Source organism: Bidens hawaiensis, unplaced genomic scaffold, assembly GCF_021521415.1.
Source record: "Bidens hawaiensis isolate Kalapana, Puna unplaced genomic scaffold, B.hawaiensis_p1.1 tig00067048_1, whole genome shotgun sequence".
Lineage (NCBI taxonomy): Eukaryota > Viridiplantae > Streptophyta > Magnoliopsida > Asterales > Asteraceae > Bidens > Bidens hawaiensis.
In genome coordinates this window covers 290-72,378 of record NW_027501877.1, presented here as the reverse complement: position 1 = coordinate 72,378, position 72,089 = coordinate 290, and the positions used below count along the sequence as shown (strand labels likewise).

The following is a 72,089-nucleotide window of genomic DNA, read 5'->3' as shown; positions in this document are numbered from 1 at the left end:
GGTGATGGTAGTATTTATAGAGTTTTGGTCATGAAAGAAAATAACAAATCTATTTTAGGATATATGAAAGTAAACAACAAATATTATCTTAGTTGGTTAGGTACTTGAATGACTGTTTATTAAAAGATTTTGAACTGGTGAGTTTGTCTTAATAGTTGACCGATATCATGTCTTTTAAAAGTGTGTTCACTGGTTTAAATAGTGGTTTTTTTTTTTTTAAATATGCTAAACAATTTTATGTAAGGAAAATTGTGAAAATATGAGATTATATACCTTGTATCAGATCAAATGAAAACTTATATCAAACGAAGAAACATAACTTCCTTTTCTAATCTTTTTAAACAGTTCCTTAGAATGTTGGGAACCTGAAAAGTTGTAAAAGTCAACAGTGTTTCGGGAAGAAGGTTTATTACATTGTTAGTGCAAAGTATGAATTTTTGAATTTAAATTTGAATAAATACATACATGTCTCATGAATATGACTAAAAAAAGATTTTCAATTTAACTTTCATAACAAAAATTAAGAGTATGAATATTTAACTTTCATACTATCATATCAATATTATATATGTTTGGTAAGTGTGTGAAAATGTTAAGCATTGTTTTTATAGAAATTGTAGAGATGAATATTTAAGGTAAAGTTAGATATCATATAAGTTTTTTAAGAACAACAAACATAATTTTATTTCTTTTTAAATTGTTATGTATGTTTTGGGAATTCTAAAGAACTGAAAATACTAAAAAGTGTATTTAATAAATAATTTGTTATCTTCTTTGTGCAAAGGTTTGAAATATTATGAAATTTGTAAAATACATGCTGTATAACAAATTAAATATCTTTTCAACACTAATATATCTCTAAATAAGCGTAATATCAACATATATATATATATATATCATAATAAATAACCACCAACATTTATAATTTCTTTCTATAGGTAAATATAGCATTAAGAAATAAAATGAACTGATATACGAAAAACAACGGAGATAAACGGTGAAAACAGACTCAAGACATGGCCATGCCTAGAAGCATACGAAGTAAAGACAAAAATCAGGAAGCCAAAACATGATCATGTTAACCTAAACACACCCATGCTATCAAGAATAAGAGGAAAAGACAAAATAGAATGTTCTAAAGCAAAACATGGTCAAGCCTTCCCAAAACACGGCTATGTCTCAAGTACGAGAGAAAATGACAACATTGGATTAATCATTTTAAAATGGGAACTATCAACAATGTTTGTGAAAACGGATTTTTGTTATTCATCTACTAAAATAAATATCATGGTGAATTAAAACTTTTCGCGAAATATAAAAAATCAAACGTTCATTACAAATATTAAAGTCTTTTCTTTAAACTCTCAAATTGTCTTATCATAAAACATCAAAACTTTTATTCACTAGATACCAGTCAGCCCAGTCCATGCCATGTGCCTCCCTCAAGCCAGCTCTTTCATCCTATTTGTCCGCGTGCATATTAAAAGTCAACTACGCTGAGTGAGTTCTAGGTAATGAGGCAACACACATTACATTTACATATATACGTGTCTGAAGACACATAATACATACATATCCTACTTACCTTTCATTCATACATACACACATACTTACATTCATACTTTTATACTTTCATATTTCATACTTTCTTACTTTTATATTTCATATTTTCTTACTTGGATATTATTAGGGCCTGGTTCACTTCTGCCTTGGATATTTTTAGGGTCTGGTTCCCTCATGCATTGTATAACCATACAACCATAAATCTGCCTTGGATATTATTAAAGCATGGTTCCCTTATGCATCAGATAACCATACAACCATACATCTTCCTCGGATATTATTAGGGCCCGGTTCCCTTATGCATCAGATAAGCATACAGCCGTGCATCTACCTCGGATATTATTAGGGTATGGTTCCCTTATGCATCAGATAACCTTACAACCATACATCTGCCACGAATATTATTATCCAGATCCTTTATGCATCGAATAACCATACAACCATACAATAGATATACATTTGTTTATATACATTTATTTGTATACTTTTAATCATTTCTACATTCGTTCATCATTTCAACATCATTCATAGACATTCATATAGCATACACTTACCACTTAAGGTAAGTGTATTAACTAAGCACATAGGAATATGCACACAGCCCCGAAAAACATATCACGGAAAGGGGCTAGAAACTCACCTGGGTGATGTTTCTTTCGGAATTGATTGTAGCGCATTTCTGCAGCTGGGCACGGCTAACTGTTTAACATATATAGGTTTTTAATTAACTATTTTCTATCTAGTCTTATTACTCAAGTCATCAAGCTAATCTGACATAAGGCCAAACGAATCCAATAGGCCAAACAAATCAAATCGATTCTAGCAAACGAATATAATCGAGTGTAGAAAATGAATCGAATAGAGTATTCAAACGAATCGAATAGACAATTCAAATGAATTGAATCGAAATCGAATATCCACATGAATCGAATCACGTTTTCAAACGAATCGAATCACGTTTTCAAACGAATAAAATCGAATATTCAATTGAATCTAATCACATTTTTCAAACGGATCGAATCACATTTTTCAACGTATCGAATTGAATCACATTTTTCAAACGTATCAAATCGAATTCCATTTTCAAACGAATCGAATCCCATTTTCCAATTGAATCAAATCCCACCTGATAACTCTTTTATCATGAAGGTTATGTTTTTCCTACATGTTAAGGTCCGATCTACTATCCTACCAAGTTTCATGTAAACCCGACTTCGTTTACCCGTCCTTTTCATGAACCGAAGACTACTAATTTTACCCGAAACGAAGCAACTAACCCATTTACTCACAAGGTCATTAATTTATCAATAATCATGAGCCGTTCCATCATCCTATCAATTTTCATGCAAATCCATACACAAAAAGTAAACTTTTTAACAAGAAACATACCTTTGAGGTTTATGCTCGAAATCACTCGAATAAACCAAAACCATATCAAAGGAACTCAGAATTAAGTGATTCAAACGGTCACGGAACCGTCTCACCACGATCTAAAAACCCATTAGCTCCCCATCATCCGTAAAAACCGTTACAGTCGTCGGAAAACGAAAACAGTCGCCGAAAATCTTCATTTTTAGCTGTTACGGTTTTGCAGATAAAACCGGACTTCCCGACCTCCGATTGGTGGGAATCTCCATCTATATGCCCTGAGGTAAATTTGGGTGTGAATGAGGTTGGAGGCCAAGAGGGTTATAACTTATAATGATGGTGGCTACATTTATAGAAAGAGGGTAGGATTCATGTTTAACTTTTTACCTAATGACACTTAACCCCCTCACACTTTAGATAATTTCATCTATCTTCTATAATTCAAAACCCGATTTATTTACATACCAACGAAACTTGGGATGTTAAAAGTCTACCCACCTTATAACAGGTTTCGCCCTGGAAACCTACTTAGTCCTTGTAAAAGGAATACTTCCTATTGAATCGCCTTAGCTTCCTAGCTTACATATTTTCCTTGTTTCACAATCATCGAGTGATGTTCATAGTTTTAGTTGTCCATGCTTTCTTGTCCATGAAGTCTTCGATGATATGCTCCCTATCTAGACTTAGCAAATCACCATCATTTCCTTAAGCATGCTTTTCTTTCTTGTTTTTCAAGTAGAAATATTGCACTTACCGTCACAACACTTAGCAGTGAATGACCCTTCTGTCTAATTACAACTTTTAGAAAATATACTTATTTGCAATACGTTCAAAACATATTAATTTCAAAAAAGGAAACCTTTCCAATTTCTCCGTAAGAATTACTTCTTGAAATCCCTTTGTCTATTCCTTAAGATAGAACACTTCTTGCAATTATTGAGTACATCCATTGCATAACTTGTCGGAAAACTCCTTAAGTCACCAATTAAACCTTCTTTCATTCTCAGCTCTACATCAACACGTAGGGTTCATGAGTTACAGCTGTCTAATGTAGATTAATCATGAAGTCCATGATTGTAAGGCCCCGGTCCCGGTGCCCTACTTTGGCTTTGGATTTACTCATAAACACAGTTCTAAATATCATAGTGAATTAAAACTTTCTTGGAATATAAAAGATCAATCATATATTACAAAATCATTCAAATATTCTTAATAATTAAACTCTTGTCTTTAAATGTAATTTAAAAAGTCATTTCAAACATCACAACATTCTTCTCAAGATGCCAGTATCTTCAGTTCAATGCCATGTGTCCTTTATTCAAGCGAGCTGCCTCAACCTATTCACCTGCGTGCATACTAAAAGTCAGCTACGCTGAGTGAGTTCTAGTTATTTAAGCAACATACAATACGTTCACATACTTGCATACTTACCCGAAGGTATGTACATCTTACATGCTTAACCTGTTCACCTTACTTTCATACATACATTCATATGTTTAATCTTTCATACTTTCTTTACTTACATGATACATACATGACTATCGTTACCTTTTAAAGAGCCTTCTGCCCTATAACCTCACAGATATTGTAAGGGTCTGGTCCCTAACATCATAGATATTATAAGGGTATGGTCCCTAACATCACATATATTTTTAGGGGTTGGTCCCTATCCTCACAGATATTATTAGGGTCTGGTCTCTTTCTTCCATGCAACCATACCATACCTTATATTTTCACGCATAAATTTTCATACATACTCTCAATACTTTCTATAGCATTCATATATAATTCATACATCATACATAAGACAATTACATATCATTCACTTACCACTTAAGATAAGTGTATTAACTAATCAAACCGAGTATGCACACAACCCCGAAAACATGACAAGGAATTGGGGCTAGAAACTTACCTGGATCCTGTTTCTCTCTGAGTTTATAGTAATGCCCCTCTTTAGCTGTGCACGGCTAACTGTATAATAATTACAAGTATCAATTAACTAACCCTATCCATATCATACTTCTAGATTAATAAAAACCCTCAACGAACGGGGGTCCGGGGGAAACGCTCCTGGAAGCGGTGTTCTAGGGGCGGTAGCCCCTAGCGGGGTCCAAGGGGCAGAGCCCCTGGCTGGAGTTAAGTTGCCAGGCCAGCTTGAAAAAATTTTATTTTCATTAACAGTCTTTTACTAAAAGTTCATCAAAAAAATCTAAGTCTGGACTATTCTAATCGAATTCTCAGTTCCATTGAATGACAGATTCTATTCGAATGGACCTTCCATTCGATTGGGAAGATTCTATTCGAATGGACCTCCCATTCGAATAGCAGATTCTATTCGAATAGCAGATTTTATTCGAGTGAACCTTCCATTCAAATGGCTAATTCTATTCGAATGGTTCCTTTCTAATCAAATGGTCATTCGATTCGAACACTTTTCCACATCAAATTCGATTGCTTGCTAAACCAGAGGTTTCCTTCATAATTTGGTTCATATACTTTCCATCTTTTCCACTTTCTGTTTGAATACTTCTTATTCGAATACATGTTTATTCGAACGCTTCCACTGTAGCGTTTTTAATATCTTTATTACCACATATATTACATCCATTCTCATATTTCAATATTAAATTACCTTTTAAATGTTTTCCTATCTATCTTAGACCAAGATCTATCTCGTTTTACCATAAAGTTTGAGCCTTTATTGATTTCAAACCCGTTTAAGCTAGATCTTGGGTTTTTACACGAACCGTACATACTCACGAGTTCACCAAGTCCACCTTTAACATAGAGTTTACATTTTTATGGTATATAAATACCCGATTTGCCTTAGTACCAAGTCGTAGGGCAAACCATTCTTAAAAACACAATCTTTAAGCTTAAAACGAACCTTTTTGGTACCTTTTGAGCTACGACTAGCTGCAATACGTGACTAGGAATGTTATTCTTGCTTGTATAACCAAGATCTAACACAAACTTCTCTATATTTCGAATACGGATCTTGAGTCGTAAGGTTTGAGAGTGTTTGTGTGTGTTTTTGAGTGTGTAAGAAGGCTAGTGGATAATAATGAGGGTTTTATGGTTTTTGGGAGGTTTATATACCCTCAAGCCCATGGACCTAAGGCCCATAACCATCCCTTATTCCATCTTTTATTAACTAAACCCACACTCTATCATTTTATTTAGCTTAATTAAATATTAACACACTTTTAATAAACACGTTTCCTTTTATTTATTATCAAAAGCAGGATGTTATAATGATGGTACATCTTCCTTTTCTTGACTAATCAAGTCTCACTTTGTCCTATGAATTCATTTTTGTCTTTGCTTCATATCAGGCTGTCTGATATATCATAACTAATTATCTTAACCGAATTCCTTTCTGGGCATGCCTTGACCTTCATATGGATATATATAATACCATTCTATCATTTTCGTTCAAGAGGACTTCCCTCTCATGATCACATGATTATCAATGACAACACTACACTCGTGCTAAGACTCAAATCAAATAAACATAAGTCTTAACCATCTCTACGCCTTCCTCGCATGTCTTATGTCCTTGGTTTCTGGCATCCTCTTGCAGTGTGATTGTCAGCTCCACATTCTTAACTCTTGTGGTTGTTCTTATCCACGTAGGCAAAGTATCATGTCCTCTCACAGTGTCACATACCATCAACTCATTATTACTCAATTTCTACTTAAAGGTTTCACTTTCATCAGTATATGCCTTCATTGTAACCGACATCTTTCCTTTCGAATCCTTAATGTAAACCGAGTATCTAGACTTATGAGCTTCATCTTGGATTTGGCCTTAAAGATCTCCTGATGTGGAATCTTCAGGCGACCAAATCTGATTTTCACATCATAAGTATTATCTTCCAAATCTTGGTGTAACTAGAAAATTCATTTCTTTTTAATCTTGCTCTCATCCTTTATAGCTTCTATTGCGCCTCACAGATCTCGCTAATGAAATCTGAAGTGCTAACTAATTTATACAACTTAATTGTCATGATAACCTCTTCAATTTTACTACCAAGGGCGATAGCGACCACATTAGCCTCACTCGGGTAATACTTGATTTCACAATCATAATCCTTTATTAGCCTTAACCATCATCTTTGCCTCATATTCCGTTCTTTATACTTGAAGATATATCCAAACCATTATGACCTATATCAATGGTACACCTTGAAAACCTAGCATACATTTACTCTTTCTTCAACTTCTCCAACAGTTCTCTCAAGTGTTTAGCATGGTCGGACTTATTCCTTCAATAATTCAAGATTATCATCAACAAAAGCAATATCAGTTTGTCCAACATCGGTTGACATACCCTATTCATCTTAACCATATATGTTTCAGGAGCATTCTTCAATCCAAACAACAACACGAGAAACTTGTAGTATCCACATCGCATCCGAAATGTTGTCTCAGGGATGTCCGCCTCTTTCACTTTAAACTGAAGATCACCAGATCTGAGATCTATTTGGGAGAACCAACTACCGCCTTGTAATTTATCAAATAGATCGTCAATCCATAAGCTTATCCAACTCACGGTAATCTATACACATTCTCATACTTTCTTCTTTACGAACAACACCGACACACCACACGAGGAAACACTCGGTATTACCTTCGCTGAGGAGTTCTTGCAGTTGGGACATTAGCTCTTCCATCTCGGATGACGCCAGATGATAAGGTGCTTTCGCGACGGGCTGTGCTCATGGTATTAACTCTATCTATCTCTCGTTCCGGTGGCAACCCTGGAAGGTCCTCTAAGAACACTTCTGGATAGTCACACACTATAGGAACATCTTTCACTTCTTTCATCTCGGCCGTAGCTTTGACAACATATGCCAGGTAGGCATTGCACCCTCACCTTAACAAACATTCGGCTTTTATCATTGAAATGACGTTAAGCCCTAAGCTTTATTTATCACCATAAACTGTCATTGTACGACCTTTTGAAAATCATAATCTTATTAACCTTTTCTTACACACTATCTGAGCTTCAAACTCAGATATCCAATCCATTCCTAAACGACATCGAACTCTCTTAAGGTCAAACATAAAGTGTAGCAAGGATTCACGTCCCTCTAGTTCTACCATAAACTTCTTAACTATTCTCATAATTTTAACGAAAGTATTGCTAGTGGTCTCTTTCATAAAGTCTCATGTACACAACTACATTCTTACTAGCATTCTCCTTTCATATTCTCTAAACTATGTAGCCTCATCCTTTCATGCCTTCTCGGTTAGAATACATTGGCAATCACCCTTACTTCTTAATCATCTCTACTTTCTCAACATTTGTTTCGTCAATCACAATCCTAGCAAGTTCTATTATGGAGTTAACTATTGCATGCACACTAGATGTTTTGACTCATTTTAACTGACTTATCTCATGTTGCTTCCTCTTGTATACCCTAGTTTGGGATGACCTTGATGCTTCATCGACTATTGAGCAACTCCCCTAGTGTTTTGACTACAAGCTTCAAGTGTGATTATTCTCCATTACTTTCTACTGTCGAAGTCCTACAACTTTCATATATCGTTTTATCACACATTTCTTCAAAAGGTGTCTGCTTGACACGTTTCTTACCACAAAGTCCAGTACGACCACTTCGTGCTCGCCCCTTTGTACAACAGAGAATGTAGGGAGCTTTCATTTATATATATAAACTAGTTTAATCCCCCGTATTACGGGGTTGTTTTACATTATTCGTTTATGATATTTATATACTTTTTTGGATTTTAGTTTTATTTATTTTAAGAAAGTTAATATACTTAGGATTTGATGATGAAAGGTATTCACAAATAAATGAGATGTTATAACTCGGTTTAAAAGCTATTTGGGTTTGGTGAGAATCATGAACCGCTTATTTGTTTTACTATAAGTTGTTTCTTAAAATAATATATTTTTAAAAAAAGTGGGTATTGTTTTTTAGAATGTCCATATTTTATAGGATTTCATATGAATTATTTGGTGAGATTAATATTTAATTTAATGGGATGTTATAACCCGTTTAAGGGCTATCTAAGTTTGATGATGCCCATACCCGCGAATTCATGTCAAATGCATGAGAAACCTCCATTTACAAATAGAACAATCTGGTAGCTTGAGAGAATGTATGGAAGTGTCGTTTATCTATTACTGTATATAATACATATAAGAGAGAGAAAATTATAATGTTGAAAGTTTAAGACATGTACAAATAACTATGCCCAATGTACAACTTCTGTAGCATAAAAATGTTGAAAATCATATTAAGCAGGAATGAATTTGTTGAAATATTTTGAATTCCGGCTCCTCTTTCATTCCTCGAAACCCACAACCCATTTCTCATGATCTCTCTCTTTCTTTTTCTCTTTTGACTACCCGGTTGCCGCCTCCGATAGAACTTTACGATCTGGTTAATTCCGCATTTGTTTTACAAAGTTATGGTCTGGACTAGAGATCTGCAACTCTGTTGTTTTTTGGAAGGAATATTTGATCAGTTCGAAGGCCATGGGAGGTTTACCTACCTCATCAGGCGGTATTCTTGGATCTAACAGGTGACTTGATCTGCAATGGTAAGGTTGTTATCGGAACCCTTATTTTACTTTCTAGCTATTTGTTTTTCTCATGATAAATCTCTAACCGGTGATTTGATCTACACGTTTGTTTAGATCTTAATATTTTATATTCAGTGATCTGATGGAGATGCAGAGGATCATCGATTTTCCTCACAACAAGTATGGACTACCGACTGAGCCACTGAGGAAACGACCTCGATTGGCTTATCATGCTCATTTGCCTCTTACAAAGGTTTAATTCATGTAATGTTTTGTTAGGTTATGATATAAACTTTGAGTTTGTGTTTTGAGTTACTCTACGTTCTGACTAATTTTCCATGGAATATGATCCTTTTGCAATTTAACATATTTACTTGCTATGAACTGTTTACTTCATTTTAGATATAATGATTTAATTTATGTGAGATATGTTAAATGTGTAAAAACTTGTGACTTTAAAAAACATTTTTTTACATCATCGTACAGAGTTAGGGGTATAAACTAGCCGAGCCCAAGCTTAACTTGGTTCGTGCTTTGCTCATTCCAATCCCTTTCTTTAAGCTCGGGCTCATGAGCTGCGTTCATATCATCTGGGCATGAGTTAATTTGGATCGGTATCTATGCTAAAATTTAAAAACAAAAATGAGAAATTGGTGTAGGATTTTTGTAGTTAAAATGTAATTGTTTTATATACTTTTTTATCTTTTGTTGTTAACATGTAAACTTAACGTATTAAATTGTGAAAAGTTACAAAAATAAATAATTTGGGCTAAATGGGTTGTGTTTGTGTGAACCCATAAATATTCGTGTTATGTTTGGGTTCATATATCTAACATGGTTGTTGGGTTCGTGTCCAATACTCCAATATGCTAACACAACCGGTTTATCACCCTTATTAAAATTTTTATAATATCACATATTAAGATGTACCATCGTAGATATCCATAAAACATCTTTTTATTTAACTAAGAGTATTTACAGTTTGCAAATTTAGAGGAGTTTCAGGAATTATTGAAGATTATTAATCTAAGAGGAGTAGGTTTCAAGGCTACATAGGATGCTAGCACAACACATTATAAGAAGTAAAATTTAAAGATACTTGTTTGTTTTAGTTAGTTTTATTAGTTTTTTATGACATTTATGCTATTTGGTGTTTATAAATGGCAGAACTTAAAAAAAGATGTAATGAGGAAGTTACTATCTAAAAAGGAGCTTCTTTCACACATGTGGAATAAAGTGATTGTAACGAGTAATTATCAGTTTTAACTCGATGAGGTGGAGCTCAGGTAAATTTTTAACTTTATTAACTTATGAATTCACTATTATTTTAATTAAATTCCGACATTTGATTTATGTTGCTAATAATCAAATTTCGCTCATTAATGTGGTTTTGGAACTGCGTAAGCTTTGTTTTCACCCTTTCATGCTTGAAGGAGTTGAGTCAGAAGACACCAATGACTTCTACAAGTAATGTATTTTTATCTCTTTTTTTCAAGTTTGTAAACGAACTAAATGAAAACAAACTGGACATGTTTGTGTTCATTTGTTTAACTTCAGTCAAACAAATGATGGAACATGAATAACTATACACACGGAGTTCTCTTGCTTGTGTTTGTGACTTTGTTTGTTATGGAAATGAAGATGCTCATGTTCATCAGTACATGTTCAGTTATATACGTTTGTTAACATTAATTAACAATTCACAACCATAATTGAACAAACATAACTAAGTTAAACAAGTAAACGTAATGTAAAGATTAATGTGCTGGGTCTAAGAAGTTATTAAAATACACTAAGTTGTAATGGGCCCAAAATTTTAAATGAATATATATCAGTGAACATAAACGATCGACACATTTATTATTTACGTCACTTATTTGAACCTACATGCTGATTTACAAGCTATGACCCATGCTCATCGGCTTGGACAAAAAAACATGGTTAGAAGTTACTTAGGTGGTCAATGGTAATCTGTAAAAATAGGTTTAGGTTCAAACGTGGTGCGTTTAGTATCTGCTGAACCGTGCTGGGTTAGGTCGAGTTTGGAAGAATTAGATGTTCGTTAGAAAGGTATTGCTACATAATCTGAATTTGGATGTGCCAGAATTTGCATTTTTGCTTCCATTAAAAGCCCATGTGGTTGTTTTACTATTGGCATTAGCTTTTGTTTTTTGGTTAACTTATGGTTTAGATATACATCAATGATAGTAGTTCTTAAAAAAAGGATCAGATTCGTGTATTGGACTTCAAAATTTTCAAATAATAGGTCAAGTTAACAAATCTTCTTTCTCTTTTAGTTAAATTTAATTAAAATGATTGATCTTATGGTTGTCAGTTTTCAATCTTTTAGTAAGTTTAGCATTTTAGTTAAGTTTTATCTATTGCACATTAAGAGAGGTTATGAATGTTTTTATTATTCTCAAGTGGAATGGGTGATTATTGTTATGTTTTGATAACTGTCTTTGTGTTACGGGTGTTTGACCGTGTCACCAAACTTTGAGATTGCTAAGAATAACATGGCAATCAACAATCACCTTAGAAACTATTATTATTTTTCTGTTTTTTAATAAGCATTATTATATATTTGATTTTGTTTAGATCTTTTATTGGACCTTTAATCACAATATCACCCTTTATTATTAGATTATGATATCTTATTTTAGTCATAAGTTTGTTAACCTTTTATGTTTAGGAAATGACTCAAGTTACACCTACTCAAGAGTTATCATTCTTGGATCTATTGGGAACTGAGTGGTTGGTTAAGCATATACTTAGAGGTCAACTAAGAAGGCATCTGCTTACAACTGGGTGGAGTACTTTTGTTACCCATTTAATTTGTATTTCTTAGGTACTATCAGTTGTATTTTGTATAATTTTTATTGAATTTTACTAAAATATATGTTTATAGGGCGGAAATGGTGAATCACGAGTATAAATTAGAAGATGTTAAGCGTGTCAAGAAAGCTCGATGGCGTCTTCGGTAATTTCCAGCGGAAGCTTGCATTTGGGCATGGTTGCAGACTTGCAGCTGCTTGTGTATTTTTTTAATCACCAGGGGAAATTTTATTTCTGGGCAGAGAGCATTTTAATTTGCAGATGTTTAATGTTTGACCTTTATTAAGTCAAATTGTTGATAGTTATCTAATGCAACAGTTATTTGGTGATTAAGTATGGGTTAGATCTGTTACTACGAGTCATTTTGGGGAAGTTTTCGGGTCACAGGTTATTTGTGCGTTTCACATCAGATTAATCACACGTGGTATTTTCCTCAAACTTCAAAATACATGTCAAATTAATAAATTGATTTATGGGGCAGTTTGGTCAATTTGAAGTTACGGTTTAGTTTGCATTAGATTTCATAGTAATTTGCTGCGGAAGAGATGAGTTCCGGATAAACTTGGTTTTGAGTTATGGGTTATTTTTGGTTTGCGGATCATCCTAAAGTATCAAACAAGAAGTTTAATATGTTGAAAGGGCAATTTTAGGAACATAAAAATTGAATTGATACAAATATGTATTGAACCAAATCAAATGCGATTTGCTAATAATAACAAATTGAAGCTGTAGTTGACTTCGTGTGGTCAAGATTAGCCACTACAGACTAGACTAGGGTTGAGCAAATTCGGTATCGGTACCGATTGATACCTGTACTGTTCAGGTACCGATTTGTTACCGTCGGTACCGAATCAGTATCAAAGTTTTGAGTTTCGGTATTGGTATCGGTATTTTCCAGTTTTTTACCTTCAATGCAGGTAGCGTCCCTGTACCTGTCACACCTTGACTTAGGGCCTAGGCGTGTGACCACAAGTGGGTACCTGTTTTGTAAATATATCAGAGTTTATGGGTTAATTTTAGCGGAATACTTAGGTTGAATATAATATTAATTTACACTAAAAATTTACTTGGAAATTAAACACCCAAGTACCGGTTTACAAAACATGAGCTTTATATTACAAGAATTTTATATTAAAAACGGAGCCATCTTGTTACGCGCTTCTATCTTCATACGACTCCGATCCTTGTTATAGCTACTATTGCTTATTTACCTCCAATGTGTGGGAAAAATACGTCAGCTATGTGCTGGTGAACACGTATGACTTAATAAAACATCTTGAATGACGATTACAATACACACATAGTTTTCTCGACAAACTCAGCGGAAGCATTTCTACTTCTGGTATATGTACCACTGCCCTACACACACAACGGTATTCTCCGAACCACACTATCCTGAACAGAGAACTGGTCATGACCGTTTAAGCTCGATGCTACCTCGCATTTGATTGATTGATTGAGCTTTAACAGTTATGTTTGGATCCAGACACATGCGTATTCGGTCTGAGTTGATTTTATTCTCTACTTTGTATTATAACATTTTAGAGATTACACGATCTCATGTAGACATTGATTGACTAGTTAAGACAAACACCCTTTCATCTTATTGTGTATAAATATGTTTTGACTGATTGAAAAAGGTTAACGTATTCACTTGTACCGTCGGTGTTGAAAACCTTGGCTGACTGATTGATTGATTGATACTTAACCTATACATAAATAGGTTTGTATGAATGTTTTGAATGATGATTAAGCTATGATTGTAAGCTTAACCTTGAAATCGTTTATCTTTGATTGTGAATGAAAACACTTGGTTTTATGTGACGTTTGGTATAGCATGCTTTGGCCTAATAGGTTCTAACACGTTGGTAAGTTTCTCCATGTAAGTAAACGGGTCCCTCGGTTAATTGGGATTTGTACGAGTTACTTTCCTTAGGCAAGAAACTCTACTAGTGCTATCCCCCTTCCAGTTACTACATGCCCGTCAAAATATATATTTTGTTTAACATTACTTCATCATGAAGTAACGTTTATGAAAACATGATTGTGAATGTTTGTAAAATACGATCAAGGTAAAAGGCCATAGCCTCGATTGATAGCCTAAGCTATCAGTAACTTAAACATAACTCCTACCTTAAACGGGAACTTAGATTGGTAATAAGTATAGGCAGGATCTTGATCTACTCGATTGTATGATTGCTAGTTTGACTATAACTTCGTTCCTTGCATGAACTACGAGAAAACGCTACGTCGGCTCGTCACGGCAATGGGGCATGCCTTTCGAGGTTAAGTGTGTGTAAATGGAGGTGTGATGGGATGAGGAGAGCTCAATACCCGTCACCCCCTTTTATAGGTTAATTTGGTGACCCATCGCGATACGCAGGTTCCTTGTGGCCCGTCACGTATCGCGGCGCCGCAATTTGTCGCCGCCTTATCTGCTTGTGATACGTGGCCTGCCATATCGTGCCACGTGTTGACATGTGGTTGGACACGTGTCCAGCTGAATCAGCAGGGTCATCGCGATACGCGATGACCTAATATGTTAGGGCTGTAGCGTATCGCTACACCGCCCATTTATGGGTTTGTGTGCAAGGTCATCGCGCTACGCGATGGGCTCTGGATGAGGTTTTCAGATTGTTCAAGATTGGTCCCTATACTTATATAAGTTAGTATATTGGGCTAAAACTTATAGGGTTTAAGACGCGGTGTTACAGTACCGGTACAAACAATTTGCGATTTTCAGGACCTGGATTTTCGGGATCGGGACCGGTTCGGTACCTATCTCATCCCTACTATAGATACAGTTTCAAGATTTGGTGTGTTAGAGCATTTACATTCAAATCATCAAATTTTGAAAGATTGATTTTTATAATGTAAGGAGTAGTTTAGGATGTTGTGAGTAGAGAACAGAGAAAATATAGTGATTCTTTTGTATATTTATTGTTCACTTTATATATATTTTTTTAATTTTCTTAAATAGCTATGAGTGAATAAAAGAGAAAAATATACATAAGATTGCGATAACCAATTCTTACAACTTCATAAAAAGTATATGTATATGTCAACCCATTGGTATAAAAGTGCAACTTATATAAATACTAAACAATACCAACAAATAAATAAAACATATATATTTCATGCAGAAATATATACCATACATGTCGGTTTTTTTACTTTTAAATTAGTTAGTTTATGACGAATTTTTATCTCATTCTTAAGTTTGTTAATTTTTAAATAAAATATGTAACATTCACAATGTAGGTAAACCACTCTAATGCTACGAGTTAAAAAGACTAAGAAAAGCACAATACAATATATTAGGAGATGAACAAGTAACAAAAAATGAATATCACATTGTAAATTATCGTTGCCGCCGTCGCATCGCACGGGTTTTTCCTAGTATATATATATATATATATATATATATATATATATATATGTTTTGATTTCTTTTGAGAACCACTTTGAGTTTTAAGAACTCGAAAGAACTCAACGTAACAATATTTTTTAAAGTTGTTTTTACACATATGTAATACGTAAGTGTAAGTAACGTAAAAAAAATTACAGTATTTTTTTACACATCGAATCGACTTATTATATATGTGTAACTAATATTTAAACTTATGTAATCATCAAAAATATTTATTCTCTCTCCTGATTATTTTTTTAATCAAATTTATTCTCAGCCACATATTTCATACTCATTTAATTAAATGTGTGGTCCGTATTAAGTTTTTAAAGTTCTTACAACTCATCAAAGTTCTCAAAATATCCCTCCCATATATTTTGAGAATAAAAGTGCAACTTATATAAATACTAAACAATAGCTTATATATATATATATATATACTAGCAGGAAACCCGCGCGATGTGGAGGGAGCAACAATCATTAACACGACAATCATATTTCTTACTTTATTAATCTTCTTGTGAAGGAAAAAAATATCAATCATAAATATGATACTTAAAACATAATACTGTTAAATAACATGTTTGCCAATCTAACCAAATAACTTATTTTAGTTGACCAAACTGTCAAACTTTGACTCTATATTGTGGTCAACCTGTAGTATGCACATCTTAAGCTACTTGAGCAAAAGATCCATTATGCCCCAGGTAATTACTTTATTTGTAGAAGTCAAGTATACTCAATTCCAAAACTTATCTAGTACATACTTAATGAAATTTGAAATACATATGACCTAGAAAAAACAAAGCTCCACATATTTCAAGAAAATAAATATGAAAAACAAAGAACTTTTCACTTTTATTACCCAACATCTTTAAATCACTCTGATCACATTAGACGCCACCGTGCAACATTTTTCCATAATTGTTGCCACGTTTGGCCGCCGTCATGAAGCGTTTGCCATCTCGCGATTGTCATCTGTACCATAAAAAATGGTTCGTGTTCATTAGTACTCGCATAGTAAAACAATAAATGGTGGGAGGGACAATGGGCAAATAAGTAAGTTCAATAGATCCACACCAAAATGAGAAAATTCATTCACAAACCTTGAAAGCAAGAACCTCGCTAGCGGGCCTACGTTGGCTTCTGACTGAGTCTCTATGCCTTGTTGCTTCTTATTATTTTCTGCTTCCGCATTCGTGTTTTGTGGCTCAAATATCTTTTTACCTTTAGAGAATCCATGTGTAACACCCCGTAACCGCAGCGGAAACGTACACGGGATGCAACAGACACATCTGATATCAACAGCATTGTTTATAAAGAAACACCACTACATTAATTTAATCGTATTACATTGTTCTGAGTTTCATAACCATCTAAGCGTTATCACATAAGTGTTACCGATAGTACATTAACATATTTAATGAAAAATATAGATCTCTAGACTTCCACAAAATAGCACACAACATTGAACACATATCACTCATTCCAATTTGAGTGTACCTAGAAAGCATGTAAAGAAAACGGGTCAACTACGAATAGTTGGTGAGTTTCACTAATTTAAATAAACCATGACAAATCATTATAAAAATCATAAATAAGCGATGTAATTATACTGAGTTCACAAGTGAAAACTCTGTTAACCCCGAAACACATCAAATTACCCCTGGGGACACTGTTAACCCAGAAACATATCTAACAACCTCTGGGGACACTGTTAACCCAGAAACATATTTAATAACCTCTGGGGGCACTGTTAACCCAGAACATTTCCAATATCCTCTGGGGACACTGTTAACCCAGAAATACATTTAATAACCTCTGGGGACACTGTTAACCCAGAACACTGTTTCGGGCCTTACAATATTAGCAACTCAGTTAATTACCATCTTAATACATTACCGTACGATTTCCGTACAATAAACATTATATAAATACATTTGTTTCCATGCGATTAGCATGTACTTAAACACTTTGATAGAAACATGCTTTCTGCCCTGGGAAAATATTTAAAACAGTTCAGTAAAAAGGGGCTCGTGAAAACTCACCTTCTTGTGAGCAAGATGTACTACGGTGCACGGCTACTGGTACAGATCTGTAATACGATCCCCAAATCGTTACTACACAATTTCTATCAATATAACTTAAATTCGTGTTAACCGGTACGTCTGGGGACACTGCTAACCCAGTACCGTACACGATCCGGGGACAATGTTAACCCCGAAATACTTTTCAGGACTTAGATTGTGATATCACCTAGAGTTCTTTAGTCAAAACTACCGTTAGTTTGTTTTCTCGTTTTGCGTGCCTAGCACGGTTATCCGTCTTTATGTTTACAAAAATAAGTTTGACAACACACAACCCGAAAATAGTTATTATTGATATTTTCATTAAAGTGGTGAAATTAGAGCTCGGTTAGACACCCCGTTTGGCCCGGGGCCCGTTTCCGTCTTTAATACACCGGAAACGGTTAAATCGGGTAAAATTACCCAAATCATCCGATTTATTTTCGGATGATTTATTTTTACTTGATTAACTTAGTTTCATAAAAATCATCCATTTTTAAGGTTTTCAAACACCAGTCAGCTCGCTTAGGCAAACTTCGCCGGTTTACTCGTTTTAAGCTTTAAAAGTTTGTTTTTAAGTTCCATTTAGCACAAATAAATATCCGTTTAGTCTCGGACCTTGAAATTTTGTAAAAACCATATTTTGACAGTAGGGAATTTTATAAAATTTTTCCAGAATTAATTTTTATATCTAAATTTATTTAACCATTTTTAAACGTCATTTAAACACCAAATATGTCGAAAATACCATACGACCTTCGAAAAATCCCAAATTTTTCTGGGATGACCCCTGTCACCCACATAGTTCCCTGTAATTTTTCCAGAACCAAAAACTCATTTTTCATGCCATTTTTACCAAAACTGAGCTAGAAATCCCTAGAACTCGTTTTACCGAAAAGCCTACTTAGACTTCTCCAATGAACCTGAAATTTTGTGTGTGACTTTTATATGTTATAAAAAGATTATCTTAAATTTTCCAGAATTTTTCATGATGTTTAGCTATTTTTCACCATTTTTGGCCAAAACCGAGCATTAAATTCACCAAATATTCATCCTTTATCCAAATATTACCAAAAATTCACAGATCTCATATTTTCATGTGTAGATCATCTCTGTGAAATTTCGTGACCCAACTCTAGGTCTATCACAATCTGTCCAAAATAACTAAATCATACGAAAAACCGAACTACTTGTGTTTTCTAGCTTTAGATCGCAAAGATCTTGGTTTCTAGCCTTTGCTAGCCACTAGATACAACACCTACAAGCACAATAACACCACACCAAGCAAGTTATACCCACAATCAAGCCATTTCTTTCATGGTTTCGAATAAAACATCAAAACAAAGATTTTGACTGTAAAAATTCGTTTTTGACTCTTTTAACTACTTTCTTGGACCAAGATCCTTTGTATAACTTGTATACATCCCTTGATCACACGAGAATCGGTTTCATCTCGGGTTTTCACCCATTTTTCATTTGAAACCTCATTTTCTCAAGATTATGGAATTAAAACTATGATTCAACCATTAAAATCATGTTTTACCTTGTGATTCTTGCTTAAACACTTGGGTTTTTGGATGAAGAATTGAAAGAAAGTGGTGGAGTTTGTTGTAAGAAGTTGGAAAAAAGAAATGAAGGCCGAGGGGTTATCCCCCTTGGTCCGATCGGTATCATAAGGGGTGTGGGGTGGGGCCCACACCTTCAATACTAGCCACACATTCAGATTACGTAATCTGGATAATGTTGTGGATAATCTGGTTCAGTTCGTTTTTCGGTTAAATGCTTAATTCCGCTCAAAACGAGTCCAAAACAGTCGTTTTTCGGCTTAAAATTTAAATTTATATAAAACTGATTTAAAAACTTTAAAAACTTAAACCATGACGTTTATTGACTCAACACATCATATTGTCGGTAATTGTGCATCTTTTCGGCTTGATCGATCGTCTCTTGCTTGGTTTGATGTTAAAGGTTTCGTTTAACGTACCGACGTACTAATAAATCGAAATCCTTTTTCTGTGCTATAATTCACTTATCCCAAAGCCTTAATACTTCGTAAACCTTACTAAACATCATATATTTCATCTACGACGTAATCCCCGATTCGTTCGGGTTTCAATAACCGTTCATCGGTTAATCGTAATTCCGATACGACTAGTTGTACATTTGAGTATAATTCGTACTGTGAATCTTAAATACTCGTATAAACACATTATAATTCATATATTCAGTATTAAATAACACGTAAATAGTATATTCCGGCTAGGGTATACCTGAATTTGCCGGAATCGTTACACCATGTAACTTGACCTCTTGCAGATTCTTCAAATAATGATAATTCCTTTGAGCAGAAATATAATTTCATAAGAAAATAGCTTACAAAAACAGAATAACGATAATAACAAGAATAACAGCAATTACAATAACACCTTCTTGATTGGTGAACCGTTTTGGTGACAAGAAACTCACAATATCATGGAATTGTGCATTCATATCCGTTAAATCACCAAAATCAATAACGAAGCTAAATCAACAACAAATCTTACACTATCTATATGAGTGTATTGTGATGTTATAGGGTCAACAAAATAAGATATTAAATTATTAATTGAATGAACAGATTTACATAAAAGACTTAAGCAGGAGCATATTAATCTAAGGTTGTCAAAATAAATTTCTTTTCAATCAATGCTGAATAAATAAGTGTAACATCCCGAAATTTCTAAAATAATATTAATTATATTATTTAATATTGACGGGAAAGTTTACTTGGGTAAGCGGAGAACTAATTAAATAGAGTAGGAGTTAGTATGAGTCAGGCTAGTGTTGGTTAACGGATAAAGGTTATGGACTTGGGTCATGAAGGAAAGAAGGATGAGACCATGGGCTTGGCCCATGATCCATAATTATATAAAGTCCTAATTACCCATTTATCATTCATTTACACATATTCCATACACCACCAAAACACACACTTATCTCTCTCTCTCATCCTACTCTCTCTCTAGCCGAAACCAAGAAAACAAAGAAGAATCGTTTTCCGACCCGAGGTAATGATAGTATGATGTTGTTTATACTCAAACCCGTTAGATTTAGTCACGAAACGACGAGCCGACACCGTTAAACCATTAGAGTCACAAGATCCGGGTGGAATCGGGTATAAACCGAACATAAGATGAGCTTAGGGGTCACCCTAGTTCAGATCTGGATCAACGGGACGAAAAACGGTGAAAACGGTGCTGAAATACGTTTTTCCGGCCACCGCCTGTTTTTCCGGCGATGACGGCGCCGGAAAATTTGTATGAGATAAGGATGTCAGAGAATGTTCTCTGACATTCTGACCTAACCCTAGTTCGTTAGCGGTGACTTAACGAACTAGAAGGCAATTCGTTAATCCATTTCGTTATGAGGAAGTAACGAACTAGAAACAGTTCGTTAAGCCGTTTGTTAAGTAATTCGTTAACGGAGGAATAACGAATTAAAAGTAATTCGTTATGCCCCTTCGTTAAGGATAAGTAGCGAAGAAGCTCCAATTCGTTAAGTAGTTCCTTAAGGAAGAACAGACGAATGAACCCCAGTTCGTTAAGGTTTTAGTTCGTTTAAGGGTTTAGTTCGCTATTAACCAAACCATAAGAATGAGGTTCATTTCGTTATGATGACCAGTTCGTTATAAGGTCCACTTCGTTATGAGGACTTGTTCGTTATATAGTCCAATTCATTAAGGACTGGATAACGAACTAGAAGTTTGGCAGAATGACAGAACAGTCCCTGGATTTAGAAAAGAATGAGATAATTACATATTATCCCTTGGACTTTGATAATTATTGAAATTAAGATACCTTTAAAAGGTTAACGAGTAACGATTAACTAACCGGTAATGATTCAATGAAGTAAAACCGGCTTAGACGCGTAAGACTGATTAAGTAGCAAAGAGAATGACTAGAGTGGTATTTGATATTCATTTATTAAACAGTTATACGCGCACAGCTCAAGAGGGAATAACCATTAGCGGAAGAAGTAACCAAGTTCAGGTGAGTTTCTAGCCCCATTTCCTTGTTATGTTTTCGGGGCTATGTGCATACTCGACGTGAAGTGTGAATACACTTACCTTAAGTGGTAAGTGTATGCTGTAGATGTTATACAAGTAGCTAATATATAATGTTTGTCGGTGCGTGAACGATCTTCGGATATTGCACGTATCGCCAAGGATAGTAACTGTCAAGTGGTTAATAGTGTGTATGATTGCTATGATGTGACTTGCTTATTATGTAAATAATGTGCTATAGACAAGTAGATGTAGAGTGTGATAGAAGTGGATAGGGGTCTAGTAAGAGTGTTAAAGTGGTAAAGTGGCATAACGTTATTCGTTATTAAAGTGGCAAATTGGCATAACGATATTCGTTATTAAAGTGGCATAAAGTGGCATAAGTGGCTAAGCGGTAGGGGTAATTAAGAGGCTAAGTTGTAGGGGTAATTAAGTGGTTAAGCAGTAGAAGGTTAGACAGTGGATTATGTGTCCTCGAATACGTATATGATGTATGTAGTGGTTGTATGATAAGTTGCTTGATTAACTAGAACTCATTCAATGTAGCTGACTTTTAGTATGCACGCAGGTGAGTAGATGAAAGAGCTAGCATGAGGATGGCACATAGCATGGATTGAATGGCTGGCATCTGCTGATGGAAGAAGTGATGTTTTAAATATAATGTTTCGTGTTATGGTATCAAAGAAAAGGTTTAATGTTTTGTAACAAATGATTTAAGTTAACGTTTCCGCGAAAGTTTTAATTAACTCTGATTGTAAGAACTGTGTTTATGAGTAAATCCAACGTCATATGTGAGGCACCGGTAACGGGGCCTTACAATAAGACCATTTACCTCCAAAGCCTCATAAGGTGGTGCCTTGTATGTAGCTATCTTTATTGGTACAGAGTTCTTGTTAATCTACTGCGTTGAAATTATTTCAAATACTTATTTTACACGCAGAAATTTGCTCACACAAATTAATTTTAAAATGATGGTATATCCGATATCGTGTCGAGACTAAATCCAAACCAGCTTGACCAAACCAGCAAAAAGAAGTAAAAAATTCTTTGAATTCGTTTGTTATCTATAAAGTCAACCCTTCTAAAAATGTCAAACAAGCGAAAGTAGTTCATGTATGATTTTTTTTTTCGAACGCAGCACCATATTCCGACTTATCACTTCAAGTAGTTCATGTATGACATATAAAAAAATACATAATTCTTAAAATTGTATCAGGTATTAGAAAGTAACGAATCTAAAAAGATTGATACCAGGTTTTTTATAGAAAACCATTGCTTCACGTAGCCAGTGACCTTTTCCTATACTGCTCCAATGTGAGTTGTTGATACATGGCCTGCAATTGTATTATATAACTTATTATAATATATAAACACAATAATAATCCAGCAAATCACCACATATGGCTTTGTTGAAGCATATAGCAACATCTATGTCTTTGTTAAAACATAGATGTTTTAAATGGTAAGTTGTTAGAATTGGGAGCGTATATTGCGTGTGTAGGAAAGAGTAAAGATAGGGAGCGTATATTGCGTTTGGCTTCTTGGAATGTAGGAACTTTAAATGGTAAGTTGTTAGAATTGGTAGATGTGCTTAAAAGACGTAGGGTTCAGATAGCATGCCTCCAGGAGACTAAGTGGAAAGGACATAGAGGGGCTGAGTGTAATGGGTATAAGTTGTGGTACTCGGGGTCTGATGGAGCTAGGAATGGAGTGGGGTTTCTAGTGGCTAAGGAAATACACACTAGTGTGGTGGAGGTGATAAGACATAATGACAGGATTATGGTGTTGAAATTAGTACTAGGAGAGGAAGTAGTGGCAGTAGTCTCCGCCTACGCGCCTCATGTAGGCCTAGGGGATCAGGAAAAGAGAGAATTTTGGGATTGCCTAGACGCAGTGGTAGGGGGCATACCTAGGGGGGAGAGGATTTGCATAGGAGGTGATTTTAATGGGCACATTGGTAAGGCTAACGATGGTTTTCAAGCCGTACATGGGGGTTTCGGTTTTGGTGATAGGAATGAGACCGGAACAGATCTTCTAGAGTTTGCGGTGGCACATGACCTAGGTATTATAAATTCTTTTTTTAGGAAACGAGATTCTCATTTAATCACTTTTAGCAGTGGCGGACGCGACACGCAAATTGACTACCTTTTGATGAGGCGAGGAGACCGACGTTGGTGGAAGGACTGCAAAGTCATACCTGGGGAGGCAGTTGTGACTCAACATCGACTACTAGTGACTGATATAGCCTTCAGAAATAAGCTGACTGTTCGAGAGAAGAAAGGTACACCGAGAATTCGATGGGGAAACTTGAAGGACGAAAATCTCCTTCTGTTTAAGGATAAACTCATACTGCATACGCGGGCTCGACTAAATGGGGACTCAACTCATATATGGGAAGCTATGGAGACAAAGATCATCCAAGTAGCAAAGGAGACTCTCGGGGTCACAACAGGAAAGTCAAGTGGGCATAAGGAGTCTTGGTGGTGGAATGACGCAGTGCAAGACAAGATAAGGGACAAACAAGGATGTTTTAGGGAGCTAATGAGGTGCACGAATGAGGAGGAGCGAGTGGATTTGAGGGACAACTACAAAATGGCCAAGATAGAGGCAAAGAAGGCAGTGGCGGAAGCAAAGAAGGCGGCCTTTAAACTGATGTATGAAAGTCTAGAAACAAAAGAGGGGGAACATGCTATGTTTAAGATTGCCAAAGCCAGGGAGCGTAGAAGGCAAGATCTAGGACCGGTGAAGTTCATAAAGGATACAGATGGGCATGTACTGGTCAAGGAGCAGGACATCAAGCTAAGATGGCAAACCTACTTCCACAATCTTTTTAACAATGGGAGAGCTTACCAAGAAGAACATGACAACACAAACTTTCATCGACAACAATCGAATAACTGCTACTGCCGACGGATCACACGAGAAGAGGTGAAGGACGCACTTAGGAGGATGGGAAGGTCTAAGGCGGTTGGCCCAGACAACATACCCATCGAGGTGTGGAAGTGTCTGGGGGAGGAAGGAGTCATGTGGTTAACTACTCTGTTCAATAGTATTCTCAAATCAGGTAAGATGCCAGACCAGTGGAGGAGCAGTGTTGTAGTTCCTATATATAAGAACAAAGGAGACGCCCAATGTTGTGGTAACTACCGAGGAATCAAACTACTAAGTCATACTATGAAGCTATGGGAAAGAGTGATTGAGGTTAGACTTAGACGAGAAACTCAGGTTACGGTCAACCAATTTGGCTTCATGCCGGGGCGTTCCACCACAGAGGCAATACACCTTATAAGAAGATTAATGGAAAAGTATAGGGAGAAGAAGCGTGATCTACATATGGTGTTTATTGACCTAGAAAAGGCCTACGACAGTGTGCCACGACAGGTGCTCTGGGAGTGCTTGGAGGGTAGAAGAGTGCCCAGGAAATACATAGAGATAATTATGGATATGTATACCAGGAGTGAAACAAGTGTCCGTGCGCCAGTGGGGGATACTGATTTCTTTCCTGTAGAGGTAGGTCTTCACCAGGGGTCAGCGTTGAGCCCGTTTCTTTTTGCAGTAGTCTTGGATGAGTTGTCAAAGTCGATTCAGGGGACTCTCCCGTGGTGCATGATGTTCGCAGACGATATTGTGTTACTTGCTGAGAAAAAACAAGATCTAAACATGAGGCTTGAGGAGTGGCGAACAACCTTAGAGACAAAAGGTTTAAAGATTAGCCGATCTAAGACGGAGTACCTACACTGTGATTTTGGTGAGATAAACGACAGTGAAGACGCACACATCACAATTGAAGGGCAGGTGGTCCCGCAGGTAACGAAGTTCAAGTATTTAGGATCATTTGTACAGAGCGATGGGGAATTAGACAGTGATGTGACCCACCGAGTTCAGGTAGGATGGTGTAGATGGAAAGCAGCCACAGGTATATTATGCGACAAGAGTTTCCCGACTAATCTGAAGGGAAAATTCTATAGGGTGGCAGTTAGACCTGCAATGCTATATGGAACAGATTGTTGGGCCATCAAGAAGGCACAAGTGCGGAAGATGGAGGTAGCAGAAATGAGAATGCTACGTTGGATGTGTGGGCACACAAGGCTAGACAGAATAAGAAACGTTGTGCTTCGCGAGAGATTAGGGGTGGCGAACATAGCAGACAAGATAAGAGAGTGGAGATTGAGATGGTTTGGACATGTAAAGAGAAGACAGACGACGAATCCTGTTAGATCCGTAGAAAACATTACTATAGAGGGGAGGAGGGGTAGAGGACGACCGAAATTGACTTGGGATGAGAGGATTAGGCATGATTTGATAGACCTAAACCTCTCCGAGGACATGGTTGAGGATAGGAATTCGTGGAGAAGTAGAATTAAAGTTAAGGATTTTTAGAGAGAATTGAATACCTTAGGGCTTAGACTTAACTTATTTAGGTCACATACCATAATGGTATTTCCCTTAAATATTTTATTATTATTATTATTAGCTTTTATATTGCGGTTAAACTGTGACCTTTTTATTAATATTATTATAATTAGTAGTAGTTTTTTTATATAACTGTTAAACTTTGATTTCCTTTTTTGCTTCATACACATGTTCTTAGAGCCGAGGGTCTCTCTGGAAGCCACCTCTTTATTCCTTTGGATAGAGGTACGGTGTGCCTACATCCCACCCTCCCCAGACCCTACCTATAGCTCTGCTGTCGGTGGGATTTTACTGGGTATGATTGATTGATTGATTGATATGTCTTTGTTAAAACATTTAATATTTATTTTTAGTATACCTAACACAGAAATATTTATTTAAATAAAAAAAACACAACTAAAAAATTGGGTCAAACATAATTTTATATACGATAAAATCCCTTAAGGCCTAAACTTTATAAAATGATTTGTTCATTGAACTTCAAAAATCCAAGGTTTAAATCATTCAAAATAAATGTGCTTATTTGCGAGATCAGCAAAACTCTTTAGTGTATTTCAAAAATTGCCTAAAAAGAAGTTATAAACCGGACAAAAAGTGTTTCAAGTCAAACCAACGCAACCCATTTCGACCGGTACCAAAAGTTCCCATTTAACTTATCAAAGTAACCACCCATTTTGCCACTTCCTGGAAACAACTTTTCAGTTCCCAAAACATCCCTTAACAGAAGCTTGGAAACAGATTTTGTAAGAAATGAGTTTCAAAATGTCAAATAACTTTATAAAATAACATTAATAAATTAAACTGTATAGGTATTTAATTATTTTGATAACCACACATTTTCATTCTTAAAGATAGATGATTAAAAATAAAATTGGTAACAGAGGAAAGGATTTGGACATGAGCTCATCACGATTCTAGATAACGGGTGAAAAACAACAAATACCTAAAATTGTTCTTCAAATTCATAGTTAGGCATGCTTCCGTCTATAAAAATAAAAAAAAAAATCATAGTCATCAATCGGTAACAATACAAATGTTTCGATATAAATGAACACATCTTTTTCTAAAAGCAAAATACAAATGAACATAAACCATAAACTCGAACAAACCAAAACAAAACCAAATACATATTACCTCAAGAAATAAACAGAGATGCACCATTGAGACCGTCACAGACCTTATCCCGCTGGGTGACCTAAACCCTAGCCTGGCCGGAAAAATAACACAGAGTTACAGATCGAGTCGTAATAGGTGATGATCTACTGAAAAATTGAATTTCGGTATAGGTTTTTACCTGATTAGTCAAACAAGAAGAATTAACATCGGGTTTTGGATGCCAACAAGGATGGTTTCAAGGTTGGAACCCCAATGGGAGCCATCACCATCGATCTTCAAAGTTTAGACAGCCACCGTTGTGTGATTGGTAACTTCGACGGAAGCACTTAACAACAAAAAACATTTCTCATTCATCAATTTTTTCCGATGACGCTTAGATGAGATTTAGGGTTTCTTAGAGTACTCTCTGTTGGTTTGTATGCATGTGTGTGAATTTGAAAATTAATTTTTTTATGATGACCGCTTGTTTTGTTGACCGCCCAAAAACTCCATATGCTTGATTACTTGTGCAATGTGCTGGAAGAATTGTACCTCTTAAATGTAACATCCCGTTTTTCGGGTTTTCGGTTAATAAATTAAAATACAAGTTATTATGAGTTGGACTAGTGTTGGGTTAAATGGATATGGGTTATGGACTTGGGCTATGAAAGAAAGAGGAAAGGACCATGGGCTTAAGCCCATGATCCATAATTATATAAGTCATTAAATGGCCTTTAATCATTCATTTCACACATTCCATACACCTCCCAAAACACACACTTAAGCTCTCTCTCTCTCAAGTCTCTCTCTAGCCAAAATATCGAGGAGGAAACGGATCCCGACCCAAGGTATGATAGTATTTTGTCGTATTAGCTTAAATCCGTTAGATATAATCATGAAACGACGAGCCGACACCGTTAAACCGTTTAAGTCATGAGATCCGGGTGGAATCAGGTATAAACCGAACCTAATATGAGCTTAGGGGTCACCCTAGCTCAGATCTGGATCGAACGGGACGAAAAACGATGAAAAACGGTGTAAAACGGTGAAGATACGTTTTTCCGGTGAGTTTTCCGGCAATGGCGACGCCGAAAAACGTGTACGAGGTTGTCAGGGAATGTTCTGACAAATCTGACCTAACCCTAGTTCGCAAAGGAATAACTAGCGAATTAGAGGTAATTCGCCAGCTGATTCGCTAAGGAAATATTAACGAACTAGCTGTAGTTCGTATCCAATTCGTTAAGGGAAAAGGGTAACGAATTACCCTTGATTCGTTATGACCAGTTCGTTAAAGGAGATAACGAATTAGAAGGTCCAATTCGCTACTTGGACTGGTTCGCTACATGGACTGATTCGTTAAGAGTCCAGTTCGTTAAAAGTCCAATTCGTGAAAGTAACCAGTTCCTTAAAGGTTCCAATTCGTTACAAGAACCAGTTCGTCATGGCAAGTCAGTTCGTTAAGGATAAGTAACGAATTAGAAGTTTAACAGAATGACAGAATGGTCCCTGGACTTAGAAAAGAATGATTTAATTACAAATAAGCCCTTGAACTTTTAAGTAGCATATTATTCAATGATTCAAAATGCTAATGGAAAATGTGTTAAGACAGTTAATGATTCAAAATGCTTAACCCCAGCTAGGGGCTCTGCCCTTTGGACCCCGCTAGGGGCTGCCGCCCCTAGAACCCCGCTGCCAGGGGCACTGCCCCCGGACCCCCGTTCGTTGAGGGTAACAATTAAACTACAAAGGCGATACGTATAGTGATAGTTTACTGAAACGTATAATTATTATACAGTTAGTCGTTCACAGCTCAATAAGGGAATAACCGTAAATGGTGAACGCAACCGCATTGAGGTGAGTTTCTAGCCCCCACATCCTTGTTATGTTTTCGGGGCTGTGTGCATACTCAATGTGATAGTTAATACACTTACCTTTAAGTGGTAAGTGTATGCCTTGTATGATTTATGTATGATGATTGCCTGACGGTGCGTGAACGATCTTCGGATATTGCATGTACCGTCAGGTGGTAGCTAAAGATGTGATCGCCATGTATGATGTAAGATAAGATGCATGTATGAATATATATATATATATATATATGATGTATGCATAATGTACGTACGGTATGTTAATGGTACGTGAACGCTCTTCGGAGATTGCACGTATTGTCAGGAAAAGTATTTAAGAACAGGTATAATATGAAGCTATGGAGAAAGGGTGCCGGACCCTAATAATATCCGAGGTATGTAGGTGAAACGCCCTTTATAATGTATGGTTAGATATGAATGTGTATGGACGAAAGATGAACATGATATGTATGTAATGCGTACATTCGGGCACGTATATGTGTATGAAAGGTAAGTTATGTAATTAACTAGAACTCACTCAGCATAGCTGACTTTTAGTATGCACGCAGGCAAATAGGTTGAGGCAGCTCGCGTGACAGAAGACACATGGCATGGAAATCGAAGATACTGGCATCTCGAAGAAATGTTGTGATGTTTTAAAGACTATGTTTTGTTTTAATTGACTACGAATGTTTTATAAGACATGATTTGATGGTTATGTAAAATGTTATGGTTGAAGTTTTATTATTCCGCGAAAGTTTTTGTTAACTCTGATATTTAGAACTGCGTTTATGAGTAAATCCAACGTTAAAGTAGGGCTACCGGTAACGGGGCCTTACATTAAAATTCAACTTTCTCTCTCTTATTTGTATTATATATAGTTAAAGATATATATATATATACTAGTAGGGACCCGCGCGATGCTGCGGCGGCAACAATTGCAACGCGGTACTTGTTTCTGTTAGTGTCAATTCTTAGGTTGCAGTGGAAGATCGATGTACGCAAGAATTATGTATATGTATAAACATATAATAATGTTTATAGTATAAAACACGAGTAACGTAGAGGGAAACATTAAACGATAAAACATGTTATTACATATTTGGATGATGATAAATTCAACATGAAAATGCTCATTTCATGAATACAAATTAATATACACACGACAAGGTTCATTGCATGAATACAAATTTATGTAAGTGCCACAATCCATTAATATGTTTTCTCTACCAAATCTGTAAATGCAAGATGCTTAGCACATGCCCTTCCACAGCTACATATCTTCTCGTGTCAAGTTCAGTTTATTAGTCAAAATCATGCATTTTCCCTCATCCAATCATAGCCCTAAACATGCACACTATTAATGCTAGTTCAATCAGTTTAGTACAACAAAAGTTAGCTACTATCATAGAGCACGTGACCTATTATATATATGAACCAAATCTTATTTTGAGTTAACCCGAATCAGCCCAACAAAAGTTACCAAATTACACACTTTGAATATTAATAAGTAAAAAAAAACCCTTTAATTAGTGGAAAGTTACTAAACGAAATGTTCCATACCGATCCCAAGAGCAAGAAAAGATTATTGACACACATAAGCATCAACAAACGCCACAGGTTTATCAACTTTAGGATCTATCAAAAGAAAGAGCTTATATTGATCGCCAAAAGTGTCCTTCACAAAAGTAAAATTACATAATCACCCTTATTTTTTAGATTTTAACAAGTATCATTGTGACTAAACGGGTAACAAAACTAAACATAACAATACTAAAAACCAGTTACAAAATACCTTGAAATGGCCACCAAGAGCCAATGGTAATGTGTCAACCTGAGGTGTTCTTTTGTAACCAAGTTTATCAACCACATAATTTGCACCTGAAATGAATACTTTGGCATTAAAAAATATAGGACCATTCAACACAGTCGGATGTAATCTAAAATCAGCTCCCCATTTAACAATTGATAATCTTCACACAATTACAATTTTACAATAACTTGAAGCATTTGGTATATCTAGAAAACCTAAAAGAATAGTATCTATACCTTTCGAATAGTATCAGAACCTTTGATTAAGCCATTGCATTAGCCATCTTGCGGTTCAAATCTTCCTCGGCCTCAGGATCACGTTAACCTTTTATTTCTTAGCCTATGGTGTCATAATTGCATCGTTTTAGGCCCGTAATTGTATCACAAAGGTAATAATAAAGATCATCAAATGTGTCATTTAATTATACGTCAAGATTGCAACTTTTTTAACAAGAAATCATGTACGAACAAAATACAATATATCTGAGTTAATAACCATGTATAAACCTGAACTTCGATATCAAATGTTGAAAAACAAGAGCAAAATAAAACCTTTATGAAGCAAATCAAACAAAGGCCTCAAAAGCTTGTTCCAATCATCTCTACCACCGGTAGTCACCACCGCCGCCTTCATTTATTAGAAAAAATAACATAAGCCATGTTTAAACTTCAGATATGACCAAACAAATAAATATATAATAATGGTTAATATATTCTTGCCTGAATAATAAGCATATGATTCATGTAGCTTGTGCTCTTTGTTCCTTCAAATAATGGAAAATATATCAGAATTCAAAAATCGTAAATTAATCTCTATTGGAGATTTACACAGTTACCAATACCTTATTGCATTCAGGATTTCTTAAAATTTAGCAGGACCGTCTATGACAGAATGCATGTTAGGATCTTGTTACAACCCTCCCTCCCTCCCATACCGTCGAAAGAACCATGAAAGGTGATGAATAGAAAGCTAAAAATTCATAAATTTAAACCCTTAATAAAAGTCAAACCCTACACAAACAAAAAAAAAATAAAGCTACCGGTTTTTTTCTTTTTTTCTTTTTCTTTTTTTTTGTGTTGAAGTTGGGTCTAAATAGTTAAATTTGTATTGGAACACTCTTTATTAATTGCAATCATTACACTTGAATAATTTTCTTTATTAAATTGTTTGAACAAGTTATTTTAAGGTAATGATTGTTTTAATACAGTGTCAAACATGATCATTGTTCACTTTACAATCAGGCTCTTGTTAATTCAGTTTTGGTTTACCGACAACTACATTAGACATCAGTTTCAATGATGACGAGATATTGAACATATTTCTAACACCATTAATTTTTCATCTTCTTTGGCCCTTGCATTAGAATATATGTTTCAGATATGTGATTAGTGAAGAAACGTGGTTCTACTCACTGGTAGCAGATCTACTTTCCTCGGGTGTGATTAAACTATTTCACCGATGGTTCTTCTGGATCCGAGTTCTTCCACCTACAAAATGAACAGCGCCGTTACTTACCCCTCAGAAAGGGACAGAGGGGTCCTCTTTGGGGTAACCCTCCGGCGTGAGAATCAGTATCTTTTGGAGAAGATAATAATGTTTGTAGGTAAGTCAATCTCAAGAGTATTGCTGAATCGCTGAATACCCTTGATGATGTGACTGTCTGTTTTTCTGTAACTGACTGTGAGTGAATATAATTCAATATGATTGAATGTGATATCACTGCTTGTAACTGTCAATGATTGAGTGTGAATGAATGTGTCATCAAAGTGGAGTTGATGCTGTATTTATAGTGCTAGGGTTTCCACTGGTTGGGCTCAGCCTCGTTGGCCTCCTCCAACCGCACTGCGCCATGTGTCGTCTGGGACACCTGGCGCTTTCTCGTTGGTTGTAATCATGTGGTAGCACATGTGTCATGCTGAGTTGTCGACCTTTCATTTGGCAGCTGTCAACATCAGCATATTCTTACTCCTTAAAAAGATGCCTTCTAGAAGATTGTCTGACGTGCACAATCAAGGTTGCCCTAACCCTGATTTGGATAAGGACGAGGTTGATTATGTGCACGTGTGATATGCGCCCATCCTGAGGATGCGCGAAGTCTTCTTTTTATTCTCACGCGCAGATATTTCATGCGCAGGTGTGATATGCACGAGCGTGTGATATGCGCCGCGCGCTGGTGCGCCACGCGCATATGTGACGTGCGAGCATATGTGATGTGCAAGAGCATGCGATATGCGCCGCGCGCATATGTGATGCGCGAGCATATGATGCCTGAGCATGTTTTGTATGCGCCATGCGCCTGGGTTTTGGCTTTGTGCCTTCATAATGTCTTTATCTTGTGGGTTGACCCGCCTTGCTTGGTGTTGAGGCGGGTACATACCTCTTCAAGCCCCCCCAGTCTAATGTGTGTCTTATCTCGCGCGAGCGCGGTAAGATAGATATTAGACTCACTGAATTGTCCTTTTGTAGGGGGTTTTGTCGTTTTCTTGGTTGTTTCCATCGTCGCGCGAAGTTCTATCCATTTGGTTGAAAACGAAAGGTCCAAACACGTGGTTGGTTGGTGATGACGTGCGCCGTAAACGTGTCAGACGTTTCGTGTGCTCGAGGTGCTACAGTTGCCTTTCACGTCCCCTCACAGCTGTCTTGAACACGTGTCGCACTCGCATTGGTTTGTACCTGCGAGTGAGGGCGCGTGTCTGTTCCGTGGCAGGTCGGTTACATCTTTTTGTCCCCTCACACAGCTGTTAGGGACACGTGTCGCGCCTTCGTTGGGTTGCCCCTGCGAGTGGGGGCGCGTGGAATCCGATCAGCTGCCACTTTTCTCTCTCCTGGTCCTATAAAAGCAGGCCCTTAGGAAACTTTTATCTTCATCTTCATTGTTTCTAAAATTCAAATTTCTGTTTTCAAATTCTGATTTGAGTGTTTACATCGATTGGAATCCTCGATTATCGGCTATTACAGTTGTATGTCTGATAGTTCATACTCGTCTAGCCCTTCAATCACCTCCGTTGCCTCTCGAAGACGCCGTGTGAAATCTGTGGTGATGTCGACATTGAAGCAAAAAGGAAAGGGGAAGAAGGTTGTTGAAACCACATCGGAGGAAGTAGGGAGGACCAAGGCCACCAAAAGGTGGAATGAAATCCCCTGCAAATTGAAGCAGGCCGATCTCGACAACCTCATCGCCTCTCAGGGCTTTCCCACCTTGTTTGGCTGCATGTTGCCTAGGTCCGGGCAAACGGCGGCGGACCCGCCTGCCGGCTATATATCCTTATATAGCCACTTTTTCACCCACTGCAACCTTCGTCTCCCGATGACAAGGTTTGTGGGTGCACTGTTGAAGTTCTATGGGATTCACATATCCCAAGTCCATCCGTTTGGACTCGTGCGCGTGACTCACTTTGAGTTCATGTGCAAATCCCAGCGCGAGGAACCCACTCCTCGGCGCTTTCAATATTTTTATAAGGCCAAGATCCAAGACAATTGGATCTCTTTTATTCCTCGCAGTCAGAAGGTGAAGTGCTCCACTGTTTCATTCAAGAGCCTTCATGACTGGTCTGAGAGGTTTTTTTACATTAAGGCCGGTGTGATCCCCATCCGTATGACCATGCGCTCTATCACTTCTGCGCCTGCGGATGAGGGTGTCCTCAAGAACCCAACTGGCGCATGGGTTAAGAAACTGACCGCCGAACCATCCCCCGCGAAGAAAATTTGCGAGGAGGCGCTGGTTGGGGTCGGCATGAGCAGGCTCTGGGCCGACAGCGCGCTTGAGCCCGTTATCCAAGTCGACGGGTTGTGTAAGTGTTTTTTTTTTTTTTTTTTTTTTTTTTTTTTTTTTTTTTTTTTTTTTTTTTTTTGCTGCGCGAACATCGTTCTTTTGCTGATATCATTTAACTTGTCTTTGCGCAGTCACCAAGGATTACATACTTGCCGCTTATGATGAACATGTGGAGGGCGGCTCCGTCGAACTTGGCGTTGGGGAGGTTGGTTTCCCGGATCGCTTTGATGACATGTTCATCCCAGTGGATCTGGATTTTGATTTTGACGGTGACGCGCCTGGTAAGCCTTCGCACTCCTGGTCATTCCTTTAGAATACCCAAGTTTATTAACAGTTCTGTCGCTTGTTTTTGTAGATGCGCTTGAAAACTACGAGCTAGAGCTCGCGGAAGAGGAGGAGGAGGAGGAAGAGGAGGCGCCTCTACTAAAGCGCAAAGCTAAGGGGAAATCTGGCGCAGGGGCCAGTAAGAAACAGAAGAAAGAGGACACCCCTGTCGCTCATCCCCATGCTCAAACGAAGAGACCTAAGGAAACCACAAAGGTTTCTTTAAGTTCTCTGCCTGTGAGAGTGGGCAGACCTCCTGTCCACTTGAGGTATGGTGGCGTCGCCTCCTCCTTTCGCGCGGCTGACGAGAGAAGCAGTGCCGCGCCTGCAACAGGTATACTTTATTTATCTTCATCTGGCTGAATTGTTATTAAACCTTTGCTCCTTTAAATGTTTGCAGAGGCAGCGACGGTAACAGATCAGCCGCCGGCGCCCCAAGGTGCCACGGCTGCGCCGGGGACTCCATCGAAGTCCCCTGTTCTACCCTCTGAGAAGGGTAGAATGGATTTTATGGCGATGTTCGATGCGCGAACAGAATTGCGCCAAGGTAAGTTTTTGCACATATGTCTTATGAATTTTTCTCTTTGAAGTCAGTCATAAACAATTTTTCCTTGTTTATTTGTTCATAGGAGTTTTAGCTGGCGCAACAGTTGCTGGTGATACTCCTGGCGCCGCTTCTGGCGCCGCTGGTTCTGGTCCTGCTCCTGCTAGTGCTGAGTCTCCCCTTATTGGGATTACCAAGGAGCAGGAGACGGTGTTGCGCGCCGAACTGGCGGCGTCGAGACCTCCTTCGCCTCCTCCTGCACGTAGCCCTCCCCGCGAGGCTGGTTTGGAGCCTTCCAGGTCGCAGCAGAAGAGGCCTGTTGAAGGAGACGAGGAGGACGAGGGGGTTCAAGGTGAAGACTCCTTAGGAGATCGCGCCAGCCCTGCGATGCCGCAAGTGTTCGCAGCGCAGACCTCTGGTGGGGCTGGCGCTGACTTTCCTGCTTCATCCCCGCAGGTATGTATTGATTTGTTGGTCCGCTGCGCGTATCTCCCTATAAGTATGTTTTATGACTTAGAACTTTTCTTACATTTTTGCAGGAAGGTGACCACGTTTACCGCCCGAGATGGAATATTAATGAAGAAAGTTCCTTTCAATCCATGGGCGTATGCGAGGACTTCTGGGCTCATGCCGTGCCTCCTACTGAAAGGAGGTATCAAGAGGAGCGCACTCGCGCGGACTTGCTGAACGACCATGTTTTCGCTGGGTCGGCTTTTTTCGCTGCTTCCCAAGAGCTTCGTCGTGATTATATTAAAGTACGCGACGCTCTTGTGGAAGCCCAGCGAGAGGCTAAGGTGGCCGCCTGGAACCTGTCTGATGCTCGCGCGCGAGCTGAGAAACTCCAGGCGGAGCTCAGTGAAAACCGAGCAAGTGCCAACACCGCATACATCAAGCGCGGGCATGAGCTCCAGGCTGCACGGGAGAAGCAGCAATTGGCGGAGGCCGAAGTTGCCAAGTACGCGCGCAGAGTGCGTGTCTTGGAACAGCAGGCCGAGGCGCGTGACCAAGCTATCATCCAGAGTATTACTGAGAAATCATCGTTGGAGAGCGAGGTTGCGCGCCTTAAAAGGGATTTGGCGGCCGCGCAGGCCGATAGAGATGAGGCCTTGGCCACGGCGGCGTCCAGCCAGGAAGCACTTGGTGCTGCGCAGGCGGAGAAAGAAAAAATTTTGGCGGCAGCAGCGTCTGACAAGGAGGAACTAAAAAAGGCTAAGGAAACTGTTGAGTTATTAAACTCTCAGGTTCCTGCCCTCGAGACGTCTGTTGCTGGCCTCGCGCAGGATCGCCAATGGCTGGTGTCACAGGGTATGGCTCGCTGCGCTTTGGCGATGAAATATTCCGCCGAGTTTCAAGCCCTTGTGATGGACTGCAATGCCGCCGCGCGTTTGGTGGGCCGAGCTGAAGGGTTTACGGATGGGTATGAGTATGGCATGTTGAGGAAGAACCCATCCGAGTACCCTTACAAGTTCGATGCGGCCTGCGCGGACATGGCCGCGGTGGGGGAAAAGTATATGAATACTCCCATCCCCATCCTTATGCAGGTACCTTGATCTTAATGAGTTTTACTTTACTAACTTTTCTAAGTGTTTTGTACTCATTACTTTTCTACTGATTTGCAGATAGCTGCGCTTGCTGACCAGCCCGACCTCGGCGCGCTAAAGAAGTTGCTTGATGATTGCGAGAGGGCTAGCGGCGATGATGGTGGCGCGGGGGATGTTGCCCCTGCCAGCGGCTCTGGCGCGGCGAAAGAATCTGCTCGTGACACCGTTGTGATCGAAGACTCCAATGAGGAGGAAGAACTCGACTATGGTCAGTTCGGGGATGAGGAGCAGACCGCGCCAGATGCTGCGGGAGATGATGAGGGTGATGAAGCGGCTGACGTCGACGTGGAGACTTGAGAAGCCCTTCATCAAATTTTGTATATGTATTTTTTATACTTGTAATTTGTAACTCATCATACTTGTAAATTTCGATCCAATGAAATGAAACTTGTTCTCTCCTTTTCGTATCTTGCGCATTTCCATTCATCTCTTCATGTTTGGTTGTATAGATATAAGATATGCTTGAACGTTAAAATAAGAACAAGGTTGTAGGAAATTATTCACTTAACCTCTGTTCTCTTTTGTTTGTGGTTCTCGCAGTATCTTGCTCATGCTGACATGCGCGCTAATTTTTTGTTATTTCTTTTTCGCGCGTTGTTGTCACGCGGTATGGAAGTATGAGTTTAGCCATTACATGTCAGCTTGTGTTACTCAGATATCCACTATGGTTCCGCGCGCGGCCTCGACCTGAGACCTTAACATGATATGGCATGTAGTTTGCCTTAAGGATTTTTATGATCAGGCTGCGCGGGGTGTAAGATGGATGTATGTGAGTGTTTTGAGCTAAGGCTCTTTGTTTTGGGCTAAGGCCCTGACGATTTTAGAGTTAAGACTCATTAACGTGTTTGAGCTAAGGCTCGTAATTTTGGGCTAAGGCCCTGACGTTTTAGAGTTAAGACTCGTTAACGCGTTTGAGCTAAGGCTCGCGCATGTATGTTTTACTTCGCTTTATTTTGTTTTGAAGTCAATATAGTGTTGTCATATTGCTCCAATTTAATAAAGGAAGTGTGAAACATGTATGCAAAGGTAAGAGAACCAATATTGAAAGATAGCGCGACAAATATTGAAAGATAGCGCGAATCATCATTAATGATGGCTTAAAAGCCTTGATTACAAATTTGAACTTTTTACATGAAGCATTTTCTAAGTTGTGCCGCGTTCCACGCGCGCGGTATCTTTTTTCCGTTCAAATCTTTTAAAGCGTACGCGCCTTTCCCCAGATCTTCTGAAATTTGATAAGGTCCCTCCCAATTGGGGGACATTTTTCCTGGGGGTATTGCGCGACTAGCTTCATTGTTTCGAAGGACAAAATCATTTTTCTTGAAGTGGCACTCTTTAACGCGCTGATTATAATATTTTTCCAGCTTTTTCTTGTATCTGGCTTCATTAATGATAGCCGCTTCTCTGCGCCCTTCAAGCAAGTTAAGGTCCAACCTTCTTTCGCGGTCGTTATCAGTTTTGCTCATCATGAGTACCCTATGGGATGGGCATCCAATTTCCGCTGGGATCATAGCCTCTGTCCCATAGGTTAGGCTGAACGGGGATTCGCCATTGCTAGTTTTGCTTAATGTCCTGTGCGCCCACAGGACATTGGGTAACTCTTCGACCCAAGAATGGGATTCTCCCTCCAATCTTTTCTTCAGCCCATTTAGCAAACTTTGATTCGCGCGCTCCACTTGGCCATTCCCTTGAGGATGGTAGACGGACGTGAAGATTTGGTTGATGTGCAATTCTTTGAGCCAGCTTAATATCTTCCTGTCAGTGAATTGTTTGCCATTGTCGCTCACAATTTCCAGAGGAAGGCCAAAACGACAAATGATGTGGCTCCAGATAAATTGCTTCATCGCCTCAGCTGTGATTTTTGCTAGTGGCTTGGCTTCAACCCATTTTGTGAAATAGTCTATCGCCACTACCAAAAATTTCACTCGCCCTTGCGCTTGCGGCAGGGGCCCCACAATATCAATGGCCCATTTGTGGAAAGGCCATGCTGAGGTGACTGGAATCAAGTTGTTTTTTGGACGCATGGTGTTTGGCGCGTAGCTCTGACATGCCTTGCATTTTTGGATTTCTTTTAGCGCATCCAAGTACATGCCTGGCCAATAGTAGCCCGAGCTCATCGCCTTGGTAACCACCATGCGCGGACCAGCGTGAATTCCACAGATTCCTTCATGAATCTCCCTAATCACATAGCTTGCTTCTTCCGCATCCAGGCATTTCATGAGCGGTCCAAGATAAGAGCGCCGATACACTGTACCATCAAGTAGTTCATAGTTCTGCGCCTTGTGTCTTATCTTTCTCGCCTGTGCGCGATCATCCGGTAACTTCCCCTCTTTCAGGAATTCCATTATTGGAGTTATCCAGGATGAAGGAGTTGTATGAATTACCAGGACCGATTGCGTTTGCACTGACGGGCTGCTCATTATTTCCACCCTGACATCTTTGCCAAAGTGATCAAAATTAGTTGATGCCATTTTACTCAACGCGTCTGCGGACTTGTTTTCGCTTCGCGAGATGTGTATGATTCTGAAGAAGTCAAACTGCTCAACGAGCTTTTTTGCCTGCTCTAGATACAGAGGCATTGTGTTCTCCTTGGCGTCATATAGGCCGTTGACCTGAGCAGCTACCAAGTAAGAATCAACATGCGCCTCTAGTCTTTTAACCCCAAACTTGCGCGCGATGCGCAGACCAGCCAGCAGGGCTTCATACTCAGCCTCATTGTTGGTACTCTTGAAGTCCAACCTGATAGCATAAGTATATTCATGATTATCAGGGTCCACCAGTTTGAGACCTGCGCCAGACCCTTCGCTGTTGGAGGCTCCATCAGTGAATAGCCTCCAAACATCTTCTTCATCATTTGGTCGCGGAGGCTCTACCTCGCGCTGAGCTTCTTCAATCTTTCCCTCTGGGATTTCCGTGATGAAATCCGCCAAAACTTGACCCTTTATTGCTGGACGGGGCTTATAAGTGATCGTGTGTTCACCTAATTCCAGCGCCCACTTTGTCAGCCTTCCGGAGAGCGCGGGACGTCGCAAGACTTGCTGGATGTTGTAACCAGTCAGTACTTCAATAGGATGTCCATTGAAGTATCTATGGAGCTTGCGCGACGCGTGTGTTAGCGACAAAACTAACTTTTCCATGATGGAATAGCGCGTCTCAGGGTCTGTGAGCACCCGACTCACATAGTATATCGGCGTTTGTATCCCCTTGCGATCCACCAATAATACTGCGCCGATCGCGCGGTCTCCAGCTGACAGGTACAATTTAAGGGTCTCGCCAGGAAGTGGAGCTGTGAGCGCTGGCAATTTAATGAGACATTCTTTTATCTCAGTGAAAGCTTGCTCAGCCTCAGGCGTCCACTTGAATTGGCTCTTCTTCAAACAGTTCCTCAAGGTGTTAACGAATGGAGTAGATTTGCTGGCGTGGTTAGCTAGGAACCTGTTGATTGACACCAATCTACCATTCAGCTTCTGAACCTCTTTCATGGTGGCTGGTGAAGGCATGTCAAGGATGGCTTCCACCTTCTCAGGATTCACCTTGAAACCATCCTTAGTGACCATTACACCAAGAAATTTCCCCTCTTCCGCGCCGAAAGTACATTTGCTCGGGTTGAGCTTCATGTTAACTTCCGTTAGGCGCTGAAGAGTTTCCTCGATGTCGTTGAGCATTTGTCTCTCCTCCCTGCTCTTGATCACCAAATCATCAACGTAGACTTCTAGATTCCTTCCGATTTGTTCATTGAAAACAGAATCCATAAGTCTCTGATAGGTGGCGCCCGCATTCTTTAAACCAAAGGGCATTTTTGTGTAACAAAAAACACCCTTGTCGGTTCTGAAGGCCGTCTTGTCTTCATCCTGTGGTGCCATTTGAATCTGGTGATAGCCTTTGTAGGCATCCAAGAAACATTTGAGTTTGAATGGCGCCACGGAGTCCACCTTTGCGTCGATGTTTGGTAGTGGGTAACAGTCTTTCGGACATGCTTTGTTGAGGTCCTTGAAGTCAATACACATCCTCCATGACCCGTTGCTTTTCTTTACCATCACAGGATTGGCTACCCACGTCTGGTATCGGATCGGGCGGATAATGTTTGCGCGCAACAGGTCCTCAACTTGCTCATTCATGGCCTTCGCCTTTTCATCCCCCATGATTCTCTTCTTCTGAGCAATTGGCTCCACCGACTTGAACGTGTTAAGAGAATGTTGCGCCAAGTCTCGCGGTACTCCCGTCATATCGGAGTGTTGCCACGCGAAAACCGACGTGTATTTTGTGAGCAACTTTTTCATTCTCAATCTCGTTTCGTCTGAAATGGTAGCGCCAATTGTGACCGTTTGCTCTGGGAATTTTGGGTTTAAAATCCACTTCTCTGGCGCATTGTCAGCCATTGTAAGTTTCATTCTCCCTTCCCGTGGCGTGCTTGTCACTGCGCACAAATGATCGCGGTAAACAAATGCTACGCCTGTTGGTGTAGGGATCCCCAATGCGCCGTGCGCTGGCGATGGTACAGCATTAAATTGGGCAATCGTTCCCCTACCCAGGATCATATTGTGGCATGACGTGGTGGGCAAGACCAAGAAGTTGACAACTTCGGCTCGCTTGTGCTCATCATCCCCCATAGTTAGTTCAAATTGAATCTGGCCTAGGGGATGTATGATTTCATTTGAGACACCACAGATTGGTGCGTTCACAATTTCGAGCCGAGCTTGGTCTGCCGGGTCTAACTTTCTGAAACACTGCTCATACATAATGTCAGATTCGCTTCCAGTGTCCACCAGGACCTTTGACACTTCGTAATGAGCAATGTGTGTGGTAATAACGAGAGGACTGCTTATTGAAGGGCCTCCCCTGATTCTTGGGAAGATGACTTGCTGCTCGCGCCAATCTCCGTGAATTTGCGCGCTTCTCTTTCTTGACGTCTGCCCTTGTCGTCCCCCCTCAGCCACACAGATTCTTTTGTACTTCTTGCTGGCAGAGGCTCCCTCCGGTTGCTCATCTTCTATTCTTTGGTTTTTTACCAAGTGAGCCAGCCTGCCAGACTTTACATCCTTCTCGATCGCATCCTTTAAATGATGGCATGCGTCGGTGTTGTGGCCCGGGGACCTGTGAAATTCACAATATTTACCACTGTTTTGCGGCCCCTTGTAGTGTAGTTGCTTGGGAGGCTTGAATTGGACATTCTCAGTACTTAACACCTGTGAAGGTGTTTTAGTGAGGGGAGTCCATATTCTTGGCAGAGGTCTGCTAGGATCTCTGCCGCCCTCCCTCTTGTCACCCTCCCCGTGTTTACGAGCATCCTTTTGGGGCTGGGGTGAGCTTGGTTGCGCTTGTTTTTCCGCGGAAGAAAAACTTGTTGGCTGCAACCTGGACCATACAGAGCTCTGTTTGGCCCTCTTCTCTTTGCTGCGCGGTGATTCAGCCTGATGCGCTCTTTCTCTTGCCCTATCTTGGGCAATCTGTTTCTCATTTCTCGCGAAAACTCGCGATGCCTCCATTAACTTGGCCCACGTGGTGGGCATACCATCCTTGCTTACGAGAGCTCGTCGTAACTGATCACTGCGCGCGCCTTGTATAAAGGCCACGCGCAGGAGCTGCTCAGTTATGCCCCCGATTGCCAGGGACTCCTGATTGAAACGAGTGATGTAATCTTCAATCGTTTCATCATTCCTGCGGATGCAGTGCATGATGTCATCAGGATCGCGCGTGTGCCTGCGCTGCTGTACGAAGTGGGCCTGGAACTTTTCTAATAGTTCCTCGAACCCATCAATTTGCCCTGTCGGCAAGCTCTCGAACCATACTCGCGCTGCGCCCGTGAGGCAGCGGGCAAACATATGACACCATGTTGGCATCGTCCAGCTCTCTAGGTTTCCCGTGTTATAGAAACCTTGCAAAAAGTCATCTGGATCTGTCGTGCCATCATATTTCCCCAGACCACTTGGCATCTTGGTCTTGTGCTGGATGGGAGCCTGCGCGATGCGCGCAGTAAACTTTGAGTGTTTTACCAGGATGGCTGGTCTGTAGGGTGTGGTTACGTCCACTTGCCCTCTGACCGGTGGGCTGTATGGCATGTGCAGATCCGGATCTGCTCTGGCTCCTGGCGCCATGTTCACAGGCGCGCGGAGCTGCGAGCCTCCTGCATGAGTATCCCTTGTCTTTCTCATGCTATGCACCTCTTCATCACTGAACTCTGTGTGTGCAGTGTGAACAGAATGCCCTTCTTCCGGCGCGCGCGGCCTTTTTGTGGGCTGCTTCTCCATCGCTTGCCTTTGTGTTTGGTCGGCTAGCTTCTTCTGTTTGATCATTTCAGTGTACTTTTCCATCAGACGCCGCTGCTCATTTATGAGCCATTCATTCGGATCGTCTGCTTCATCTTCTGGACCCATTGGTCCCTTCAGCTTCGCGCCGGCCATATTTTGTAACGTGTGATCGTCTGGAGGAGTTTCAGTCTGGCCGTGAGGGGTTGTGACGAAGGGACGGTTGCTGGTGGTACGCGTATAATCACGCGGAACCCTCAGAACCTGCTGTCCGTCGTTAACACCCTCACGTTCAATATCCTCCAGAGCTTGATCAACGTTACGAACTCCAGAAACCATGGTGATTGAATTTTTTAGATCTGGATGAGATCTGATTGCCGTTTGTAACAGTGGATGGCGCCAATGAAGAAACGTGGTTCTACTCACTGGTAGCAGATCTACTTTCCTCGGGTGTGATTAAACTATTTCACCGATGGTTCTTCTGGATCCGAGTTCTTCCACCTACAAAATGAACAGCGCCGTTACTTACCCCTCAGAAAGGGACAGAGGGGTCCTCTTTGGGGTAACCCTCCGGCGTGAGAATCAGTATCTTTTGGAGAAGATAATAATGTTTGTAGGTAAGTCAATCTCAAGAGTATTGCTGAATCGCTGAATACCCTTGATGATGTGACTGTCTGTTTTTCTGTAACTGACTGTGAGTGAATATAATTCAATATGATTGAATGTGATATCACTGCTTGTAACTGTCAATGATTGAGTGTGAATGAATGTGTCATCAAAGTGGAGTTGATGCTGTATTTATAGTGCTAGGGTTTCCACTGGTTGGGCTCAGCCTCGTTGGCCTCCTCCAACCGCACTGCGCCATGTGTCGTCTGGGACACCTGGCGCTTTCTCGTTGGTTGTAATCATGTGGTAGCACATGTGTCATGCTGAGTTGTCGACCTTTCATTTGGCAGCTGTCAACATCAGCATATTCTTACTCCTTAAAAAGATGCCTTCTAGAAGATTGTCTGACGTGCACAATCAAGGTTGCCCTAACCCTGATTTGGATAAGGACGAGGTTGATTATGTGCACGTGTGATATGCGCCCATCCTGAGGATGCGCGAAGTCTTCTTTTTATTCTCACGTGCAGATATTTCATGCGCAGGTGTGATATGCACGAGCGTGTGATATGCGCCGCGCGCTGGTGCGCCACGCGCATATGTGACGCGCGAGCATATGTGATGTGCAAGAGCATGCGATATGCGCCGCGCGCATATGTGATGCGCGAGCATATGATGCCTGAGCATGTTTTGTATGCGCCATGCGCCTGGGTTTTGGCTTTGTGCCTTCATAATGTCTTTATCTTGTGGGTTGACCCGCCTTGCTTGGTGTTGAGGCGGGTACATACCTCTTCAATTAGGTTTTTAACGGTTTGAAATTCATGATTGTGGTGGCGGTTGCAGATTGTCAGATTGAGGTTCTTGTTTCCTAAACCAATATAACATATTGTGTTCATGTTGCTTATGAAAGTAATTAATAAACAAATTGATGAATAAAGAAGCAGATATCATAAATATAAAAGAAACCTAAAAGACGATAAACTATCCTCTTATCAATAGGCAAACAACTTATTATACAGAAAACAACATACTCGAAAGTATAACTTTAACACACAATATAACAATAAGATTATTTAGGAAAGTCAACCGAGTCAAATTATTAGCTTATCAGAACAAAAAAGTACCTCAAGCTCCATATTTGGGAGCCTTCCAAAGCTTAAAAGCAACTTCATGAAGAAATCTATCTGCTGCTATTGTATGGTTTCCACCATTCTACATCAATATTCAAATATTGTATCAATAACAAATACAGACTTTGTAAATAACATATTTGATTTGAGTTATTTACATAGTTATTAAAAGCGCACTGGGCGCACGCCAAGGCGCTAATTTAAGGTGCAGCGGAGGTGAAGCGCCTGGTGGCGATCGAGGTACCAGATTCCGGCTAAAATCTGAAAAACTCCGACCAGATCCCGGCTAAAACCTGGAAATTCCAGCCCGAAATAGAGGAGAATTACCTGGAAGGAAGCGGGATGAAAGCCTTTTTGGTATTCTCATTTTCTATACATGGGGTTTAAAGTTTTAAGTATAGAAAAGCTGCAACAAACAAGTTCATTGTGTATTATATTATAAAGTAATACTATAGCTGCTTATTGTTTGCACTTTGCAGCTCTGCTGCCACTGCACAAGTGTGCTACAGTAAATCTAAGATTATCTTTTTATAATTAATGATAGGTTAATTTAAATAAATAGTTTAATTTAAAATTATTGAATTATTAAAATAATATTTGAAGGTTTTATGAATCTTTTTAGCTTTCTAGTCCCTATATTTTAAATTTTATAACTTATTGTTTAATTTTTAAATTTTATGCGTATTACATAATAGATTTTGCTTTTTATATATGAATATTAGTATTATTTTTCTAATGCATTTCATATTTTTAATCTTTTTCATTTAAGTGCGCTTTTTTTTCTTAGGCCCTCGCTTTTTTTTTTTGCGCTTTGTGCCTAGGCCCTAAGCGAGACCTATGCTCCTTGAGTGCGCCTAGCGCTTTTAATAACTATGGTTATTTACATCCTTAAAATCTTGAAAAGAGAACGTTTTAACTGCATCCTTTAACAGCCTCTTGCCATTGAGCAAATATTTAGCTTTAAAAGGCAACTCTTTCTGAATAGATGATTACTTGTTTTAGGCAAACGACTTCAAAAAAAACAAGGAATCATAATAATTAAAAAATTAAAAAATTAAATAATTATTATACGTAAATTAGGTAATATTGAAATTTACACCTTTGTGGTACCGAGGATACGTTTCATACGAGCCTCCCGAGTAAGATATCCAAGTTGGCGCTTAGATCCATGAAACCATTGCTCTAAATTGCCATTGTTGACATGCTCATGTGCCAACAACCTAAAGTTTCAATTAAAATAAGTTACTTACATAGTCGTCACAATACTTGTCTCAAAGATATGACTCAGGTTCAAAAGGTTGCAGTTCAACCATTATAAGTTCAACATAATTGAAATGTCATATATTAATTCAAAAAAGTATCATTTGCATGCTTGTTAATATACATGTAGACATAACTATGCCCAACAAATTATAAAATTCAAGGAAAACAAAAGACTTAACAATACCCAAACCTGTGAGTCTCTTCAAGACAATATCCAAGATAACTATTTTTTATGACGAGCATGACCATTTGCTTCAACTCAAATTTCTTCTCGGCTTGTTCTTTGCTATTAAAATATAAAAATGATCAACCCCTTACTAAAAAATTCATGAATAATACATAACAAGATTAGAAAATGAATAAAACTGACACATTGTCAAAAATCGTCTTGACAGCAACAGGCGAGCCCTAAACCAATAAAGAGAACACAAAAGCAAACCAGCATGTTCTCAAGCCCTTTGACCTTCTATTATCATATCATTTATATACATTAGGTTGGACTATAACTGAACAGTCTATATAGAGCAAAAACTATAAAATTTACTACCACTGCTGGAGGCCTAATAAGTTTTTCCTACCTGCGGTGATCATATTGCCACAACTTTGGACGACTAACACGCGGAAAAATGAATAACCGTAAAGCACATAATGATAAATTTGGCAAAACATTAATATAGAATTTTAAAACACGAACAAAAAGCAAAAAACCATACTGTAATGTAGCACTTATCAGTTATCACAACCATTTCCACCCAACCCTCTTGAAGCACAGCAATTCAAAGCATAACGAATGTAACATTTGCAATTGGTTTAACCTCCCTGCAAAATAACCAACACGTCACAAAAACAAAAGAAATATTAATTATGTGCGAATTATAAGCCATGGAATTTCCCAATATACATGCTCTGTGGATCTGCCATTGAGTCCAGGTCCGGTGAAATTAAGGTTTCCTTTTTAACCTGTAGATAGAATAATGATTGGTAGGAGTTAACCGGTAGCATATCATGAAAAAATAAAGGACGAAGATGAATAACACAATTAGAACCCTAGGAACCAAACGGTGATGACAGAGCTTCATGAGAAGGAGAAGACAGGAAGAAAGCCGGAGAATCCTTATCTGATTTATCTCTCTATTCCGTCACTGCCTCTGTTCTGTAGATGTTGTCGTGAGAAAAGACTTAACCACCATGGATTTGACTCGCGGTTGTGTGATAACGAGACGTTGAAGATGATGATGGTCATGGTGGATGTTTGGCGATTAGGGGTAGATGCAATGAGGAAGAGTGTGGTATGAGAAAATTAGGGTTTACATATCAGAACTGAATTCAAAACATGAAATGGATTGTGAGGATTGGGCGGGATTATTGAAAACAAATATTTTATGCAGTAAGCACTTATACACCCTGCTTAAAAAGTTTGTACCTCTTAATTTTAAGAGTTTTGATGAAATGACTATTTTGCCCATTCTATATATATATATTATTTGAACTTACTAGTTCAGCTCATATATGTCAAATGCCAACAGTTATTTATGTAAATTTTATGTATATACATATATAACTCCTTTTATAAATAATTTATATTTGACAATATCCGTCCAAAGAGATGATAGCTTCATTTACTATTGCTTCTGAGTTCGTATCGCTACAATAGAAGAAGAAATTGAATTGGCAAAGCCGTTCGCCCTAATGAATAAGCGGGAGAGGAAGAGTGAAAGGAGCACACTTCTTGACTAAGGCAATCTTATCTGAAAGCTCAAGCTCAACTTGCCGGTCTGAAAAGGGGCTCAACATTCGGACATATCTTTTCGATTGTTAGCAGGAAGAGAAAGCAGACTAGATTGAAAGAGGAGAAAGGCAAGCGGAAAGCTGTAACTTCCTTGCTAGAAAGCCTTCCTCACGTGAATTATATATATATATATATATATATATATATATATATATAACTCCTTTTGTGAATCTATAATATATACAAATGAAGGGTTGAGTTATTCTATAAAGACTAACAAAAATGAGAAGTGTAACAAGTCATAATTAAAGTATGGACCAAAGGAAATATGATATAAAAGGAATAGTTCATTTTTTCTATTTCCACATGCAAGTCACATATTAATTCCCTTTTCATATTTAAACGTCTATAACTTTTTCATGTGTTTATTTTAAACAAAATTCGTCATAATAACAAGCGTTTTTTATCATTAATATGAGTATGATTTTGTTATATAAAAGTAAAAAAAATTACGTCATTGTGTGCTTACCATTGTGTATTTTTTTTTTGTTTTTGTGTCTCTCTGTTTATCAATGCATTTTTTTCGCCATTGTGTCTTTCAACTGATCATTGTGTTTTATTTAAATACTAATAACACCATTGTGTATTAATATGTAAATTTAATGAAAAATACCAACAAATTATCTAATACATAAAACACAATGATGAATACATATTACACCATAACCTGAAATGCAAAACACAATGATGAATACATATAACATAATGACCTGAAACGTAAGACAAAATGGTAAATACATATAACATAATGACCTGAAACATAAAACACAACGAAATATACATATTACACAATGACTTGAACGTAATACACAATGAACATAATACTATTTTTCGCAACTTAAGTGAATGTTGAGCACAATGACTAAAACACAATGATAAGTAGAAGGACAAATGTTGAGCATAAAGACACAATGACAAACAAAAGGATACAATAATGTAATCTTTGTTTTAATTTTTATCTTTAATATGAGTATCAATTGAAGAACACAATGACCAAAATCTATAACACATGCATAGAAAAACTAATTTAAAAAACACATGGACAACCAAATAACACAATATAAAAAAACCAACAAAATTTTTTTTATTTATATATAACAATATGATATTCACAATAAAGATAAAAAAATACGCTTGTTATTATGGTAAAAGAAATTTCTAAAAAAATATCGTATACAAAAGTTATAGACGTTTTAAAATGATGGATGAATTGACATGTGTCTTGCATGTGGAGCGAGAAAGTCATCATAAGTGAGTTATTAACTTAATGTCATTCTCATCCATTTTTATTCTTAAATTAAACTCCACCATTCAAATTTAAGATCGATGGATTAGATTCCTTCTCACTCTTCTCATTTTTGTTTTACTTTGTATTTTAACCTTAGCATATAAACGAAACCTTTAAAAGCTCTCTGGTTATTCCCTACATTATCTCAAGCCACCAAATTGCATTATTTGTATATGGAGATTTCTCATGCATTTGGCCCGAATTCACGTGTATGGGTCTCACCAAACCCAGATAGTCTTTAAACGGGTTATAACATCTCATTAGATTAAAAATTAATCTCACCAAATATTTGATATGAAAATTCCTATAAAATAGGGCTATACTAAAAATTAATATCCTATTTTTGTTTAAAAAAATTATTTATAAATAAGAAACAATTTTATAATAAAAAATAATAAGCGGATCATGAGTTTCACCAAACTCATATAGCTTTTAAAAAGGGTTATAACATCTCATTTATTTGTGAAACCCTTTCATTATCAAATCCTAATTACATTACTAACTTCCTTATAATAAATAAAATTAAAGGATTCCATAAATATATAAATATTAATAACGAATAGTGTAAAATAACCCCGTAATACAAGGGATAAAAGCTAGTAACTAATATTTGACAATATCCCAGTTACATGTGAATATTAAGACGGAATTACAGAAATTGTTCTTTATGTTTGTACCAAATTTCACTCATTGTCCTTATCTTTAAAATTGATATATTTTATCATTTATATTTTTAAATCCAACAACAATTGTTCTTTAACCCTAACTCGGTTAGTTTTTATCATTATATTAATTAGTCATATTACCTGTTTATTTAAAAAATCATTTTTAATTAGTAAAATTAACTAACTAGTTATATTATATATATATATATATGTGTGTGTGTGTGTGTGTGTGTGTAGACAGAGAGAGTTCTCTCTCAACCCCCTCTCCATCCATCCACCGGAAACAACCACCACCACCATCCTCCCTCACCTGCTGGATTAAATCCAACAACCCTTCCACCACCACAAGCTATGACCATGCCGGATTTGTGTTTGTCGTCGGAAAAAAGAGCAACTAATGAAACTAGAGGGCTTTTCCAATATTGTACCGAATCTGGTTCCAAATAAAAAAAGTAGTAAAAAAGAGGGCACCAACAACGAAGGAGCAGATCTTAATAAAATAATTAAGATTGGAGGATTATAAGTCGTCACCAACAACGAAAACATTGGAGGAGCAGATCTTAATAAAATAATTATGCTTTAGTTATGAAGATGGGATCAACATTAGTGTTAGCGATGTGGTGAAACCGATTATAATTAAATGAAAACCCCGACTAATGGTTCTTACGGTGGAGTGGTGACAGTGAAATAGTGATGACCGGAGAAGAGGGAGAGGAAAGAGAAGTGGAGAACTGATGAGTGATGACCGGAGGAGGAGTACAAATCTATTTGGTTGTGGTGACGAGAGGCAGCCAGAGTAACGTTCTTGAAATTTAGGGAGGGGATAGAGGAGGTTAGGGTTTTAATTTAATTTCTAAAAGAAGAAGACAATGAAATAGGTAAGGTTGAAAGGTTGTTGAGGGAGAAAGATGTTTTAATTATTATATAAAAGGTTTTCTTAAATAAATAGATAAAAAGACCAATTTGCCCTCATGTGCAAGACGCGCGACCTGAGTTGACGAGAAATACGAAATGTGTTAGGGCTAAAGGACAAACGGTGTAACATTTGGAAACGTAAAGTAAAAATTATGTTAATTTTTAAGATAAATGACAACCATTGAAATTTGATGTAAACATAAATGACAATTTATGTAATACTATCGAATATCAAAAACTTCATATAAAGTTTCACATACTTATATGCAAGTAATATTAAACTGATATTGTAACAATGTTACTTTTAAATGAGTACGGTCCTTTAATAACGTTTAGTGGTATTGTGTAAGGCCCCGTTACCGGTGCCCTACTTCAGACGTTGGATTTACTCATAAATACAGTTCTAAATATCAGACTTAATTAAAACTTTCGCGGAATAACATAAAACATCAACAGTCGTTACAAACATTCATAACTTGTCTTTAAAACATAGCTTAAAACATGTATTTAGTTCAACATTAACAAGTAAATCTTCAGATGCCAGCTTCTTTATTCATCCGCCATGTGTACCCCTTCAAGTCAGCTGTCCCATCCTACTCACCTGCGTACATACTAAAAGTCAGCTATGCTGAGTGAGTTCTAGTTAATCACATAACTTACTTTACATACACATATACGTGCCCGAAGGTACGCATTACATACTTAACCTGTACTTTATTCTTCCATACATATTTATAGATAACCTTACGTTATAAAGGGCATTTCACCCTACATACCTCGGATATTTTTAGGGTCTGGTGCCCTCCATCCTCGGATATTATTAGGGTCCGGTCTCCCTTCATCCTCGGATATTATTAGGGTCCGGTCTCCTTTCATCCTCGCATATTATTAGGGTCCGGTACCCTCCATCCTCGGATATTATTAGGGTCCGGTCACCCTTTCTTCCATACCTTCATACCATACATGTTCTTACATACTTCTCTTGACAATACGTTCAATCTCCGAAGAGCATTCACGTACCATCAACATATCATATGTACATTATGCATACATCATATATATTCATACATGCATCTGATCTTACATCATACATATCAATCACATCTTTAGCTTCCACCTGACGGTATATGCAATATCCGAAGATCGTTCACGCACCGTCAAGCAATCATCATACAAGGCATACACTTACCACTTAAGGTAAGTGTATTAACTATCACATCGAGTATGCACACAGCCCCGAAAACATAACAAGGAAGTGGGGCTAGAAACTCACCAGAATGCGATTACGTTCACCGTTTTATAGTAATCCCTTTCTTGAGTTGTGCACGACTAGTATAACAATTACACGTATCAATTAACTATCACTACCCATATCGTCTTTCTAGTTCAATTATTACTCACAATTGACGGTGGTCCAGGGGCAGCGCCCCTAGCAGCGGGGTTCTAGGGGCGGCAGCCCCTAGCGGGGTCCAAGGGGTAGAGCCCCAGGCTGGGGTTAAGCTGCCAGGTCAGCTTGGAAAATTTTTATTTTTATTAACTGTCTTAACGCATTTTCCATTAGGATTTTAAGTTATTATTTTATTCACCTACTCATTCGTTAGCCCGATTCGTGGTCTAGTACTGGATTACCTTTACTTAGCATTTTAAGCGAACTTCATTAAGCGAACTTCATTAAGCGAACTTAACATTAAGCGAACTTATCAGTGGCGAACTTAACACCAGCGAACTTATAGTAGCGAAGTTAACATCATGCGAACTTGTATGCGGCGAAGTTAACCATAGGCGAACTTGCATGTAACGAAGTTAACCCCAGGCGAACTTGCATACGTGCGAACTTATCATCAGGCGAACATATTGGTAAGCGAAGTTATTTACAGTAGCGACGGGTTTAAATTTAACCCCATAAACATCTCTGTTAAACCCATAACCCCTTGATATGATGTTAATCAATCCCGGGAACATTCCCATGGTCATTTTTGGATAAGATTCGGCCCGAAAACGCATAAAGTTTGGACCTTTAAGCTAAAACGTTCAAAGCTAGATCTACGATTTATCTTAAACGAGCCGTTTATGTTCGCGGGTTCATTTGATTCGTTTTCACATCAAGTTTATAACTTTACGTTTCATCTAGACCCGATTTATCATAGTTTCAAGTTTCGTGGTTAACCGTTTATAAAAACGTAAACTTTAAGATCGAAACATACCTTTTCGTGTTTGTTTGGCTTAGTTATGGACTTTAGATCTTGTATTTATCTTGTGTATTTAAAGATCTATCAAGAATCACATTTGCTTGACCTTGAATCTCACTCTCTCTCTCGCCCGTGTATATGTGTAGGTGTATGTGTGTGTTTTTGAGTGTGTAGGAAAATATGGAAAGATGGAATGAGGATTAGGGTTTTAGGATGGTTTAAGGGGATATTTATATCCCTTAAAGCCCATGGACCTAAGGCCCATTACTCTTTAATCCATCTTAATTAATCCAAATCCATGATCTTTTCTTTATTAAACACTAGCTAATATTATTTAACGCTCGACAACTTAACGAAAATTTTCTTTTATTTAATATTATAATATTTAGGATGTTATATATTGAAGTAGTGATTTACTAGGTTATTGACTCGTGTACGACATGGGTGGAAATATATCAAATATTTAACAACACTCAAGGAGACAATAACATGATATATAGTTCTTATTAATACGTATAAGAAACAAAAACTTTGTTCAACATAAGTTTCAACCAAAATAACATTGGTTCTACAATTATTATATACATAATAAAAAATTCAAAATGATAATTTCATAAACAACTAAATAACTTTCGTTTTACAATGATCTTATAGATAACAAAAACTTGAAAATGAAAATTTCATAATAAGTAAATATTCCCTTATAAACCATATTTGTAGTTTTATTTGTAACTTTACCCTCCTTATCTAATATAAGCATTTTAACACCGGCTCTACTCTTCACTCGGGATAAAGCCACATATAACTAACCATGTGTAAAGCCACATATAGCTGACCATGTGTAAACACCAGCTGTCGAAGATATATTCCAACTCTTGCTAGTGACTGGCCTTAACTTTTGTTAATTGTAATTTCAAAACAAACCGCTACAGGAAACTGTCTTCGTTTCAACTTGAATGGCAATTTCTTATCTGAAGAGTTAGATTACTACGAGTTATATAAGTGCGATGACCAATGTTAGTAACCGAAATAACCTTTACTTCGATAAAACGCCTCCCCAATTGAATAACTTGTAATCGAGTTCCGATACATAAACCATTTTTCTGATCAATATTCCTTAGTAACATTATTGAGACACCAACTTTTAGAACCAATTTATGATTAGGCATACCAAACATCTTTAAACCATTTAGAAAATCTGGTGAGTGTAATGCTGGATCGAAACCAGGCTCAACACTATCAGAGTTATCTATACTATCAGAACTTAGATATTCAACTTCTTCTCCCGGAAATAAAGTTAAAAATCTGTCATTAATGTCTTGAACAACCTCGTTTAAAGGTGCAAGTATGGCCCTTTCTTGAAAATATGAAATATCATTAAAATTATCCAATAATGTTGGATATACAAAATCAATAAGATCATAAATTGGATCGGATGAATCACCGATCAAAAGATCATTTGGTATTTCTATAATAGAATTACATCATTGTGACCACCAAGTTTACCTTCACCAAGTTCCAACAACCAATCTGCAAATTGGGAGGTCTCTTGAAAATCTGATGGGTGACACCCGATGATTAACCTCATGTTTTTGGTTAACCTAAGAACCTTGCACTTGGACCAAATGTGGGGCGGACTGAGTGAAGAATTAACAATGTTACTACGTGATCCATTTTATACTACCGGTAGGATTCGATGAAAATCATCCCCCAAAACAACAACTTCCCCCCCAGATGGATGTTGAGTACTGTTACGGTTAACACCTTTTAAAACATCTTTTAAACTCCTATCAAAGGCTTCAAATGCATGTTTATGTATCATAGGAGCCTCGTCCCAGATAATTAGATCAGTTTGCTTCATTAAGTTGCAAATATCTAGATTTTTTGTTATTGAACAGGTAGAATCCTTAGTTAGATTTATAGGAATTAGAAATCTAAAGTGAGCGGTTCTACCTCCCTCAAGTAACAAAGAGGCTATACCGCTTGAGGCAACATTTAAAATGATTTTTGCTTTGGATATTATGGAAGCAGATAACGTCTTCCATAAAAATGTTTTTCCCGTCCCTCCATAACCATACACAAAGAAAACACCGCCATTATTTTCATCAACTGCTTCCATTATCTCATTATACACATTGCATTGCTCCTCTGTTAATGAATTATAATGTCGTTGAAACTCACCTGTCATAACTTATGTATCGTACGCCAGCTTCTTGTTCATAAACCGATTTGTTGATGCCGCTATAGAATCATCATCAGGGAAAGGCATGGTAGGAAAACAACACAGACTACAATTATTTCGCAGGAGGAAGTTTTAAATTTCAATTAAAGCGAGGTTCTTTAGGTGCGCCTCTGAAAGTAACAAATCTGTATCGAATCAAAAAACTGTTAAAAAGTTATTTTTTTATAAACATATTTGTTAATGTATTAACAATTAAAAAAATAAAAGAAAATCATTTGATACCTCCAATTAAATACTTCCAAGTCTTTTCCCACACATCATCCGGCCTAGATAAACTGTATGTGATTAACATGGTTGCAAATAAACTACGTAAATAATAACCACTTGCAGTATGACTTGCTTCTTCAATAGCTTCTATATACCCGTTGTCATCATCTAGAAGGCCTCTTTTAAAACACGCATCTCTATACGTAGCACATACTTCACCATCAACAGTACGAATATCTTCAAAGCACTTAGGACCTCTAACCTTGTTTAACCGAATTCTTAGATAGTATGCTTCATTAAAAGCTGGAGGAACATGATGAATTCGACCTATAGAAAAACCTCGTTTAAGTAGCTCCCAAACCCTTTCGTCTTGTTTCCAAAAAAATTTAGTAGGAAACTCAACGTACGTTAGGGTTCGTGCAAGATCATATATTTGGTTACACTCCATCCAACCAGTGAATCTTGACGAACCAACAGTCGGCTTTTTTAAAACGTCTTCCACATCATCATCATCTGCAAACACAACTGTTTGTTGTCAAGGTAACTGAAACGGAAGGCGAGTAACTGAAGGAAATATATAATGGAAATCAAAAGAAAAAATTCTCCATGCCGCCTCACATGCAGATATGCATATAGATATCTGCAATCATAAAACACCTTAACTTCGTCTACAACTTGATCTTTGTTATCACCATTATCTTGAAAAAGTGATATAGTAGCACGATCGGGCCCTTTATTAATGTACTTAAACAAATACTTTATAGAACCCTCTTGATTACACCATTCAACATTGATATGGACTTGATATTTTTTTAACAATTTCTTGTTTTACGGAACAACATGTCTGTTGTCTAAATTTACCCCAGACTTGACAACAACATTACCCAAATCTCTTCTTTGATAAACAGGAAACCCATTAGAATCAATTGACGTCTCATTTTGAAGTTTCTTTGGGAATTTTTTAGAGCATGAGTTATCGACCATGCAAGATCATTCAAGGTGAGTAACACCACATGGACCATGCATCATATGGTCGCTTAAAAGCGAATACAACTCCGGTTCTTCATTCTTATCTGGAATTTCTGCTGAGATAAAGTTGTCTATGTACTCCGGATTATGAATTTTGTGATCAGAATGCAAAAACAGGCAAATATTTGCATGGGGTAATCCACGTTTATGAAATTCAATTGTGTAAACAGTTGCACAACAAAAGTAGTTGTGGATTAGATAAGTTACTGAATAAAAATATAAGATATGTTAACAATATATGTTTTAGTAACCTAATTTTCACAATGATAATCAACAATAAGTTAAAAAAATAGTGTTATCATGAAATACAAAAATAAAACCTACCTGCTTGAAGCTTCCCACAAAGCTTTATCCTTCAGGTATTTCATTAATGAATCAAGCTTAATCTTGAATACCCTACATAATATATTTGGCCTGTCTTCGGACATTCGATTTTTATTTCGTAAAAATCATTTGATTTCTGGCAATTTGGGTTGCATGTTATGGTTATAAAGAAATCAGGATAACCAAACCATCTACATATACTCATTGCATCAAGATAATTCTGCATCATATATCGAGCACCTTCGGTAAATGAAGAAGGTAAAATAATACATTGTCCGGCCGAAGAAACATCCGATGTTCATCCGAATGTAGGTTTCTTAGGTTTTCATAAGTTTCAGACCTAAGATTTTTTTGTTGTGTGCGTACATAATGCAACCTTTTGTTAAGTCTATATCATTATGTACGCATCTACAAACAGTTGTTGAGTCAGTCTTCCACCATTTAAAATCAATGAGTAGCTGTCTGGCCTATCTTGAAATCTGTACGCAAAGAATTCACGCATTGTGCACTTTTTGCGTTTGCGTTTTGTCGAACCTCGAAGATCACGATGAAGTATGTCAATACTGTAACCATCATCACCATATTGAAAAAATATAGGATACTGAAGAGGAACATATGATGGATGCAATTCACTAATACGTGTCAAAGATCCACTTTGAGTTGTGACAATAATATCTCTTTTATCAAATGCATCACCAATATTACCAACGATTAAGGCTGCAACATCAGAAGTTGTTGGGAGGTTATACGTCCTTGCATCCCCTTCGCGTGTTCCAATTATTCTCAATTTTAAATCCAAATATGGATTTTGTTGAAAACAATCCATTGCAATCTGATAACTTTTAACCAACAGATTATGAGAATCCAACACGTCCTTCAGGTAATGAATATATTTCTTCTCCAATAATTCAGAATTTGAATCCGTTTCCCTACATAAGAAAATGGATAGGTGTAAAAATAAAATTTAGGAAAAATTGATAAAATTAATTTTGTTTATAAAAAAAATCTATTTAAAAATTTAAAGACTTATGTTACGTACCGAAATATGTCTCATCTGTTTGATATTCATTCTCAGTATCGTTAATGTATAGTTGAGAGAACCATGGTTTTCGTTCGGGCATCGGAAGAAGACTTTCCAACGAATGATAACTCTCTCCACCAAGTCTAAAAGTATATGGAGCACTTCCTCTATTAATAGAATTATCAATCTTCCCACCAAGAGACGTAAAAGAAAACATGGAATTATATCGTCTAATGTTTTGAAGAAAATACATGTTGGTACTATCATGACCAAGGAACAAATTTAAGTAACTCATTGGTGACGGCTTCATATTCAGAAGTTGCACGTCACCATTACTACAACAAAGTGAGTAACTTGTAACACCGTTGTTTGTTTTTCCTTTCTTGCTCTCAACATCCTATAATAATGCTTTGCACAGTCCACACATGACATTTGATCACCATGATCTAAATAATCTTCTCAAAAATCAATAATACTTGAATAAAGAACAACAACTAAGTTATAAATATATTAACTATGAATAATTCAGTTAGAGATGCAATTTGCTAATTAAACCATCAATTCGAAATAATTAAATAAAAAACAAAAGAAAACTTATGAATATATTAAGTTTAAAAAATGTGGTTGAACAAAATGATAACGCAAAAAATAAAATATGAATCGAAATAATTAAATAAAATAAATTAAACTAAAATTAAAATATATTAAGTAACAAAAGCAAATGTATTTTAATTCTCGTACCTCCAGATATCGGTTTGTATGGATTGATATACTCCTCTTCAGCGTTAAACGACTGAAATTGATCTAAGTTTGCCATGCGTATGGGGTCATTAATATTGAAGCTTATGTGAGACGCACGATGCTTTGATGAGGATTGACCATACAACATTTTAGATGGGGAAGAACATCCAGGCCTTGATATATTCGATGAAGAAGTAAAATGTTGGTTGGTAATATTAGACAATGGTGTCAAATGATAAGTAGATGACACATTCACACCTAAAATATAAAAGTGGTTATTAATATACAAAGAACATACACAGTCCTATATGAGTATTTAAAAATAAATTTTACTTGTGTTAATGAAACATGATTTGTACTTGTGTTACCTGGTGATATCAATCCTTGTTGTCGATTTGTAGTTTGAGGACTATTGGTGTTGAGTCTTCCATTTAAAAACATCCTCTGATGTCTTTGGTTATCCACTAAGCAATCTTGTAATGTGTTGGTAGGACAAACTACATAATTATTAACTAATTACAACGTCAATTAATAAAAACAATAAATAAAATACGAAAAGAGAAAACCAATAACAAATCGGATGGTTTTATTTGTATATAATAATACCGTCTCATCTTTCAAAATCATTTCTATGGACCAATCCTCTCCAGGTTTATTGTTGTCCTTCAAACGCCATAGTCTCAGTATACGAACCTTCAGTACACAGTTGTTGTTAGTCACATCCAAATTGTTGAACATCGTAATGTTTGATGGTTCCATGTTGTTGTTTGAGAAAGAATCAAATTAAAGCAAGGATTAAACATTCAATAATCAATATTAATACTTTGAACAAAACAAATAAAATAAAAAATAAAAAAATATAAAAGTATGAAGAAAATTATAAACCTTGAAAATGACACAAATAAGAATTTTGAGTAAAGAAGTGAGAAGTGTGAGAATTTGTGTATTAAGATTATAGTATATATAGATAAACATACTGTGTTTGAAAGTTTGAATTGTTCCATAAGAAGGAAAGGCCTAAATATAGTAAATTTAGAGAATACAATTAGGAATTTTTAAGTAACCAAACAATAATAACTCATCACTCATATCACTCATATCAATTAAATTATAATTGATGTTTACTTATATTGGTATTATTAAATATAGTAAATTTAGAGAATGTAATTAGGGATTTTTCTATAATCGAACAATAATAACTCATATCAATTAAATTATAATTGATGTTTATAAAACTAGACACATTAATTTGACTTTGAATTTAAATTTAAATATGTAATAAGTTGTTAGGTTGTAATAATGATATGAATCAATACAAATCAATCACAATACATCTAAAAATAAGCCAAAGTATGTTCAATTTAAAATTTAAATTGTAATCAGTGTTTAGGATCTTTTATATTCAATCCTATAGATGCAATTTCAATTAAAAATTATACATTAAATTAAAGATTAAACATACATTATACATTAAACATTAAACATTAAATTAAACATATAGTATAAAACATTACTCAACATTAAACATATATTTAAACATACTAACCTAAGTTACTAATCTAAAATACAAATAAAAAAAAATTTACATGTACTTTAATAGAAATTTGGTATCAATTAAACATAGGAATTAAACATAGCAATCGATATGAAACATGTCAATTAACAATTAAACATTAAACATACTAACCTAAATTAGTAATCTAGAATAATAAATCGTTTAACCATACAAACCTAATGGTTTAGTGACCTGAAAAAACGTCGATTGACGGGGAAAACAACCATGGATGTGATGACATGATTAACAGTATACTTCCAAATGCTGAGCAGGTACATCGTTATGGATCTACTGAAATCAATTGCTGGATCTAATCAAATCAATCCTTGTCTTCAAATAATGGAGCCTTACTTTATCGTCGATCACACTAATTTTGGTAAACTCTAAGTTCGATTACAATTGCAGGATCTAATGAAATCATCATCGGATCAATGTAAAATAATGGCGGAGTGAAAGAGGGATTTTGGTGATTAGGTAAAAAGGAATTGAATATTAGAAGACTCATAAGGAAAACGGGTATTGTAATATTGGAATATTGAAATTGTAATTATATTTTTATTCTTAAACTTAAATGGTTACATTAATTATTGCTAATTGAATTTCTTTTTGATTTATTTAATTGTTAAGAAAATTAGAGAAGTATAGGGTATATTTGGAAACAAAGGGAATAGACCAATAGAGAAGGGCCATGTGAACCCAATCTCAATTGTTCTAATGTTATAGTAGGATTGTTGTCCTTCAAACGCCATAGTCTCAGTATACGAACTTTCAGTACACAGTCGTTGTTAGTCACATCCAAATTGTTGAACATCGTAATGTTTGATGGTTCCATATTGCTGTTTGAGAAAGAATCAAATTAAAGCAAGGATTAAACATTCAAAAATCAATATTTATACTTTGAACAAAAAAATAAAATTATAAATAAAAAAATATAAAAGTATGAAGAAAATTATGAACCTTGAAAATGACACAAATAAGAATTTTGAGTAAGGAAGTGAGAAGTGTGAGAATTTGTTTATTCAGATTATAGTATATATAAATAAATAGATTGTGTTTGAAAGTTTGAATTTATAAGACCCTGATCCCGGTGCCCTACTTTGAACGTTGAATTTACTCATAAACATAGTTCTACAAATCAGAGTTTATTAAAATTTTTCCGGAAACGTTAACTTTAATAATTCGATACACAACATTCGATCTTTTCTTTAAAACATAATAAACAACATCATACTTAAAACATCATTTCTCTTCTATCTTCATATGCTTGCCTTTCAATCCATGCGATGTGCCCTCCTCACGCTAGCTCATTAAACACATTCACCTGCGTGCATACTAAAAGTCAGCTACGCTGAGTGAGTTCTAGTTAATCAGGCAACATACAATTCATTCTCATACATTCCTCCCGTATCAGAAGACACGTATTAATACCTTAACCTTGTATAAATTTCCATAAGAGGAACGTCACGTAATATCTGTTAAAAGAACCATTACTATTACCCATATGATATATATTCTCCATAGGTGGAACGCTCTATATACTTTCCATATAAGGAACACTCTAGATTCTTTCCATAGAAGGAACACTCTATACATTATCCATAGAAGGAACACTATACTATCCATAGAAGGAACACTACACTATCCATAGAAGGAACACTATGTTATCCATAGAAGGAACATTGTACACTATACATAGAATGAACTCTATATATTATCCATAGAAGGAACACTGTATATAAGTTATCATTTAATATCCATGCAAGGAGCTAATCACTTCCTTTGGAAATATGTGCATTATACGAAGATCGTGTACGTACCGACAAGCTTTCATAACATATAAATCATACATGACATACACTTACCATTTAAGGTAAGTCTACTAGCTATCACATCGACTATGCACACAGCCCCAAAAACATAACAAGGAATGGGGCTAGAAACTCACCTGGATTCTGTTACGTTCTCCTTCCACTGTTATTCCTTTCTTTAACTGAGCTATGCTAACTGTATATTAATCACGTGTGTTAATACTTGTCCTAATCACATTATTCATATTTCAGCCAAAATGGCTAAGTCTGGTCTAATCTAATGGTCTTGTTTTAGATTACATTTTACTTAGAATATTTCATCCTTAAGTACTAATGTATATGAATACATTGTATTCTAATGATAGATTGTAATCCAATGATACATTGTAATCTAATGATGGATTGTAATCCAATGATACATTGTAAGCTAATGGAAATTGTAAGCTAATGAACATTGTAAGCTAATGGGAATTGTACGCTAATGAACAATGTAAGCTATTGGGAGTTGTAAGATAATGAACATTGTAAGCTAATGAGAATTGTAAGCTAATAAACATTGTAAGCTAATGGGAATTGTAAGCTAATGAACATTGTAAGCTATTGAACATTGTAAGCTAATGGACATTGTAAGCTAATGGGAATTGTAAGCTAATGGACATTGTAAGCTAATGGGAATTGTAAGCTAATGAACATTGTAAGCTAATGGGAATTGTAAGCTAATGAACATTGTAAGCTAATGGGAATTGTAAGCTAATGAACATTGTAAGATAATGGGAATTGTAAGCTAATGGACATTGTAAGCGAGTATAAAGTGTAATCGAATTAGGATTGCGAGCGAGTTTCAATTGTAATCGATTTAGGATTGTAAGCGAGTATCAATTGTAATCGATTTAGGTTTGTAAGCAAGTCTCAGTTGTAATTGATTTGGGATTGTAAGCGAGTATCAATTGTAATCAAATTAGGATTGTAAGCGAGAATAATGTATGCGAATTGGACCATGTAAGCGACTAAGGCCATTGTAATCGTACCAGATCATTGTAAGCCAACGAGCTGAACAAATGAGTCACGGTTTGGTCCTATATCGTCATTATCTTCACTCGTTTTAACCTTAATACCTTAGTATGGTTAGATATTGACCCATAAGTGTTTTCCTTAACCGTTTTCGGCCAAAATTTAACCCAAATGACCATAAAGCTTGAACCTCTATGGTCCAAACGTTCAAAACTAGATCTAGGGTTTCTTTTTATGAACCGTTCGTAACCATAAGTTCGTTAAGTCCATTTTAACATCAAGTTTGCTACTTTATGGTCCGTTTATACCCGATCTACTCTAGGATTTGATTTCATGGCTAACCGTTCATAAAAATATAAACTTTAATGATCAAGACCATACCTTTAAACGTTTGTTAGGTCACGGTTTAGCTTGGTATGAACAATAGTCTTGAATCTTGCTTAGATATCCAAGATCTATCAATATGTAGCTTGGTTTTTGGTTTTGGATCTATCCATTTGCACACGACAGTATATGGTAGCTATGTGTGTGTTTTTAGAGTGTGTAGAGATTCTTGAAAGATAAGATGGATGCAAATGGAAAGGATTAGGGTTTAAAAGGGTATTTATACTCCCTTAAGCCCATGGACCTAACGCTCATCTTTCCTTTTTGGTCCATAACTAATTCCATCTAAAATGCCTACTTATCCTTCCATTTTTATTATTTTATTATTTTATTATTTCTCTATTAACCCGAGTAACTATTATGCCATAAATAAATAATACATTTAAATATTATTCTTTGAAAATTCGGGATGTTACAGAATTGTTCCATAAGATGGAAAGGTCTAAATATAGTAAATTTAGGGAATACAACTAGGGATTTTTGAGTAACCAAACAATAATAACTCATCACTCATATCACTCAAATCAATTAAATTATAATTGATGTTACTTATATTGATAGTAATAAATACAGTAAATTTAGAGAATGTAATTAGGGATTTTTCTATAACCGAACAATAATAACTCGTATCAATTAAATTATAATTGATGTTGATAAAATTAGACACGTTAATTTGACTTTGAATTTAAATTTAAATCCGTAATAAATTGTTAGGTTGTAATAATGATATGAATCAATACAAATCAATCACAATACATCTAAAAATAAGCCAAAGTATGATCAATTCAAAATTTAAATTGTAATCAGTGTTTAGGATCTTTTATATTCAATCCTATAGATGCAATTTCAATTAAACATTATACATTAAATTAAAGATTAAACATGCATTATACATTAAACATTAAACATTAAATTAAACATATAGTATAAATCATTACTCAACATTAAACATATATTTAAACATACTAACCTAAGTTACTAATCTAAAATACAAATCAAAAAAATTTAATATATACTGTAATTGAAATTTGGAATCTATTAAACATAGGAATTAAACATAGCAATCGATATGAAACATATCAATTAACAATATGAATTAACAATTAAACATTAAACATACTAACCTAAATTAGTAATCTAAAATAATAAATCGTTTAACCATACAAACCTGATGATTTAGTGACACGAAAAAACATCAATTGAAGGGGAAAACAACCATGGATGTGAAGACATGATTAACAGTATACTTCCAGATGGTGAGGAGGTACATCGTTATGAATCTACTGAAATCAATTGCTGGATCTAATCAAATCAATCCTTGTCTTCAAATAATGGAGCCTTATTTTATCGTCGATCACACTAATTTAGGCAAACTCTAAGTTCGATTACAATTTCAGGATCTAATGAAATCATCATCGGATCAATGTAAAATAATGGCGGAGTGAAAGAGGGATTTTGGTGATTAGGTTAAAAGGAATTGAATATTAGAAGACTCATAAGGAAACCGGGTATTGTAATATTGGAATTGTAATTATATTCTTATTCTTAAACTTAAATGGTTACATTAATTACTGCTAATTGAATTTCTTTTTGATTTATTTAATTGTTAAGAAAATTAGAGAAGTATAGGGTATATTTGGAAACAAAGGGAATAGACCAATAGAGAAGGGCCATGTGAACCCAATCTCAATTGTTCTAATGTTATAGTAGGATTGTTGTCCTTCAAACGCCATAGTCTCTGTAACATTTCGGGTTATCCGTTTCTTTTCGGTTTTGTAATCATTACCCTCCCCGGGTTCGGGTTCGGGTATTTTATCAATAAATCTCATGATTATTTTGACATTTTACTTATTTATTAATTTATGGATTTGATTTTAGTTATGAGATGTTAAAAAACAACCCCTCAACTTACTTTATTATACTTTTGAAACCTCAACCATAAAACAGGGACCAAAGTGCAAATAATATACAATTTCGTTCCCTCCTCTTTTCCCTCTCACGCTGCATTCGATGTACACCCCCCCTCTATCTTGGACCATAATTTACGGAAAAAATCGCGTAATTGGTGTTACCATATTATTAGCCTACCTTAAACGCGTTTAACCGACTAAACATGGAAAACTCTAACTAATTGACAGCTTTTTGATACAGACGAACCGCGGCTGCCATTGACTCAATACCCTATATAAACTCGTTTATTTTCCAATTAATTGTACAAACACACTCACCTAGACCTCGAGACACTAAACCCTAAGTTATTCAGCCCGTGCATTGTCATTAAGATCCAGATTCGTCACCAACAGTGAGCCTCAAACCCATTCGCCGTTCACCCTCTATACATTATCAATTACGGTAGTTAAACATTTCTTTTGGTCGTTTTTAATCAACAACAAAAACCCTAAATCAAATTGTATCAATTATAAATGAATCAAACGAACTAAGGTCGAGGGTTTTTTTTGGGGAAGATGATAAACTAGTCATATTGTATTTATATTAACAGTATCATCCTTGTATCAAGTATAGGCGCTGGCCTGATAGCCAACTCACTTTCTCTTAAACATTGAACCGGCCTGGGGCGCGGGTTCGAGTCCCCAGGCCCTGTTTTCGGGTTTATTTTTTTTTATAACTTCATTCTAATAAGTTATTACAATTATTATACCTACATAACACTAAATAAGCATCGTTTTAATGAATCGAACTCCTAATCAACTCTTTTTCTTTCATATTTATGTAAATATACTTGTTTAAATTTTATAATAGGGGCTACATATACATACATATATATATATATACCTTATACAAATACTCATAAATAATAAAATGTATAAATCCTTTTTACGACTCTCGTTAATGAACTAAATTGTATTAAATATACAAATATTTCGTTTAACTTTTCTGTTAATTTATAACATTTATTTTACTTATCAAACTAACGAGAATCAATAATTAAGATAATTAAATACTGATAATAATAATAATAGTAATAATAACACAATAACCGTATGATAATAAGACTAATTACATATTAATAATCTCATCGAAATCCAAGATCTGACATGAGTCTTGTAATACAATATGTTTATAACTATTTTCATTTATAACAAATAGGGCCTTCCATCGACGTATCTCGAGGAGCTAAATCTTTGGTTATTTAAGTTTTCTATCGTCGTCTCATCCTCACAAATCCACTCGTTAAAGATAAGTAAATGCACATCCCCCATTTTACCGTTTTTTCTATTTTGGGGGCGTTATGCGTTCAAAATCAATCAATTGTTTTCACTACAATTCCTTTATATGCATAATTGTAATTGCTCGATTAGTTGTTATGTGCGAATATGACTATGTATTTATTTTTATGTTGGTTGGTACCTCATCCTCATTATTATGATCATACGCCGTCGAATTAGCCGTTTTCAATATGATTCGAGTGAAAAGACAACTTTTATTTATTGTCTACTAGTTGTAGTAATTTACAATTATCGCATGGAATTGTCTCTTATTATTATTATTATTATTATTATTATTATTATTATTATATATATACTCAAAACTGTGGTTTACTTGCACAACTTTATGTTGAAAAAAATATATATTTTCACACATGACGCAGGTAGCTTTATCGGATGAATCAAGTAATGGAAGTTAGATGAGACCTTAGGTTGCTTGATGACTGAAGAACACTTTTTCTTGTTGTAAGTTATTTATTATCGATTTGTAACGTTATTGTTAAGACAATGTTTGTGCTTTTAAAAATTGATATATGAATGAATAATTTAGATATTGACACGTGTATTTTACTTAGTGTCTTCTGAGCTATGATACAATCAATGTCGCGCCCCGGAATGTTTTGCCGTAGGTTGGGGTGTGATAGTCTCAGTATACGAACCTTCAGTACACAGTCGTTGTTAGTCATATCCAAATTGTTGAATATCGTAATGTTTGATGGTTCCATGTTGATGTTTAAGAAAGAATCAAATTAAAGCAAGGATTGATCATTCAATAATCAATATTTATACTTTGAATAAAACATATTAAAAAGAAAAAGTATGAAGAATATTATAAACCTTGAAAATGATACAAATAAGAATTTTAAGTAAGGAAGTGAAAAGTATGAGAATTCGTGTATTCGGATTATAGTATTATATAGATAAGTAGATTGTGTGTGAAAGTTTGAATTGTTCCATAAGAAGGAAAGTCTAAATATAGTAAATTTTGGGAATACAATTACGGATTTTTGAGTAACCAAACAATTATAACTCATCACTCATATCACTCATATCAATTAAATTCTAATTAATGTTTACTTATACTGGTAGTAATAAATATAGTAAATTTAGAGAATGTAATTAGGGATTTTTCTATAACCGAACAATAATAACTCATATCAATTAAATTATAATTGATGTTTATAAAATTAGACAAGTTAGTTTGACTTTGAATTTAAATTTAAATCCGTAATAAGTTGTTAGGTTGTAATAATGATATGAATCAATACAAATCAATCACAATCAATTCAAAATTTAAATTGTAATCAGTGTTTAGGATCTTTTATATTCAATCCTATATATGCAATTTCAATTAAACATTATACATTAAATTAAAGATTAAACATACATTATACATTAAACATTAAATTAAACATATAGTATAAAACATTACTCAACATTAAACATATATTTAAACATACTAACCAAAGTTACTAATCTAAAATACAAATAAAAAAATTAACATATACTGTAATTGAAATTTGGAATCTGTTAAACATAGGAATTAAACATAGCAATCGATATGAAATATATCAATTAACAACTAAACATTAAACATACAAACCTAAATTAGTAATCTAAAATAATAAACATTTAATGATACAAACCTGATGGTTTAGTGACCCGAAAAAAGTCGATTGACGGGGAAAACAGCCATGGATGTGAAGACATGATTAACAGTATACTTCCAGATGATGAGGAGGTATATCGTTACGGATCTACTGAAATCAATTGCCAGATCTAATCAAATCAATACTTGTCTTCAAATAATGGAGCCTTACTTTATCGTCGATCACACTAATTTAGGCGAACTCGAAGGTTGATTACAATTGCAGGATCTAATGAAATCTTCATTGGATCAATGTAAAATAATGGTGGAGTGAAAGAGGGATTTTGGTGATTAGGTTAAAAGGATATGAATATTAGAAGACTCATAAGGAAACCGGGTATTGTAATATTGGAATATTGGAATTGTAATTATATTCTTATTCTTAAACTTAAATGGTTACATTAATTATTGGTAATTGAGCTTCTTTTTGATTTATTTGATTGTTATGAAAATTAAGTAAGTATAAGATATATTTGGAAACAAAGGGAATAGACCAATAGAGAAGGGCCATGTGGACCCAATCTCCATTGTTTTAATAATATAGTAGGATAGTAATAAAATAGGAGTTACTAAATAAAAAAAATAAGAATATTGATTTATTAGTAATAAAATTTGGGTTACTAGATAATAAATTAGGTTGTTTCGTACACTTGACAGCTTGGGATAGATTCATAGTCGGGGTGTTCTTCGGGGAATTTAATCGGGTTTTGGGTTGTTCAGGTTGGGTTATTCGGGTTTCAGCACATGGGCAATTAATCCATAAACCGACCCAAATAAGTTCGGGTTGTTCGGGTATCGAGTTGAACGAGCCGTGTTAATTCGGGTCGGGTTTCGGGTTTAACAAGTAAAAAAATAACTTTAACAAAATCATTAACATACAAAACCAATATATTATAATTTAGAGGACATCTAGTATTCATATATAAAACGTGATTGAATATATCATGAGTATAGAATGTGATTATAGGACATCCAACGTAGATGTTCAGTTAAAAACTATAGATTGAATATTATTGAATTTGATTAGTATGAAACATAATATAGAACATGTTTATATACATTATTACCTTGAATCAATTAGAACAAAAACATCGCCACATCCCTTGGTTAACCTACTACGGGTTAATCAGGTCAACCCGAATGTGAGGATTTTAACCCAAATAGTTAATCATGGGTTCGGGTTAGATGTTTAAATGGGCTTGGGTTGTCTTGGTTCGGGTTTCTTATTCGGGTACGGTTAAAAAACACACTCCCAATTCATAGGGCATTTAACCCAGAGTAGGTTTTGTATTATTCCTTTCATTTCAAATAAGTTTAGTAGTAACACAGTAGAATCTTTACAAAAAATAAGTTTTCTTTTATTATAGCTAATGTATTATGTTTTAGGGTTAGCTTTAAATAAGAAATTTGATTTTCCTAATGAAGACTAGGAAGAATGGTATTTTAGTTTAATACCTTTTTATTAAAAACCTACTTATTTTAATCTCCAAAACTCACTTACATTAATCTTAAAAACCCACTTACATATTCACTCATCTCCTACAACCTCCATCGCCCACCGCCACCACAACCGTCACACTCATCGCACCACCTCGTGCAAAAAAGTCTCCAAAAATTTCGCCGAAAAATTAGATCAGAAAAGTCATCGGAAAACAATCCCCGGGAAATTTCACGAGAAAAATCGGCGAAAATTCACCGAAAAGTCACCGGGAAATAGCCACCAGAAAAAACACAATGGAAATAAATATGAAAACGCTATGAAAAAAACAGAATGGAAGAAAAAACACAATGACAAAAACAGTTGTATAACACAATGTAAATAACACAATGAAAAAAATATTTTGAAAACAAACACAATAAAAACACAATTGTATAACACAATTTTGGTAAGACGCAATTTGTAAAAAAATCCGCTAATTTTTTTAATTTAGATATAGCAATATCGTACTCATATAAAAGATAAAAAAAAAACACTCGTTATTATGGTGAATTTTTTTTTTCTAAAAATGTCGTATAAAAAATTAATGTGCGTTTTAAAATGATGGGTGAATTTGACATGTGTCTTTCATGTGAGGAGAGAAAGTTAACAAATGTGTTATCCCTATTATGCATTTCCCCTTGCTTCGCACTTGATTTTCTCACTAAACTAATCTCAACCATTCGTGTCAAAAATCAATGAATTAGATTACTTTTTATTCTTCCTACGAAAACCATGCTTCTCATGGGTTAGGTTCAAATAAGAAGTTTGATTTTCCTCGGAATGCTAGGAAGGAGGGTACTTTAGTCTATTACTTTAATATTGAAAACTCACTTCCTTTAGTCTCAAAAATCCACTTATATTAATTTCAAAAACTCACTTACATCTTCACTCATCTCCTACAACCACCACCAATCCAATGCCCACACCGCCACCACCTCGCAGGAAAAGTCTCCGGGAAATTTCATCAAAAAATTCATCAGAAAGTCACCTCCAAACAATGTAAGGCCCGTTACCGGTAGCCCTACTTTAACGTTGGATTTACTCATAAACGCAGTTCTAAATATCAGAGTTAACCAAAACTTTCGCGGAATAATAAAACATCAACCATAACATTTTACATAACCATCAATTCATGTCTTATAAAACATTCGTAGTCAATAAAAACAGAACATAGTCTTTAAAACATCACAACATTTCTTCGAGATGCCAGTATCTTCGATTTCCATGCCATGTGTCTTCAGTCACGCGAGCTGCCTCAACCTATTTGCCTGCGTGCATACTAAAAGTCAGCTATGCTGAGTGAGTTCTAGTTAATCACATAACTTACTTTTCATACACATATACGTGCCCGAAGGTACGCATTACAACATATCAAGATCAACATTCGTCCATACACATTCATATCTAACCATACATTATAAAGGGCGTTTCACCCTACATACCTCGGATATTTTTAGGGTCCGGTACCCTCCATCCTCGGATATTATTATGGTCCGGTCACCCTTCATCCTCGGATATTATTAGTATCCGGTACCCTTCATCCTCGGATATTATTAGGGTCCGGTACCCTTTCTTCCATAGCTTCACACTATACCTGTCCTTAAATATTTTTCCTGACAATACGTGCAATCTCCGAAGAGCGTTCACGTACCATTAACTTATCATACGTACATTATGCATACATCATAAATATTCATACATGCATCTTATCTTACATCATACATAGCAATCACGTCTTTAGCTACCACCTGACGGTACATGCAATATCCGAAGATCGTTCACAGCACCGTCAAGCAATCATCATACATACATCATTCAAGGCATACACTAACCAATTAAGGTAAGTGTATTAACTATCACATCGAGTATGCACACAGCCCCGAAAACATAAGAAGGAAGTGGGGCTAGAAACTCACCTCTATGCGGTTGCGTTCACCGTTTACGGTTATTCCCTTCTTGAGCTATGCACGACTAACTGTATAATAATTATACGTTTCAGTAAACTATCACTACACATATCGCCTTTCTTGTTTAATTATTACCCTCAAAGAACAGGGGTCCGGGGGCAGCGCCCC

The 72,089-nt window shown here is 36.6% G+C and overlaps 1 protein-coding gene across 1 annotated transcript; it reads right to left on the bottom strand.

Annotated features, from left to right (window-relative positions):
• Window positions 1-30,781: 30,781 nt before the first annotated feature.
• Window positions 30,782-59,660, bottom strand: LOC143604829 (uncharacterized). The gene is made up of 9 exons (XM_077081189.1): window positions 59,508-59,660; window positions 58,175-58,557; window positions 57,674-58,068; window positions 55,802-56,299; window positions 55,291-55,485; window positions 31,729-31,772; window positions 31,561-31,636; window positions 30,992-31,077; window positions 30,782-30,874 (listed from the first exon to the last, which is right to left on the bottom strand). The coding sequence occupies exons 1-9, from the start codon at window positions 59,658-59,660 to the stop codon at window positions 30,782-30,784; spliced, it is 1,923 nt and encodes a 640-aa protein (XP_076937304.1).
• Between the last annotated feature and the right edge of the window lie 12,429 nt (window positions 59,661-72,089).

Bases quoted from the DNA above. Each gene is read 5' to 3' on its own strand.
- LOC143604829 (XM_077081189.1), bottom strand. From the start codon at position 59,660: ATGGAACCATCAAACATTACGATGTTCAACAATTTGGATGTGACTAAC. The intron at 31,637-31,728 runs GCAAGAATATAT...TAATAAATGAAG, and splicing joins ATCATATGCTTATTATTCAG to GCGGCGGTGGTGACTACCGG. The intron at 30,875-30,991 runs GTATTTTGTAAC...ACTTTTGTGAAG, and splicing joins CTCTTGGTGGCCATTTCAAG to GACACTTTTGGCGATCAATA.